Source organism: Haliotis rufescens, unplaced genomic scaffold (assembly GCF_023055435.1).
Source record: "Haliotis rufescens isolate VD_foot unplaced genomic scaffold, xgHalRufe1.0.p SCAF_3, whole genome shotgun sequence".
Taxonomy (NCBI): domain Eukaryota; kingdom Metazoa; phylum Mollusca; class Gastropoda; order Lepetellida; family Haliotidae; genus Haliotis; species Haliotis rufescens.
The window spans coordinates 65,748,397-65,809,344 of NW_025964001.1; the positions used below are offsets into that span (position 1 = coordinate 65,748,397).

The 60,948-nt window shown below is 41.4% G+C and overlaps 2 long non-coding RNA genes across 2 annotated transcripts; one reads left to right on the plus strand and one right to left on the minus strand.

The window, feature by feature from the left end:
* The first annotated feature begins 1,598 nt into the window (after nucleotides 1-1,598).
* Nucleotides 1,599-4,513, plus strand: LOC125384328. The gene is made up of 3 exons (XR_007223215.1): nucleotides 1,599-2,048; nucleotides 4,004-4,105; nucleotides 4,411-4,513. It is a non-coding gene; the product is annotated as an uncharacterized LOC125384328 (long non-coding RNA).
* A 10,327-nt stretch (nucleotides 4,514-14,840) lies between these two features.
* On the minus strand, nucleotides 14,841-59,048 carry LOC125384329. The gene is made up of 3 exons (XR_007223216.1): nucleotides 58,964-59,048; nucleotides 19,858-19,942; nucleotides 14,841-14,914 (listed from the first exon to the last, which is right to left on the minus strand). It is a non-coding gene; the product is annotated as an uncharacterized LOC125384329 (long non-coding RNA).
* Nucleotides 59,049-60,948: the final 1,900 nt, after the last annotated feature.

The following is a 60,948-nucleotide window of genomic DNA, read 5'->3' on the forward strand; positions in this document are numbered from 1 at the left end:
TATTGTCCTCTTTAGCCTAAGAATGAAAGTAAAAAATGACATATATTTAAGTTAAGACCAATATCAGAATATTAATAATTTTAATTATTCCGATTCAACAAAATCATTCCGATGATAAAAGATAAGATATAATTTTATTGTTCATATACACCCACTAAATGTACAAACAGCTAAGACACCATAACAAGATATGATAGATGTATAATTGTCACGCTGGCTATACAAAGAGATTAATCACCGCTTCAGAACCCCCTTGCTGCATCCTCCTCCAAACATGATAATATTCTGATAAGAAAATTATATTTGTCAGCTAGCTGATAACGAAGCGGAAATGGACAGGGGTGACAGACTATATAACATAAAAAGGCGAACATTTCATCGGCCCATCATCAGTGTTGGAAAACAGTCAAAACACCACTTATTAATCTGGACTCCAGTAAACAAAAGAGGCCGGTTCTCGCCACAAAGACGTGAGAAAGCCTCCAGTTTATACTCCAGACAGCAGGGAATTAACTTGTGTTTATAATTTATTGTTTATTTTCCATAAATACCCAGGGAGATGTTTCTCTGCTTTATGGGAAGTTGATGCCCTGTGGCCCTCGGGAGAGAAAGAAGGAGGAATTGGAAAGAGGGACTGGTTAAATATTAAGTTCTGATTCCATTTTCTGTCAGTATATCAAGTCTTCCATCAGAATAATACTCTTCTGCATCTCACCAACATAATGGGATCAAAAGTAAAAGGTTTTGACAAGCTTTAAAGTGAGGCAGGGATGGATGGATGGATGGATGAAGAGAGTGAGTGAGGCAGGGAGGATGGAGGGAGGGAGGGAGAGAGGGGGGAGGCAGGGATGGATGGATGGATGAAGAGAGTGAGTGAGGCAGGGAGGATGGAGGGAGGGAGGCAGGGAGGGAGGGAGAGAGGGGGAGGCAGGGATGGATGGATGGATGGAGGGATTGAGGGAGGGATGGAACTGATAAACATTTACATCAAAGTGGTGTCAATATCAACCTAAATTAGAAAAAAAATCATTCTCCACGTGACAAGGATTTTGCCCATCAAATTATTCAAACTGTATCACTGTTGCCTGTAAATAACTGAGCCTGGATCAACCCATGACTGAAAACAAGAGCACTGATCCATGTCACTCGGATATAATGGCCACCACTCACTCAGCAAGATCACAGCCTGACCAACCAATCCTCGTCTTATGACCACAAAGTGAGAACCCAGCTAACACACGACGTTGTCACAACGTTGTGGAAAGGTTGTGGATTGGTAACGTCGTGAAATAACGTTGTCACAACGTTATTATAACGTCAACGTGCAACGTTATTTCACAACGTTATAACAACGTTGCACATTCACGTTGTGAAAACGTTGTGCATCGGACATCGCACAACGTTTTGTAACTACGTTTCTGAAACGTCGGTGAAACGTTATAAAGTTTGCTTCTTGATAGTCATAAAGGAATAGAACTGCTTTATCAAAATCAACATGAATTTGTCAGAATACCAAGGCAGTAATGCATTACCTTTCTGTATATTCGGCATTTGAATTTTCATCTCTTAATACTAAAATTCCCAGAACCTAATTGCGTATCTCTATTACAACGTTAGTATTACGTTACATTGTAACGTTATTCCACAACGTAACAGCAACGTTGCAAATTAACGTTGTGATAACGTTATGCTTTGGACATTACAACACTTTTTGTAAATGATGTTTAGGAAACCACTTGTAGATCTACCATATCGTAGTTTTATTTATTTTAAACATATATATCTATGAACGAAGTTATCTGTCTACTAAATGTTGTCTAAAGCAAAATTACAGTTAAAAACACATTGGCGCGCATTTTTTGCGGCGTGAGAGCGACTGCTGAAAAGTTTAGCCTGTTGCCTCGTGAAGTGACGTCAAAATGACGTCACATTGTTGCGGAAGATTTGTTGTCACCAGCCATCTTAGTTCAAACTCACTCTGGATATATTACAACCAAGTGATTGTGCAGCAACGGGAACTGGACAGATGATCTGTGAATTCGGATAAGGTAAGTTATTTTTCAAAAGCAGTCTCCGCTTGTTGATATGTTTCTGTACATGCAGATAGTCAAATGATTTAAATGTATCGTATTATTCAGAAGTGGCGGGGTTTAGAATGTAGAAGTCTAGTTTGCCAGTCACTTTCACTGAGCTGAGCGTCAGTGTTGATAGTAATATTTGATACACAGAACGTGATGTATATAGAGGTGAAGGAAGCCCATGACTTTTTACCATATTATTATTTTATGGATACCAAGGGTAGTTACCAAGGGCAAGCAGTAGGTTTATGTTTGACCAGAATTCAGTCTGGCGGCGTTTTGTGGTCGTCATATTATGTTCGGGTTTCGATCGTAAGCGTATAAGGCCTGTAGGCCTAAATAGGCCTAACGTATGCATCGCCTACTGACCACTGACAGTTATCGCCATTTCTTCCGTGTTATTGCTGAAATCTGAAAGTTTACATGTACGAATATTCTGACTTTGATTTTTGTGAAACAATGTGGCTCATTCAGGCCATGGGAAAGGTTGAGTAGATTTCTCTTATACAGCGAAGAGAGGGAATCAAAACAATGAAAGTATTTTCAGATCGACTCTCTGTAGGCTGCTAGTTATAACCCTAGTCTAAAGGGCTCAATGATGTTATGAAAAATTGTATTTTCGGGAAGAGACAGAAACATACTTGTTGTTCCCGAAAAGGCCCTATTAGCACTGACTGAAGTAGCCTAAATGTGGATCATATGGTTGTTGGTGCTGTCTATAAAGTTTATTTGAGCAAGGCGCTTATCATGTGTATTTTTAATATTTCCCAAAAAAGAATCAATTCATCATTTTCCGATAACTAGATCTATGTCCGACTCCCTTCTAATGAAAACGAGCAAAAGTAAAACGAGTCTCGTCACGCGCTATAACGGGGTGTTTGCGGTATTGTTCTCGCTGGTGATGATAAGCTAGTCGATAATCAAAAGTTAAATATCACCATACATTGTCAGTGATTTGGTCATCGTTTGTTGATTATTAAGGTGAGATAGGTGTAGATCTAGTCAATGTGCACCAATGAAAAATACAATGGAATTGATAGCAACCATATTCGTTCGGTTTTCGATCTGTGTATGTTGCCAGGTAGGCTACCATACTACAGAATTATATTTAACGATATTGAACTGTATTATGTTAATAAACGTAGTAAGTATATGATACTTGGTTCTCTGAAACGTTTTGGCAATGAGAGAGAATAAAATGGTGATCGAAAACTGAACGAGTAAGTTCCAGTGCTAGCTACGAAATCGTACTGTAGCTAGATCTATATAAACAGCGCTGCGATGAAGATGTGAGTCGTAATTAGCTACAATGCCTGTCAAATATATCTGTTCCCGTTTGGATTCCGGTTTAGAAAAGGTCCCCAACAAACCATGTTTGTACTAACATGATTGTGTGTCATTGTACTCTGACAGAGGTTGTGAGACGTGGCTCACTAGGCCCTATAACAATCACTGGTTTGTCAGACCGGTGTATATGTAAAACCAAATTACATTAGGTGTTTTTTTTTATGATGGTACTCATAATTTTGTTACTTATATCTGTAGCCTGAGTTTATTTCCGATCGGACCTTATACATGAAGACTTTAGATTTACAGTTTTCCTAAATTTCCTAAATCACATCTTAATCGCAGCGCTGTTTATATAGATCTAGCTACAGTACGATTTCGTAGCTAGCACTGGAACTTACTCGTTCAGTTTTCGATCACCATTTTATTCTCTCTCATTGCCAAAACGTTTCAGAGAACCAAGTATCATATACTTACTACGTTTATTAACATAATATATGAAGACTTTAGATTTACAGTTTTCCTAAATTTTAGGCAATTATACAATGTATGTTATCTTTTTGTTTAGACTACAGATCTAAATGTATGCTTATTGAATATAGTTTTAGTTTTGACTTTTTTTCTTGTTTTCGTTGCAGCAAGGGGGAAAATGTTACACGACCATTCCAGGAGATAAAATCAAGAATGTTGAATCATTGAGGAACACACCAAAAAAAACCTGGGCTGTGAATTATGTTAACGTAAGTACAATTGTTTACGGTTACATTCCATTGTCTATATCCATGTTAATTGGTGGGTTTTTTTTTGCTTGGAATGAATGCTAAGAATGTAGATCTATTTATATAAATCTATGCTCGTACCACGTTTTGTATTCAACCTGATTCTTGATGTCTCTGAATGAATGTTAAAATTTGTTTCCATCAGTCACTTGAATTATACATTATAGTTTGAATATTGATAAAACCTTATCTCCAAATGAATGTTTCTCGTCATACGAAATCTTTCATATACCTGCTCGAGATTTATTAAGCTGTTTGTATTTCAGGGAAGTGGAAGTGAACACCAAAGAAAGAAGATTCTGGCATTCAATAATTTCGAAAAGTGTATACATTTTCTATAATCTAAAAATAATAAAATGTCAACGCAAATGTGTCTTGGAGTTCTTTGTTGAATGGTGACTTCGCATGACTGAAAGTTGAAGAATACTATATGGACTTGATTAGAGACCGACCATTTAATATTCAAGGAGGTGGGGACCTGGAACTTTTCTATGGAGATTACATATGTTTTCGGTCACAGCTACAAAAGCAGATATATGATTTTCTTTAACTCTATGAGCCTGAAGATAAGCACCTTGCATCTAGATCTATGTCATTTTTTTGTGGCAGGCATTTTTTTCACCAGTCTGAACCGTAATTATTTTTGTCAAGAATTTTCGGTGACAATATATTTTTTCGATAATATTCCAGGACCCGACCCTCCCCAGAAAATATCACATGGTCAACCCCTTGCAATGTCTGCCATTCTTTTTTTTTTTGTTTCTGTCAGTACAAGCCTAAAGGGTAATGGTGTCTGACTTTGTTATAGTCAAATCATGTATCTAGTTAACAGCTGAGGGGTGTTTTCACATTTTGAACATTGTTAGCAAAACACGATCTAACTCACTGTTAACCGGGCCATTCGACGCCCTGGTTTTTAAATATTGGTAAAAGGTATCTCGAATCATACACATTCACGTGACTAAAGCATATCCTAAAACATTTCCGGAACAAGTTTTGGGGTTGTTTTTACATTTTAGTGTGGAATGGTCACAACCGTATCATGATCATCCTTGTAACACAAAGTTATTTCACGTCGTTGTGACAACGTCCATGGTAGTACACAGAATAACATTGTAGGGACGCATTATTATAACATTGCCACAACGTAAAATACAACATAACCACAACATCAAATACAACGGTCCCTCAACGTAAAAATACAACGTTCCCACAACGTAAAATACGACGTCATCACAACGTTGTGACGACGTGAATATGACGTAACACAACGTTAGGCCATGACGTTGTGACAACATAAATGGGAGTCCACAGAATAACGTTATATGGACGTAACATCCGCAACGTTACCACAACGCAAACACAACGTTATCACAACGTTCCCACAACGTAAAATACAACGTCATCATAACGTTGTGACGACGTGAATATGACGTAACACAATGTTAGGCCATGACGTTGTGACAACATAAATGGGAGTCCACAGAATAACGTTATATGGACGTAACATCCGCAACGTTGCCACAACGTAAACACAACGTTGTCACAACGTGAAATTGTTAGCTGGGAACCTGTTCTCCCCATCAAGCCCTTAACAGGCAGCGTAGCAGAAGATTTTGTGATGTGATCACCTCATCCTCTTTCTAACAGTGTGATACACGTTTCATTCCCCAATAGCATGTTGTTTTTTTTAACAACGGCACTGTTTTTAGCTCAAACACATGTATTTTCTATGCATCCGATCAACCTGATGATGGAATAAGAGTTTGGGATTTATATGTTGTATCAAGGCCCCTGCAACCCACACTAATTTCTGGCATCAATTCACAAACAATAATCATCAATCTCCCGGGGTACGCAACACTGTCGGAGATACTGGAATAGCTTAATTGCATCCCCCAAACTTTGAAACTATGTCGGAGGTTATCAGTCCTGTGGAAGAAGCGCAGGAGTTGACTGGCAGTTATTAACATCACTCATTCTTGAAATAGACATTGTTGTACATTTCAGACCTGAAATAGTCCTGGATATGAACAAGGTGTTTCAGCCATGTGATGCCTGGAGAACATGTGTACACTATACAGCTGCAGGGGACTGACAGGGTTGAACAGACCAAAGGAAAACTGAACAACAGCTCAAGCAATGGTAATCAGAGCAAAGGTGGGCAGCTATTGCAATGGTAATCAGAGCAAAGGTGAACAGCTAGAGAAATGGTAATCGGAGCAAAGGTGATCAGCTATTGCAATGGTAATCAGAGCAAATGTGAACAGCTATTGCAATTGTAATCAGAGCAAAGGTGAACAGCTAGAGAAATGGTAATCAGAGCAAAGGTGATCAGCTATTGCAATGGTAAGCAGAGCAAAGGTGATCAGCTTTTGCAATGGTAATCAGAGCAAAGGTGAACAGCTATTGCAATTGAAATCAGAGCAAAGGTGATCAGCTATTGCAATGGTAATCAGAGCAAAGGTGATCAGCTATTGCAATGGAAATCAGAGCAAAGGTGATCAGCTTTTGCAATGGTAATCAGAGCAAAGGTGATCAGCTTTTGCAATGGTAATCAGAGCAAAGGTGATCAGCTATTGCAATTGAAATCAGAGCAAAGGTGATCAGCTATTGCAATGGTAATCAGAGCAAAGGTGATCAGCTATTGCAATGGAAATCAGAGCAAAGGTGATCAGCTTTTGCAATGGTAATCAGAGCAAAGGTGATCAGCTATTGCAATGGTAATCAGAGCAAAGGTGATCAGCTATTGCAATGGAAATCAGAGCAAAGGTGATCAGCTTTTGCAATGGTAATCAGAGCAAAGGTGAACAGCTATTGCAATTGAAATCAGAGCAAAGGTGATCAGCTATTGCAATGGTAAGCAGAGCAAAGGTGAACAGCTATTGCAATGGTAAGCAGAGCAAAGGTGAACAGCTATTGCAAAGGTAAGCAGAGCAAAGGTGAACAGCTATTGCAATGGTAAGCAGAGCAAAGGTGAACAGCTATTGCAATGGTAAGCAGAGCAAAGGTGAACAGCTATTGCAAAGGTAAGCAGTGTAAAGTGAGCAGCAAAATAATGATCAGCAGGTGAGCAAAGCAAAGGTCAGAAGCGAGAGCCATGATAAGCAGGTGAGCAGAGCAAAGGTCAGAAGTGAGAGCCATGATAAGCAGGTGAGTAAAGCAAAGGTCAGAAGCGAGAGCCATGATAAGCAGGTGGGCAGAGCAAAGGTCAGAAGCGAGAGCCATGATAAGCAGGTGAGCAGAGCAAAGGTCAGAAGCGAGAGCAACGATAAGCAGGTGGGCAGAGCAAAGGTCAGAAGTGAGAGCCATGATAAGCAGGTGGGCAGAGCAAAGGTCAGAAGCGAGAGCAATGATAAGCAGGTGGGCAGAGCAAAGGTCAGAAGCGAGAGCAATGATAAGCAGAGCATTCAAAGATGTTTGCGTGTTTAATAAAGCAAAGGTAAGGTAATTAGTCACAACTGCCTCTGCAGAAGTAGGAAGCAAAATTATCATCAACTGTCTGACTGTAGACTTGTTTAGAGCACAGAAGTAAGGCATCAGTGTTCCTCTCAAGGGTCACAACTGGGGTAAATCTGGACTAGTTCATCATCACGGGACCTGGGCATGGTTGACGGATGAAATGTTTGCTGAAGTAAAGTGATGCTGAAGTAAAGCGTTTAAAGACCCCTATACAGCTATTTCTGAACAGATGGAACCAGTTTGTCATGGAAGGCTCCAGGATGGGGTTTGGAGGGTCAGAATGGCGGTGAGTGAAGATGGTGAGTGAGAAAACAATTTTTATCCATCACATCCTTCTTCTTTCCAAGGCAGGGGAGTTAATTGACTGTAAAAGTCCTGTTTCCACCCTTGCAGAACTAGACTGGCATTTCTGGGCTCAATCGTAGCACCACCACTGGCTTTGTCCCTTCTATGTCCCTCCTGTTGACCAATCAGATTTCACCTCTCATTTCAATTTCACTTGCGGCGCCCAGTCAAGATGATCTGGTTGATAATAAAAATCTATGTTGTAATAAAACAGATCTTTCTTCCCTGAATCAAATCACAAGCATCAAATCACGTGAGCACCTTCATTAAAAACATGCCGAGTTGGCAGAACACATATTGTGCAGCAACCCATGCTTGTTGTCAGAGGCGACTAACGGGATCGGGTGGTCATTCTCACTGACTTCGTTGATGCATGTCATCATATCCCAATAGCCAAGATCGATGCCCATGTCGATCACAAGATTGTCTGGCCCTGACTCAATTATTTACAGACGGCCGTCATATATCTGAAATATTGCTGAGTGCGGCGTTAAACAACTAATAATCAAACAAACAAATAAAAGACCTAAACCTACTCACTCACCCCAGAACAAGCAGACAAGCCAAACAGTTCACATTCATCTCACTTAGAATAAAACGGTTACACATTCACATCTTCATACTGATCTTGACATTTGCAGTGTTTTGTCGAGGTCTATGAGCAGGGATGAGCTTATAGCTCTGTCGGATAAAACAAAACTCGAGAGTCTTTCTACCCCTACATGTAACAGATACTCCTGTTAATATCATCGGGCAAGAAGTGATGATGTAAGATTCTTTCCACATTCTCACAGCTATCTGTTTACTTTGTGATGCATGTAGAAACAAAGAACAAAGATAAACATAATACTTTGTATACACTAAATGATAATATTTACTTTGCAGCTATCTTTAAATAATGTCCAATATATCTGCTGATTTGAAAATCCTTGACTTTCACTCAACATTTTAAAGCCTTTTTCAGTTAATCAAAGTAAGCAAGTTGTCAGTTTGAAAGAGAAATAAACAGGGCAAGAGTGAGCAAATCGATTCCTCGTGTTTATTTTCGGTTCAATCTACATTTTGCAACACGGCCCTGACACAGGTAATTGAGCACTTTTAAGAAAATACAACTTTCTCTCGTTAACTCTGACAAGTACTCCCAAATGCTCCTCGCAAGTGCTTCTCTCCTTTTTTCCCTCTATCTCCTTTTATTTGTCCATTAATTCAATCAGTCTGTTTACAATCACCAACAGAGGGAGCCACTGTAATGTCAACATCTCGTGGTGAGAGCGAAAACTTCCACCATTGAGAAGTAAAATGATATTCCAGGGCTGAAAGTGAGGGCTTGAAATGAGCCCAGGTGATAAAACAATGTCTGCCATTCAAAACAAATTATTCCGCGGATGTCTAAAACTTAAACAAGGTGTGCGACAAGACTTTGCACCGATTTGTCTCTCAGAGTTGAAAACAGAGTAGAACAATAATTACACATAATCAGGCCTCGGGATAGTTCGTTTTGGTTCCTGTAGAAAGGTGGATATTGATGGAACGAAAAAACATGGTGAGTCATAGTCAAGGGGAGATAACACATGTCAGGCTGAGAGGGACATGTCAGTTCTATAACTTATAAATAGGTTACACCGACTGACAGGTGGGGAAGTCAGCAGTTTACTGCTAACATACTTCAGATATGACATGCACCACCACCACCACCATCTCCTCAGCAACCTCCACCACCATCTCCTCAACAACATCCACCTCCACCACCATCTCCTCAACAACAACCACCACCATCTCCTCAACAACAACCTCCACCACCATCTCCTCATGAACAACCTCTACCACCATCTCAACAACAACCACCACCGCCATCTCCTCAACAACCTCCACCATCTCCTCAACAACAACCTCCACCATCTCCTCAACAACCTCCACCACCATCTCCTCATGAACAACCTCCACCACCATCTCCTCAACAACCACCACCATCTCCTCAACAACAACCACCACCACCATCTCCTCAACAACCACCACCATCTCCTCAACAACCTCCACCATCTCCTCAACAACCACCACCATCTCCTCAACAACCTCCACCATCTCCTCAACAACAACCTCCACCACCATCATCTCTTTAACAACAACCACCATCTCCTCAGCAACCTCCACCACCATCTCCTCAACAACATCCACCTCCACCACCATCTCCTCAACAACAACCACCACCATCTCCTCAACAACAACCTCCACCATCTCCTCATGAACAACCTCTACCACCATCTCAACAACCACCACCGCCATCTCCTCAACAACCTCCACCATCTCCTCAACAACAACCTCCACCATCTCCTCAACAACCTCCACCACCATCTCATGAACAACCTCCACCACCATCTCCTCAACAACCACCACCATCTCCTCAACAACAACCACCACCACCACCATCTCCTCAACAACCACCACCATCTCCTCAACAACCACCACCATCTCCTCAACAACCTCCACCATCTCAACAACCACCACCATCTCCTCAACAACCACCATCATCATCTCCTCAACAACAACCTCCACCACCACCATCTCCTCAACAACCACCACCATCTCCTCAACAACAACCACCATCTCCTCAACAACCTCCACCATCTCAACAACCACCACCATCTCCTCAACAACAACCACCACCATCTCCTCAACAACCACCACCATCTCCTCAACAACCACCACCATCTCCTCAACAACCTCAACCACCATCTCATGAACAACCTACACCACCATCTCCTCAACAACAACCTCCACCATCTCCTCAACAACCACCACCATCTCCTCAACAACCTCCACCATCTCCTCAACAACAACCACCAACATCTTCTCAACAACCACCACCATCTCCTCAACAACCTCCACCATCTCCTCAACAACCTCCACCATCTCCTCAACAACCCCCACCATCTCCTCAACAACCTCCACCATCTCAACAACAACCACCACCATCTTCTCAACAACCACCACCATCTCCTCAACAACCTCCACCATCTCCTCAACAACCACCACCATCTCCTCAACAACCTCCACCATCTCCTCAACAACCTCCACCATCTCCTCAACAACCTCCACCATCTCCTCAACAACCACCACCATCTCCTCAACAACCACCACCATCTCCTCAACAACAACCACCACCACCATCATCTCCTCAACAACCACCACCATCTCCTCAACAACAACCACCACCATCTCCTCAACAACAAAAAACACAATCTCCTCAACGACAACCTCCACCACCATCTCCTCAACAACAACCTCCACCACCATCTCCTCAACAACAACCACCACCACCATCATCTCCTCAACAACCTCCACCACCACCATCTCCTCAACAACCTCCACCATCTCCTCAACAACAACCACCACCATCATCTCCTCAACAACCACCACCATCTCCTCAACAACCACCACCACCATCATCTCCTCAACAACCACCACCATCTCCTCAACAACCACCACCATCTCCTCAACAACCACCACCATCTCCTCAACAACCTCCACCATCTCCTCAACAACCTCCACCATCTCCTCAACAACCTCCACCATCTCAACAACCTCCACCATCTCCTCAACAACCACCACCATCTCCTCAACAACCTCCACCATCTCCTCAACAACCACCACCATCTCCTCAACAACAACCACCACCACCATCATCTCCTCAACAACCACCACCATCTCCTCAACAACCACCACCATCTCCTCAACAACAACCACCACCATCTCCTCAACAACAAAAACCACAATCTCCTCAACAACAACCTCCACCACCATCTCCTCAACAACAACCTCCACCACCATCTCCTCAACAACAACCACCACCACCATCATCTCCTCAACAACCTCCACCACCACCATCTCCTCAACAACCTCCACCATCTCCTCAACAACAACCACCACCATCATCTCCTCAACAACCACCACCATCTCCTCAACAACCACCACCACCATCATCTCCTCAACAACCACCACCATCTCCTCAACAACCACCACCATCTCCTCAACAACAACAACCACCATCTCCTCAACAACAAAAACCACAATCTCCTCAACAACAACCTCTACCACCATCTCCTCAACAACCACCACCACCATCTCCTCAACAACCTCCACCATCTCAACAACAACCTCCACCATCTCCTCCACCATCTCCTCAACAACCTCCACCACCATCTCCTCAATAACAACCTCCACCACCATCTCCTCAACAACCTCCACCACCATAATGTACCATACTCTACCTATCCACACAATACTGTACAATACCCTACCATACCACACTGTACCACACCATACCATACTGCACCATACCATACCATACCATACTGTACCATACCACACTGTACCATACCACACTGTACCACACTGTACCATACCACACTGTACCACACCATACCATACTGCACCATACCATACCATACTGTACCATACCATACTGCACCATACCGTACCACACCATACCACACTGTACCACACTATACGATACTGTACCATACCATACTGCACCATACCGTACCACACTGTACCATACCACACTGTACCACACCATACCACACTGTACCACACCATACCATACTGCACCATACCATACTGTACCATACCATACTGCACCATACCGTACCACACCATACCACACTGTACCATACCACACTGTACCACACCATACCATACTGCACCATACCATACCATACTGTACCATACCATACTGCACCATACCATACCATACTGTACCATACCACACCAAACCATACCATACTGTACCATACCATACTGTACCATACCTTACTGTACCATACCGTACCATACCATACTGAACAAACAGCTAACATAGATTGATAAATGTTGAAATTTAGATGAATAAAACACATTTTTCAGTACTTCGAACTTGTTCCCTCTTCTGTCATCTGTGAAATCAATTTTTTTGAATATTTGAAACTTTTTTTGTCAAGAAATTGAAACACGCCATCTGAGAGACATCAAAGAGTCCACGTGTTAACCATTATGTTATCAGCAACTTATTTCATATGAGGCATGCGTATCTCACTAATTTGTATTTAAATAACCATTATTTTAATATCAAATGTAATTTAATTTGACGAGTCTGGCAGATTCCAATTGACTAAATTCACAGATTGTTTCAATCTGATTTTCACATTCAATATTTGATGAAGAAGATAAGAAAATGTTTTAACATCCAAAACATGGCTGGAAAAGACATTTTCATGTCATAAAGAATTCAATGACAGAATTTTATTGCACTAAAATCTCCCATATGTGAGAGGGTACGAGAGTACAAGTAGAAATAACATACATACACTACACACCATGTATGTAATAAGTTGAACAAAGCTGACATCGCAGGGACATCATGGGTATTTAGCTGTTACAGTTTATCCAAACTTCTTTGGTACTTGATGTGAACGTTGTTCAATGAGGTTGGAAGAGGGTATCATGCTTTAGATGTAATATCAGTAGTGCTTATATACTCACCACCAAAAGAAACGCAAACCACAGAAACATGTAGAGAAGTATGTACGTTAAGAAGACAGGTTTCCAATGTGTACCACTTAATGACAAAATTAATAATCAGTCAAGTGTTACCACAGTGTCTTTATTCTTATCACGATATGCTGCACGTGATTTCCAAACTTTACACGCTAATCTTGCACGAGACAAATGGTGCATCTCGTGTCATGGATCTTTGGCGTCACACGTGATGCAATCATGAGTGTCGTTTCACTCAACATTCCAGTGTGTTTTTGTATCAAACAAACTAATATCTCTTAAATATGAGTAAATCTTCATATGTTAACCAACATGTATGGTATTTATGTTATTTTTGGCATGAGTATGTTTTGAAGTTCCTGAAGTATTTTACAGTGCATCATTCTCATTCAGGCGCGCGATAACCAGAGGTACAGATAAGCTGCGTATTTGCGTAAAAATACCCCCCAAAAGAATTCAAAACCCAATTACTTTCAATTAACTTGCGTACAGAAATGCATGCCGTAAATGAGAACCTCAAATGTCTATAATCAGCATGCATAAATACCCATTGAAGCTTTTTCAGCATGCATACAATGGAGCTAATTTCCGAAACATAATTACGAGCTAATTTACTTTCTGAGTCAAGCCTATATTTCGAACCCTTATATACATCTAAAACATTATTTTATTTTTTTTGAAATCTCAAAATGGTAACTCTTTTTGGGAAAAACCCAACAGAGTGATGAATAGATGAGTGAAAAAATATTGGTTACCCAATGAAAAATGTAATAACCCAATAAAAATAGAAACCTTCGAGTAAAAACTCAATTGCTCAAAAAGCAATCTGCAGCTCTGATAACTAATGATGATTTGCAATCCCAATATCTGCCACTTATGGTGGCCCATAAGAGACATGGAGTCTGTTTTTCCATATTTTGATATTTCACTTACTTTTATCGTAACCTTTTGAAAATTAACACGATTTGTCTTACAAATATGTGATAAATCATGTGTAAAGAAGATATTGAATCGCTGAAAGGTGAAACGAAAATGTCACAAACTAAAATGAAAATGTCAAAAACAAAAGTGAAAATGTCAAAAACTAAAATGAAAATACAGAAAACTATTTCCACCGCGGTGATAATATTCCCACCCCGGTGGACATTTTCACTTCACATTTCAGCGACTCAATAGCTACTTGAAAGTACATTTTCCTTGTTTTTGGTTGTTTTTATACATGATTTATCACATATTTGTATGACAAATTGTGTTTATTTGAAAAAGGTTACGATAAAAGTAAGTGAAACATCAAAATATTGAAAAACAGACTCCATGTCCCTTATGGGCCACCGTAGCCACCCTCCCTGGCCTTGCAGTACCTGCATATTCTTGTATTTCTGGGGTCCTGTTACAGATAGAAGTTCCTGCCCAGAAAGACTGAACCTTGCACTGTTGAGGTGAAAACAGAGATGAGTGAGTGAGTGAGTTGGGTTTAACGCCGCTATTAACATTATTCCAGTTATATCATGGCGTGTCAGCTTAATGTGGGAGGAAAGCCTGAAGTGATGCAGGTCTCAGACGTTTACCACTTCGGTGAAACCCACGAGCACGGGTATGGTGCTGACAAACATAGAAACATAATCGGGGCGAATCGGGATTCGAACCCACAATCATAGGTTTCAGGCGTGGCCAAGGGACGCAACTCTGCACAGCGAATTGCAGCGCCTGAGACGACTGGGCCACCTGTGCCCCCCGAAAACAGAGATGCCAGGTTTTTCAGTACCCTCATTCCCACTAACCTCATCGACACCAAGACTCTCCCGCCTGTACATGTATGCAATGCATAAATAGACACACAGATAGAAGCGTACATATTGACAAGTTAAACTATTTTGACAAAGTTGATTGTTAAAACCAACAAACTGGTCTTTCTATCATTACAAGTTAATAGAGTTCTACATTATCAATTTTTTACAAAGTGTATTTTTTTATCAGTGTAGATCTATATGTAGATGAGTTTTAATCATTAATATATAATTTCAATATTTATAATATTGAAGTAAACCATATATTTCATTAACAGAGTGATGCAGGAGAAATACAGTGTCAGCCTATGTAGCTGCCATCGCTCACATGAATTGTACTATTAAATTGTACTTTTAAATTGTACTTTTAAATTGTACTTTTATGGTGATCCTACAGTCATTGTCACAAAGCATGGTATAAATGATATGGAGGCCTTGCCGCCATCAATTCCCTTGTAATTCTTCACATGGAACATTATATCATACTGAGATTCTGACTCATAATTCAGTGTTAAATCAAGCTATACTACACAAAAGAAGTTAAAGAACACCCTATTTTTGAAGAAGTTAGGTGTTCTTTAACTTCTTTTGAGTAATATAGATTATAGATTTTTATCTTTTTATAAATTCATATGATGTATAGAGTATGGCGCTATATTCATCATCATCATCATCATCATCATCATCATCATTTGCTTCCAAAATATTATCAGTTATGTAAATAAAGTCAGGTGTTCTTTAACTTCTTTTGAGGAATATAGATTATAGATTTAATAAACATTTTTGATAATCACATGAAGTCTAGTTAGAGTATGGCACTATATTCATCATCACCACTGTCATCACCACTGTCATCATCATCATCATCGTCGTCGTCGTCGTCGTCGTCACCATCATCATCATCACCGTTTGCTTCTAAAATATTATCAGTTATGTAAATAAACTTAAAAGCTTGTAAATCCACAGTAAGTACTTTTCCCAGGTGAGTTATCATTATGTTATTAACTATTTACATGGCGTACATAAGTGTGGACTGTATGTCAGGGGTTGTTATCCCACAATGTACATTTCCCACATAAGTGCCAAGTACAACGCACTTAGCATCGCTATGTACACCAGCATCGGCCAGTACACTATATCAGCATCTGGTAAAACAGTCGTTCATCAGGCAATTATCACGATAACTTGTTCTAACCAGGAAGTGCTCTTTGGACATAGACTTCCCAGAATTCCTGGCGTGAACTGTGCCAGCAATGTCAACACTCTCTGCCAGCGGGAAGTCGCCATATTCCTTGCTAATTTCACTGACAGCTCTGTGAGGAGGTGTCGGGTTTCTCAGGAGATGGGATCCTGGACAATATCTTCACTACCATATAGTTGGTAATAGAAGTGATCAGTCAGGACAATATCTCCACTACCGTATAGTCAGTAATAGAAGTGATCTGTCAGGAGAGTATCTCCACTACCGTATAGTCAGTAATAGAAGTGATCTGTCAGTACATTATCTCCACTACCGTATAGTCCCTTATAGAAGTGATCTGTCAGTGCAATATCTCCACTACCGTATAGTCCCTAATAGAAGTGATCTGTCAGTACAATATCTCCACTACCGTATAGTCTCTAATAGAAGTGATCTGTCAGGAGAATATCTTCAGTACCATATGGTCAGTAATAGGAGAGATCTGTGAAGACAATATCTCTACAACCGTATAGTCAGTAATAGAAGTGATCTGTGAGGACAATATCTCCACTACCGTATAGTCAGTAATAGAAGTGATCTGTGAGGACAATATCTCCACAACCGTATAGTCAGTAACAGAAGAAATTTGTAAGGACAATATCTCCACTACCGTATAGTCAGTAATAGAAGAGATCTGTGAGGACAATATCTCCACTACCGTAAAGTCAGTAATAGATGAGATCTGTGAGGACAATATCTCCACTACCGTAAAGTCAGTAATAGATGAGATCTGTGAGGATATCTCCACTACCGTATAGTCAGCAATAGACGAGAACACTTGGGTAAACAAGGGAGACTCTATTACCATAGGAAGCTTTCTTTGAACCACTACGGTAAGCAAGGGAGGCACCACTCTGGAGGTGGGGGATGGCACCATTAGGAGGGAGGGGGGGGACCAGTTGCAGGTGGGGAAGTGTAGCTACTGATGGAGATAATTAGGATACCAAGTACACATATCTCTTTCAGGTGAACATGCAACATAAATAATTGTTTTACACCCACAGGTGGTGTTATGATGAAGCTGCGGCAGGGGCTGCACTGATTACTCCAGCATGGCCATACACACGGTCTTGTCTGGTCAACCCTGCCGCTAAATTAGCCATCACAAGACCAACCCTTTGAAACCATGACCACTTGTCAAAAGCTCATTGACATGCCAGCTTCCTAATTGACCTTTATAAAGCTAATCTCCTTTGAAAAAGACACTGCCTGTCGAAAAGTCAGACATGTTTTTTTTTAAATCAAAGTCTTTTTGATCCTTCTTGTTCCCGACACAAGGGTGTTTTGTGTGCTAAATCTTCTATTTTAATGCTTTTTTTCTTTTCATAGCTACATTCTTGTTGAAAAGTAATTTGAATGTAAATGTTAATTGTCCCTTTTATGTGGAGTGTTTGAGTGCATTTCTTTCTTGTTTTTGACACAAAGGGATGGCTTCTTATCAATTTGCCTTACAGAGCACCAGAGCAGGGATACAGAGCACCAGAGCAGGGATAGAAAACATGCACATAATGGAGGAATCATCTTGACATTTGTCAAGGGGAACTATTTCAAATATTCTTTTCATCACATTTAGCCATGTCTACTTACACTTTCTGTAGTTTGTCGGGAGAGGTAAGTGTAACAATTTAACAGTGATCAGTAATTTTGATAATACAGCTATAATCACACAGTGACCAGTAAATGTTTTTAGCTATATTACAAAGTGACCCATAATATTTCAGCTATATCACACAGTGACCAGAAATATTACAGCTATATTACACAGTGACCAGTAATATTTCAGCTATATCACACAGTGACCAGAAATATTACAGCTATATTACACAGTGACCAGTAATATTTCAGCTATATCACACAGTGACCAGTAATATTACAGCTATATTACATACTGACCAGTAATATTACTGCTACATCACAAAGTGACCAGTAACTTTACAGCCATATCACAAAGTGACCAGTAATATCAGAGCCATATCACAAAGTGACGAGTAATATCAGAGCCATATCACATACTGACCAGTAACTTTACAGCCATATCACAAAGTGACCAGTAACTTTACAGCCATATCACAAAGTGACCAGTAACATCAGAGCCATATCACAAAGTGACCAGTAATATCAGAGCCATATCACAAAGTGACCAGTAACTTTACAGCCATATCACAAAGTGACCAGTAATATCAGAGCCATATCACACAGTGACCAGTAACTTTACAGCCATATCACAAAGTGACCAGTAATATCAGAGCCATATCACACAGTGTCCAGTAACTTTACAGCCATATCACACAGGGACCAATAATATTACGGTACGCCTACAGCAGCCAAGAGGTAATTCAGTTGTTGTCTAACCTTTCTCAATGTTTGTCATTTAGTTAACTATTTTTATCAACAATCTTTCAGGTTGAGTGATCTCTAATGTATACCCCTTTCGGCTCCTTGGGAGTTTGATTGACTAACCAATTAATTTTCTTTTTCCATAAAAAAAACAATTGGGCCATTCACACTTTTTTTCCAAATTGGCTGAAATTACAATGCAACCCAGAACAGCCAATGTCACAGATTTCATGTTGTTATTCAGTTTTTGTGTGTATTTTTGACATAATTATTAGGTTTATAAATGTAAAAACCTGGGTGCAGACTGTATTTTTTTTAACGTTTATACCTGCATAAATGCAAAAATATTGACGTCAAATTACCAGTAGCGCTAACCATACTGGAAAAAGGGAGCTGAAAACAAAACAGTAAATTATTGTGTGTCTAATGCATTTGTCTGTTCTTGGTTTTGTTTGTTTGTTGTTTCACGCCGCACTCAGCAATATTCCAGCTATATGACGGCGGTCTGTAAATAATCAAGTCTGGACCAGTCAATCCAGTGATTGACATCATGAGCATCGATCCACAATTGGGATACGATGACATGCATCAACCAAGTCAGCGAGTCTGACCACCCAATCCTGTTAGTCGCCTCTTACGACAAGCATAGTCACCTTTTACGGCAAGCATGGGTTGCTGAAGACCTTGTCTACCCCAGATCTTCAGAGGTCTCTGTTCTTGGTCCTCATACTTGTACTGAAATTTAAGCGTCTGCCTTACCGTTATCAACACATGTATGCAGTCATACAGACCCTGCTTCAATAGATTCTATGGCAATATTCTTGGCAATACCATGTTAATCCCATACAGTGAATGTGAAAGGCTTCTTTCAAGTGGTGCTAAAAAATAATCTTTCAGGTTCAAAGATGAGGTCACTAGAGTTGTTTGTTGTGACAGAGTTATAAACCAGTACTCTGTCAGTAACACAAAGCTGTTGATGAAGCAGAATGGTGCGCCATCTCCACACCTACCTCCTCGATTCCTCACCCCAACACGTCATCCATTGTTTAAAAGTGTGGTGTCTGTGTTTCTGCAGATAGTCTCATCAGATGGAATCTGGAAAGAAATCAGTAAATAAAAAATACAGTTATACCAACAACTGAATCTGATACATATCATCCTCAAAAACATCTTCCCGGGGCAAGGGAGGTAACTGACTTTAAAGTCCAGTTTCCACGTTTGATGAACTAGGCTGGAATTTCGGGGCTAAATTGTAGCACCAACAGTGGCTATTACGAGTTATGTCCCTTCGATGTCCCTCCTACTGAATAATCTGATTCCACCACTCATATCACTTGCATTTGCTCAAATAAAATGGCGGCGCCCAGTGAAGATTATCTGATCGTTAATCAAGTTCTATGTTGTAATAAAACGGGTCTTACTTCGTGAAGTGCATCAAAACAGGTGAGCACCTTGATTAAAAATATGAAAAGATTTGGAAAATACATATCTGATGCTGAGGTGGCGGAACACATGCATTGCAAATCCTCCAATCAACCCAAATCTGCACAGCAGTTTGGATGCTGATTTCGTTATGCGACTTGGATTGGACTATGCAGTTGACTTGTTAATCTGGACTTGTTAAACAAAATGTGACTGTTCTGAGAACAAAATGTGACTGTTCTAGGAACAAAATGTGACTGTTCTAAGATCAAAATGTGACTATTCTGAGTACAAAACGTGACTGTTCTGAGTACAAAACGTGACTGTTCTGAGAACAAAACGTGACTGTTCTGAGTACAAAACGTGACTGTTCTGAGAACAAAACGTGACTGTTCTGAGAACAAAATGTGACTGTTTTGAGAACAAAATGTGACTGTTCTGAGAACAAAATGTGACTGTTCTGAGAACAAAATGTGACTATTCTGAGAACAAAACGTGACTGTTCTGAGAACACAAGCAAACAAAGAGTGAAGCCTAACCTGGTCCCTCTTCACCATGGCAAATGAGAGTGATTGTTGTGAAGGACAGTTTTACCCTTTGTAATATTATCATTATCATTTTGGATATGAAGCGAAATTACCAAAGGGCACTGACCAAGAAAGTCAAGTCAGGTCACTCTCTCTCCCACTTGTGCAATGAACATTCATTTGTTGGAGCACAGAGTGAGTGAGTGAGTGAGTATGGTTTTAAGCCGCTTTTAGCAATATTCCAGCAATATCACGGCGGGGGACACCAGAAATGGGCTTAACACATTGTACCCATGTCGGGAATCGAACCTGGGTATTTGGCGTGACGAACGAACGCTTTAACCACTAGGCTACCCGACCGCCTGGAGCACAGATGACAGCAATAGATCTCAGAATCATGAATGAGTGAGTAAGTTGGGTTTAATGCCGATTTTAACAGCATTCTGGTCATATCACGGCGTGTCAGCTTATTGTGGCAGGAAAGCCCGAAGTGATGCAGGTCTCAGACGTTTACCACTTCGGTGAAACCCATGAGCACAGGTATGATGCTGACAAACCTAGAAACATAATCAGGGTGACCTGGGATTCAAACCCACAAACATAGGTTTCAGGCGTACCCAAGGGATGAAACTCTAAAGCCCATTTCCGATGTCCCCCCACCATGATATTGCTGGGATATTGCTAAAAGCGGTGTAAAACCAAACTCGCTTATAGTTTGAAGGCACTATGGTACCCAATAACAAAAGAAATTCTTTATAAGAACAATCCATATCTTCATGAAAATATGGTGATGAACTTAACTTCATTAAGTATTTTTTCTATCTTTTTAAGGTCTTTTGATAAAGCTAATTGAAAAAAATAAATGTTTTATATTCTCAAGCTCACTGGCGTGGTATTGATGAAAAAAGTTCTGAATGTGGCCGAAAGTCTTCATGGCTTCCAGATGCCAACGAGTAAAAGAGTCACTTTCATGGGCAATTTTACACAATGAACAACTTATTTCTCCTCAGTGGGAGTGATGAAAGAAAGGGGCATCTGACAAGTGATTTAAAAGGTTGCCCAGCATCTCCCAGCATCCCCAGCGCGTGCTCAGTGGGAATCTCTAAGGGGCCATGCTAACGATATATTAAAGAGACGAAAATGAGTGGTGTCGTAATGAACCATGAGGTGTTTTTCACCTATAGAGTCAATGTTAACAGACATAGACCAAGCAATGGGGTATTTGTTTCTTGGGTGAACAAGCTCAATTGGAATCCTTCTCAGACCAAAATAGATATCCCATTTTATCATAATACCATGTCCAAAATTTACATTTATAAAAGCATTAAGTTCATCTTTAACAATTCTTTTTTAGTGTACATGTATATGATTTTGTGTAAGAATTTAAACTGAAAGTGGAATAGTTTTGTAGCTTTTGCTATATTGTTTATAAATACATGTTTCCAACAAATTTGACTGTTAAATTCTTGTTCCCATTTCTAATATAATTCAGGAAAAATAGCATCTCCCTGAGGCAAGGAAGTGAACTGATTGAAAATATTCAGTTTCCACCCTTGCCAAACTAGTGGGAATTTCTGGGCTAATTGTAGCACCACCAGTGGCTATTACAAGTTATGTCCCTTCTATTGACCAATCAGAATCCACCTCTCATATCACTTGCATTTGTTTCCAAAAAAATGGCATCGCCCAGTGAAGATGATCTGATCACTAATCAAGATCTATATTGTATTAAAACGGGTCTTACTTCGCGAAATGCATTAAATAATGTGAGCACCTTGATTAAAAACATGAAAAGATTTGTAAAATATCTGTTGACACTAAGTTGTTGGTACACATGATTTGCAAATCCTGCAATCAACTGAAATCTGCACGGAAGATGTTGATTTCGGTATGCTATTTTGACTGGACTATGCATAGACTTGTTAGTCAAACCCAAACATATAGTTTCATAATTGCAGCCTAGTTCAGCAAGGGTGGAAACTGGACTTTTACAGCCAGTGAACTCTCTTTTCTTGGGAAGATGGATGATGAAATATAGGATCATAATTCAGCTGTGTCTGTATGATGTTAACTGTGCCTGTCTGATGTTAACTGAGCCTGTGTGATGTTAAATGTGCCTGTGTTATGTTAACTGTCTGTATGATGTTAACTGTGTCTGTATGATGTTAACTGTGCCTGTCTGATGTTAACTGAGCCTGTGTGATGTTAAATGTGTCTGTATGATGTTAACTGTATGTGTATGATGTTAACTGTCTGTATGATGTTAACTGTCTGTGATGTTAACTATGTCTGTATGATGTTAACTGTGCCTGTGTGATGTTAACTGTGCCTGTGTGATGTTAACTGTGTCTGTGTGATGTTAAATGTTCCTGCGTGATGTAAACTGTGCCTGTGTGATGTTAACTGTGCCTGTGATGTTAAATGTTCCTGTGTGATGTTGACTTTGCCTGTAAGATGTAAACAGTGCTGTGTGATGTTAATTTTGCCTGTGTGATGTTAACTGTGTCTGTATGATGTTAACTGTGCCTGTATGATGTTAACTGAGACTGTATGATGTAAACTGTGCCTGTGTGATGTTAACTGTGACTGTATGATGTTAACTGTGTCAGTGTGATGTTGAGTGTGTCTGTATGATGTTAACTGTGCCTGTGTGTGATGTTAACTGTGTCTGTGTGATGTTAACTGTGCCAGTGTGATGTAAACTGTGTCTGTGATGTTAACTGTGCCTGTGTGATGTTAACTGTGTCTGTATGATGTTAACTTTACCTGTATGATAACTTTACCTGTGTGGTGTAAACTGTGCCTGTATGATGTTAACTGTGTCTGTATGATGTTAACTGTGTCCATGTGATGTTAACTGTGTCCGTATGATGTTAACTGTGTCCATGTGATGTTAACTGTGTCCATGTGATGTTAACTGTGTCTGTGTGATGTTAACTGTGTCTGTGTGATGTTAACTTTGCCTGTGTGATGTTAACTGTGTCTGTATGATGTTAACTGTGTCTGTATGATGTTAACTTTACCTGTATGATGTTAACTTTGCCTGTGTAATACAAGAAAGAAGTGAGCAAAGCTTGTTATCCCCGCTGGTCAACAACAAATAGTAAATAGTTTGTTAATTAATGAAATATTAGATATTTCTAACTGATTTTAACTTCAATGTTTTTAAAACTATGATTGAGTTCCAGTGACAATTGACACCCCCCCCCCCCCAACCCCAACCCCAAAACTCCCCCCCAAATCTCCCATGTTACCAGTGTTCACTACGAGGAAGTAGATCACCATGAACACCTTTGAATTTTCACCATGATTCCATGGAAACGGCAAAAATTAAAAAGATCAGAATATTCAAACTAGCAAAAGGCACAAGTACTCATTGTGGTAAATGTGTGTAGCAAGTTTGGTGAAGCTAGGGTGCATGGTTAAAAAGTCATGGGCCGTACCAAAGCTCGAACGGAAGGATGAACGGACGGACGGACATACGGAAGGACAGACGAACGGAACGCTATATACCCCGATTTACTTCGTAGACTGGGGTATAATAAACTGTGCCTGTATGTTAACTGTGTCTGTGTGATGTTAACTGTGCCTGTACAATGTTAACTGTGTCTGTGTGATGTTAACTTTACACATGCCATTAATACTCCAATACAAGGAATTTCGAAGCCTGCTATATCAGGAGGGACAGCTTGCTACAATAAATCACATACCTCTTAGAGTAAACAAACCACATTTTCAAAATATACCAAATTCTAAACAATGTTTTGAACTAATCACTATAGCTATTTAACTAAACTATTTTCAACATGTAATACATAAATAAATGTGAGTTTTCTAAATCTGCGAACCCGTTTAACTCCAAGCATATAAAAAACATTTGGATACAAGTACATGTATGTTACAGCAAATGTATGTTCGGTTTTAATTAAAAAACTTGAATTGCTGCCAATATACATCTTGCTATTTGAAAGTAAAACAGATTCAAACTTTGGTATTTTAATTGAAAATATGCATCTCCCAAGAGAACCTAATTTAATTACAAAAACTATTTGACAGCGGTAATCTTGACCGAAAATGAACAACCTCCCGTTTAACTAGCACCCCTATTGGCACCCCTCAGTCCTATCAACACTCTGTTCTGCCATCACACCTCTCCTCAGCTTTCTGGTAAAATAAATGGACAAAAGGCATAAAATATATGACACACATCAGCAAACCACCAATCCTCGTGATGAATCATCTTTTTCCATGTTGATTGGAAATGGGGAAGAAAATAGATATTCCTGTCTAAAACACTCGATTCTTTCCTGTCGACACACAAAGGATCTAATTAACGACTGTAATTGAATAATCAAAACGCACTTGAACTTTACCAAAAGTCCTAAAATATACTACTCAAAAGAAGTTAAAGAACACCCAATTCTTTCATATCAATGTAGTTAATTCACGCTATGACAATATACTATAGTAATACAAAAAGAAAATATAAAAAAAAATGGTGTTCTTTGACTTCTTTTGAGCATCATAGCAACATTTCCATGTACTGGGAATGACTCGAATGAAAAACATTGCATTCACAAAATTCACTTCTCCTGGCCTAAGTTGAAATCCAGGCACGTACAATTTACTTCTCTAGGTTGTGTGGGCACAGGTGTCTCGCCAGAAGCAACCATATAACATGTGTTTACTGATTTATGAATCATGTTGATATTTTCTTTCTTAAATTTCTTAACGCTAAGACCCATCTTAGGGGACAGTACACCCATCAACAAAGAATTGAGAGTAGAGACGAGAGATCTTGAAGTAATTAGCGACATGATCGCTGCAGCAATTGCCGTGGCGTTTGCCCACCCACTGTCATCATGTCTGTGAGTGGCAGCCCTCGTGTGTCCCGTCTGAGAAACCAATCAGTCAAGAACATACGATAACTTATGTTTATTTCAAGAACCTCCGTGTTTATTTGTGATTATGAAGTGTGTCTAATGACCAAAGATTATTAGCATTTTGAAAAATATTTTCTTATCAGTTCAAAGAAATTATTTCGAAACAATGTCTGTTTACTGGCAACATGAAGTTGACCTGTTAATTAATTGTTGGCGGGGGATGTTTGTCATGAAGGTTGGTGATGCTGGTTAGAGTGTGAGACCTTGCATTTACTGGATCAGTTTAATAGCTATTATATGACATAAACATGTTTATTTCCATAAAGTGGAGGGATTGGCAATCAAGATTTTGCTTCTCTGAATGCCTCTCCCAAACATGATACACATACAAATAGCAATGTATTGATAGTGACATGATAAGTAGCCTACATTGTATAATTGATATTAAAGATATTTATTGTTCTGTAAGTGTTTAATTCTTGGATTATGTTTCATAACTACAGCTAGGTTATTATTTACATCCAGCACAACAACATCGCAGTATCATATAACAAAGCCAACATTTAAAAAAAGACTCAGACAAAATCTCTAAATCGGCAAGAAGAAAGAATAAAACAGTGCACTGATTTCAAAACTTAAAAAATTGTGACAGTTGTTAAATTTGCCAGATTTATATCCGACAGCTCGAGATGTTGTTGTGGCTATCACACGGAAGATGCACTTCATTTCTTTCATACATGTCCCTTAAACAGTACATTAAGCAAAATATGTATTATTTCATAAAAGGCTACCATTTAAATTCAATTTTAAATGGTAATTCACATTTAATAGATATTATATGACCTTGTCTTAATTTTAATTTGCTTCAGGAAATAATGGCTCCATAATGACTAATTTTCAAATCACCAGCATCTTCCTATGATGAAAACCACAATGCTTGTTCCCTTCTTTCGGAGGAAAACCCAAACCACTGTCCAACCACACGCTTTTGCTTCATCAACATATCTTGTACTGGAGCAAAGATGCCTAGAACAGTTTGTTTACATGAATAATAAAATACACAAAACTATGCCTCGTACCTCACTTTTTTATTTGTATAAAAATCAAAGAATTAATTCATTGCTGAAGTTGATTATACATACATATGTATATATATATATTTTTTTTTTATTTAAAAAAAATAATCTACAAATATTGTCACAGGCACTGTAGTTCACCTGGATATGTAGTCGAAAGACATTTAAAACATGCTGTCAGCATTGATGTTCAAATATTTCCTTAATCACTAAAATCTTAGGATTTGAACAAAATATGGTATCATCATTAAGAGAAACACTGATGCCAAAGTTAAATCTGTGGGGAGAAGTTCAGAATGTGTTTACAGCGCATGATGCACAAAGGACGATTGACAAACAGGCCACGACATAAGCTCACTTGACTTTTAGCCAGGTGAGCTATTAACTACAAAGAATTTTATTTCTGTTAATCGTTTGTTTAAAACAAAACATTGGTGAGGAACACCCACAAACTTCCATCTAACACAGTCACAGTCAGGAAGACAAAGACACAGAAAATATACTACTTAAAAAAAAGTGAAAGAACACCTGATACTTTCATATTTCTATATCTCTTATGGTATAACAGATTAACTCTAGTAATATAAAAGACTCGGGTGTTCTTAAACTTCTTTTGAGTGGTATAATTCATGGTTAACTCGCTCAATATTGTGAGGGAGCACTGGTGGCCCAGTCGTCTGAGGCGCTGCGATTCGCTGTGCAGAGTTGCATCCCTTGGGCACGCAAGAAACCTATGATTGTGGGTTCGAATCCCAGTTCGCCCCAATTATGTTTCTAGGTTTGTCAGCACCATACCCGTGCTCGTGGGTTTCATCGAAGTGGTTAACGTCTGAGACCTGCATCACTTCGGGCCTTCCTCTCACATTAAGCTGACATGCCGTGATATAACTGGAATACTGTTAAAAGCAGCGTTAAACCCAACTCACTCACTCAATATTGTGATCACGCAAACTGGATGAGTTGGTAAGGCCAAAACTTAAATATTTGTCTTAACAGCTTTCAGTCCCCAAATACCTGAAAGTACCCCCCCCCCAAATTACTATGAAATAAACTTGTTTGTTTGTTGTTTAATGCCGCACTCAGTAATATTCCAGTTATATGACAGCGGTCTGAATAAATAATCGAGTCTGGACAAGACAATCCAGTGATTGACATCATGAGCATCGATCCACGCATTTTGATACAATGACATGCATCAACCAAGTCAGCAAGCCTGACCACCCGATCCTGTTAGTCGCCTCTTACGACAAGCATAGTCGCATGGGATGCTGAACACCTATTCTACCCTGGATCTTCATGGGTCTTTATGAAATAAAAAGTGATTCAATTGATGACTGCTATGCGCCTATTCCTGAAAGTTGTATAATTCCTTTGTGCTTCAGGTGAAGCCGTCAATGGAGGATGCAGAAAGAACAAGCAATGGCAGCGTAACTGTACATTTGGAGATACGGTTACTGGACACCGTTCCTGTCAGAAATAATGTCTTATTATCCCGAAAGAAATCTGTTTAAAAATCGGTCAGAGTTCCACCTTTTGTTAATGTTAAAACAAAACAAAATTCCTATTGCTGGTCCATCATTCCCATTTTTCGATGGCATGAGTAAATTTAGAACATCAATGGACAATGAAATTCCAAGCGCCTGACAGTGAACAGAATACCTGTGTTTTATGAAGGAACCATCAGATATCTCTTCTCTTAGTCACCAATAGCAACAGGAACCTATATTTACCAAGGTAATGCCTGCCACAGACAGGTGACTAACGGTAGAAACATCCCCCCCAAGTCATTCACCGCTACAGCCAACATTTGCATGCCGCATTTGAAGACCTCAATCACAGAATTAGTGTGTGGTGGATGCTGGCATACTCACTGCATGAGGTCAACAACTCCTATCAGGGAGCTTTCAGTACAATTGTAACTACCTTTCAAAGAACAGCCAAAAATGAATTCGTTTTAAAATTCACTAGTGAAGAACATTATTATTATTATTATTATTATAACAGCAACAACAATAATAATGATAATAATAACAATATCAATAACAATAATGTGCATATTTACATTGCGTCGAATCCACACCCTAAACCATGCTCAAAGCGCTACATTATTACCCTTGTCAGTGGCCCAGTGTGTAGTCAATTTTCATGGAAATGTGAATTTGTTAGAATAAAACCTATTTAAGTGAATTTTATCTTTATCATGTTAACAGATTTTTCAAATACATGTCAAATAATAAATGTTGCTATTTCTCAAAATTGGTTTCCGGGAGGTATTAAGCAGATAGACTCGTATAGTAACTGGGTGTTCATATTGTGCATTGTTATGTTCATGTTAATAGTGTGGCTGTGGAGTGATGATCTAAATTCAGAAAATATCACTGGTGTATCACATTGGTATGCACTTATTCAAATCTGGACCAGATAAACAAGAGCAGTCTACGAGGTCACAATCCAGGGTATCACAGATCCACAGTTTCTGGGTGCAATGACACAATCAACGAGGTAACAATCCAGGGTATCACAGATCCACGATATCGGGGTGCAATGACACAATCAACGAGGTCACAGCTCCACGGTATCTGGGTGCAATGACACAACGAGGTCATAGATCCATGGTATCGGGGTACAATGACACAACGAGGTCATAGATCCATGGTATCGGGGTACAATGACACGAGGTCATAGATCCATGGTATCGGGGTACAATGACACAACGAGGTCATAGATCCATGGTATCGGGGTACAATGACACAACGAGGTCATAGATCCATGGTATCGGGGTACAATGACACAACGAGGTCACAGATCCATGGTATCGGGGTGCAATGACACAATCAACGAGGTAACAATCCAGGGTATCACAGATCCACAGTATCGGGGTGCAATGACACAATCAACGAGGTCACAGATCCATGGTATCGGGGTACCATGACACAATCAACCAGGTCACAGATCCACGGTATCTGGGTACAATGACACAATCAACGTCCACATGACATCTTTCTTTCTTTCTTTGTTGTATAATGTCCCACTCAGCAATATTCCAGCTACATGACGGAGGTCGGTAAATGATCAAGTCTGGACCAGACAATCCAGTGCTTGACATCCTGAGCATCGATCCATGCAATTTTGGAAACAATGACATGCATCAACCAATTCGGCGAGCCAAACCACCTGATCCCGTAAGTCGCCTCTTATGACAAGCATAGTTGCCTTTTACGGTAAGCATGGGTTGCTGAAGACCAATTCTACCCTACATGACATCAATTGGTTGTATGTATTTGATCACTATCTTGATAACTTACATTTAAAAAAAGGTGAGGTGAAATGGGGTTTAACGTCGCGTCCAAGATTATTGCACTTATATAGCGACGTGCATGCACGTGTGTTTGTGTGTGTGTGGCTGCTTGTACTAGTCCGGATTGATGCCGATTTATAGTGCTAGCCCACTGAGATACCATGCCGCAGTTTAACATGAATACCCCACTCAGACACAGTATACTGACTCCGAGCCGACCAGTCCTTGTTTTGGCCCCTTAATGCCAAGTGCCAGACAGGGTAACAACAAGTACCATCTATTAACGTCTTTTGGTATGACGTGGCCGGGGATCTCCGGGCGGACGCTCTACCACTAGACCACGGAGGCGAACACATTTAAAAAAAGAATCACTAACATTGCAAAGACCTGACACAACTCTTCAAGATGTCAGCCTCGGACGCTTATAGCAATAATGGAAGAACCAAACATCTGAAGGACTGACTTCACTTGAAGTACAAGGGTCTATTTCAAACACATCCCATCTGAGGTAGTCGTCATGTTATCAGTACATAACTAATACCTCACAGAACAGCACGTGTAAGTAATGTGTAATCCACATCGTTGCTTGTGACTAGCGACACACTCAACTGATTGGCTCGGACATTGACGAGCAACATACAAGTGTCTATGTCTGATAATGATTCAGGAATACCTATGGTCTTTGATCTTGCTTACGTTAAGGCGTAAAAGGGAGATAACTCAGGATCAGTGAGTCACAGGAACACATTCACAAAGCTTTGTGGTCATTATTACAAGCTACATGAGAATGTGTGTCCTACATCAATGTTTTGGGGTGTGTGGAGTTCAAGAACGGTAAGCTGCAATTGTCTGAACATGTCAAACTTCAGTTTGGTATTGAAATTTTTTCCTCAAATATTCATTTATTTTCTCAGAGTGTGTTAAGTGTGAAGTATGAAATAAAGCACATTTTGAAAAAAAGGTGGAATTCTTTAATGTAGTGTTTTAAATTATTTATAACATTGCAACACTTAAATAGTCACCATTACCTGTATTGCCTCTGATCTTAATTCAGATCTGGCGCCAGTGGTGTATTGTGTGTATAACACTGATCAGGTGTATCCACATGACCAACTGGCACCAGCAGTGTATTTTGTGTATAACACTGATAAGGTGTCACCACATGACCAACTGGCACCAGTTGTGTATTGTGTGTACAACACTAATCAGGTGTCTCCACATGACCAACTGGCACCAGTGGTGTATTGTGTGTATAACACTGATCAGGTGTATCCACATGACCAACTGGCACCAGTTGTGTATTGTGTGTACAACACTAATCAGGTGTCTCCACATGACCAACTGGCGCCAGTGGTGTATTGTGTGTATAACACTGATCAGGTGTATCCACATGACCAACTGGCACCAGTTGTGTATTGTGTGTACAACACTAATCAGGTGTCTCCACATGACCAACTGGCGCCAGTGGTGTATTGTGTGTATAACACTGATCAGGTGTATCCACATGACCAACTGGCACCAGTTGTGTATTGTGTGTACAACACTAATCAGGTGTCTCCACATGACCAACTGGCACCAGTGGTGTATTGTGTGTATAACACTGATCAGATGTCTCCGCATGACCAACTGGCGCCAGTGGTGTATTGTGTGTATAACATGGATCAGGAGTCTCCACATGACCAACTGGTGCCAGTGGTGTATTGTGTGTATAACACTGATCAGGTGTCTCCACATGACCAACTGGCACCAGTGGTGTATTGTGTGTATAACATGGATCAGCAGTCTCCACATGACCAACTGGCACCAGTGGTGTATTGTGTGTATAACATGGATCAGGAGTCTCCACATGACCAACTGGCACCAGTGGTGTATTGTGTGTATAACACTGATCAGGTGTCTCCACATGACCAACTGGCGCCAGTGGTGTATTGTGTGTATAACATGGATCAGCAGTCTCCACATGACCAACTGGCGCCAGTGGTGTATTGTGTGTATAACATGGATCAGCAGTCTCCACATGACCAACTGGCACCAGTGGTGTATTGTGTGTATAACATGGATCAGGAGTCTCCACATGACCAACTGGCGCCAGTGGTGTATTGTGTGTATAACACTGATCAGGAGTCTCCACATGACCAACTGGCACCAGTGGTGTATTGTGTGTATAACATGGATCAGCAGTCTCCACATGACCAACTGGCACCAGTGGTGTATTGTGTGTATAACACTGATCAGGTGTCTCCACATGACCAACTGGCACCAATGGTGTATTGTGTGTATAACACTGATCAGGTGTCTCCACATGACCAACTGGCACCAGTGGTGTATTGTGTGTATAACACTGATGAGGAGTCTCCACATGACCAACTGGCGCCAGTGGTGTATTATGTGTATAACACTGATGAGGAGTCTCCACATGACCAACTGGCACCAGTGGTGTATTGTGTGTATAACATGGATCAGATGTGTCCACATGACCAACTGGTGCCAGTGGTGTATTGTGTGTATAACATGGATCAGGAGTCTCCACATGACCAACTGGCACCAGTGGTGTACTGTGTGTATAACATGGATCAGGAGTCTCCACATGACCAACTGGCGCCAGTGGTGTATTGTGTGTATAACACTGATCAGGTGTCTCCACATGACCAACTGGCGCCAGTGGTGTATTGTGTGTATAACACTGATCAGGAGTCTCCACATGACCAACTGACACCAGTGGTGTATTGTGTGTATAACACTGATCAGATGTCCTCGCATGACCAACTGGCGCCAGTGGTGTATTGTGTGTATAACATGAATCAGGAGTCTCCACATGACCAACTGGCACCAGTGGTGTATTGTGTATATAACACTGATCAAGTGTCTCCACATGACCAACTGGTGCCAGTGGTGTATTGAGTGTATAACACTGATCAGGTGTATCCACATGACCAATTGGCGCCAGTTGTGTATTGTGTGTATAACACTGATAAGGTGTCACCACATGACCATTGGCACCAATGGTGTATTGTGTGTATAACACTGATCAGATGTCTCCACATGACCAACTGGCACCAGTGGTGTATTGTGTGTATAACACTGATCAGGTGTATCCACATGACCAATTGGCGCCAGTTGTGTATTGTGTGTATAACACTGATAAGGTGTCACCACATGACCAACTGGCACCAATGGTGTATTGTGTGTATAACACTGATCAGATGTCTCCACATGACCAACTGGCACCAGTGGTGTATTGTGTGTATAACACTGATCAGGAGTCTCCACATGACCAACTGGCGCCAGTGGTGTATTGTGTGTATAACATGGATCAGGAGTCTCCACATGACCAACTGGTGCCAGTGGTGTATTGTGTGTATAACATGGATCAGCAGTCTCCACATGACCAACTGGCACCAGTGGTGTATTGTGTGTATAACACTGATCAGGTGTCTCCACATGACCAACTGGCGCCAGTGGTGTATTGTGTGTATAACATGGATCAGGAGTCTCCACATGACCAACTGGCACCAGTGGTGTATTGTGTGTATAACACTGATCAGGTGTCTCCACATGACCAACTGGCGCCAGTGGTGTATTGTGTGTATAACATGGATCAGCAGTCTCCACATGACCAACTGGCACCAGTGGTGTATTGTGTGTATAACACTGATCAGGTGTCTCCACATGACCAACTGGCACCAATGGTGTATTGTGTGTATAACACTGATCAGGTGTCTCCACATGACCAACTGGCACCAGTGGTGTATTGTGTGTATAACACTGATGAGGAGTCTCCACATGACCAACTGGCGCCAGTGGTGTATTATGTGTATAACACTGATGAGGAGTCTCCACATGACCAACTGGCGCCAGTGGTGTATTGTGTGTATAACATGGATCAGATGTGTCCACATGACCAACTGGTGCCAGTGGTGTATTGTGTGTATAACATGGATCAGGAGTCTCCACATGACCAACTGGCACCAGTGGTGTACTGTGTGTATAACATGGATCAGGAGTCTCCACATGACCAACTGGCGCCAGTGGTGTATTGTGTGTATAACACTGATCAGGTGTCTCCACATGACCAACTGGCGCCAGTGGTGTATTGTGTGTATAACACTGATCAGGAGTCTCCACATGACCAACTGACACCAGTGGTGTATTGTGTGTATAACACTGATCAGATGTCCTCGCATGACCAACTTGCGCCAGTGGTGTATTGTGTGTATAACATGAATCAGGAGTCTCCACATGACCAACTGGCACCAGTGGTGTATTGTGTATATAACACTGATCAAGTGTCTCCACATGACCAACTGGTGCCAGTGGTGTATTGAGTGTATAACACTGATCAGGTGTATCCACATGACCAATTGGCGCCAGTTGTGTATTGTGTGTATAACACTGATAAGGTGTCACCACATGACCAACTGGCACCAATGGTGTATTGTGTGTATAACACTGATCAGATGTCTCCACATGACCAACTGGCACCAGTGGTGTATTGTGTGTATAACACTGATCAGGAGTCTCCACATGACCAACTGGCGCCAGTGGTGTATTGTGTGTATAACATGGATCAGCAGTCTCCACATGACCAACTGGCACCAGTGGTGTATTGTGTGTATAACATGGATCAGGAGTCTCCACATGACCAACTGGCACCAGTGGTGTATTGTGTGTATAACACTGATCAGGTGTCTCCACATGACCAACTGGCGCCAGTGGTGTATTGTGTGTATAACATGGATCAGCAGTCTCCACATGACCAACTGGCACCAGTGGTGTATTGTGTGTATAACATGGATCAGGAGTCTCCACATGACCAACTGGCACCAGTGGTGTATTGTGTGTATAACACTGATCAGGTGTCTCCACATGACCAACTGGCGCCAGTGGTGTATTGTGTGTATAACACTGATCAGGAGTCTCCACATGACCAACTGGTGCCAGTGGTGTATTGTGTGTATAACATGGATCAGGAGTCTCCACATGACCAACTGGCACCAGTGGTGTATTGTGTGTATAACACTGATCAGGTGTCTCCACATGACCAACTGGCGCCAGTGGTGTATTGTGTGTATAACACTGATCAGGAGTCTCCACATGACCAACTGGCACCAGTGGTGTATTGTGTGTATAACATGGATCAGCAGTCTCCACATGACCAACTGGCGCCAGTGGTGTATTGTGTGTATAACACTGATCAGGTGTCTCCACATGACCAACTGGCGCCAGTGGTGTATTGTGTGTATAACACTGATCAGGAGTCTCCACATGACCAACTGGCGCCAGTGGTGTATTGTGTGTATAACATGGATCAGCAGTCTCCACATGACCAACTGGCGCCAGTGGTGTATTGTGTGTATAACATGGATCAGGAGTCTCCACATGACCAACTGGCGCCAGTGGTGTATTGTGTGTATAACATGGATCAGCAGTCTCCACATGACCAACTGGCACCAGTGGTGTATTGTGTGTATAACACTGATCAGGTGTCTCCACATGACCAACTGGCACCAATGGTGTATTGTGTGTATAACACTGATCAGGTGTCTCCACATGACCAACTGGCACCAGTGGTGTATTGTGTGTATAACACTGATGAGGAGTCTCCACATGACCAACTGGCGCCAGTGGTGTATTATGTGTATAACACTGATGAGGAGTCTCCACATGACCAACTGGCGCCAGTGGTGTATTGTGTGTATAACATGGATCAGATGTGTCCACATGACCAACTGGTGCCAGTGGTGTATTGTGTGTATAACATGGATCAGGAGTCTCCACATGACCAACTGGCACCAGTGGTGTACTGTGTGTATAACATGGATCAGGAGTCTCCACATGACCAACTGGCGCCAGTGGTGTATTGTGTGTATAACACTGATCAGGTGCCTCCACATGACCAACTGGCGCCAGTGGTGTATTGTGTGTATAACACTGATCAGGAGTCTCCACATGACCAACTGACACCAGTGGTGTATTGTGTGTATAACACTGATCAGATGTCCTCGCATGACCAACTGGCGCCAGTGGTGTATTGTGTGTATAACATGAATCAGGAGTCTCCACATGACCAACTGGCACCAGTGGTGTATTGTGTATATAACACTGATCAAGTGTCTCCACATGACCAACTGGCGCCAGTGGCGTATTGTGTGTATAACACTGATCAGATGTCTCAACATGACCAACTGGCACCAGTGGTGTATTGTGTGTATAACACTGATCAGGAGTCTCCACATGACCAACTGGCACCAGTGGTGTATTGTGTGTATAACATGGATCAGGAGTCTCCACATGACCAACTGGCACCAGTGGTGTATTGTGTGTATAACACTGATCAGGTGTCTCCACATGACCAACTGGCGCCAGTGGTGTATTGTGTGTATAACACTGATCAGGAGTCTCCACATGACCAACTGGCGCCAGTGGTGTATTGTGTGTATAACATGGATCAGGAGTCTCCACATGACCAACTGGCACCAGTGGTGTATTGTGTGTATAACATGGATCAGGAGTCTCCACATGATCAACTGGCACCAGTGGTGTATTGTGTGTATAACACTGATCAGGTGTCTCCACATGACCAACTGGCGCCAGTGGTGTATTGTGTGTATAACATGGATCAGATGTGTCCACATGACCAACTGGTGCCAGTGGTGTATTGTGTGTATAACATGGATCAGGAGTCTCCACATGACCAACTGGCACCAGTGGTGTACTGTGTGTATAACATGGATCAGGAGTCTCCACATGACCAACTGGCACCAGTGGTGTATTGTGTGTATAACACTGATGAGGAGTCTCCACATGACCAACTGGCACCAGTGGTGTATTGTGTGTATAACACTGATCAGGTGTCTCCACATGACCAACTGGCGCCAGTGGTGTATTGTGTCTATAACACTGATCAGGTGTCTCCACATGACCAACTGGCGCCAGTGGTGTATTGTGTCTATAACACTGATCAGGTGTCTCCACATGACCAACTGGCGCCAGTGGTGTATTGTGTCTATAACACTGATCAGGTGTCTCCACATGACCAACTGGCCCCAGTGGTGTTTTGTATGTTTAACACTGATCAGGTGTCTCCACATGACCAACTGGCGCCATTTGCACCAGTTTCATCCCACTTGACACATTATACAGTTGCCGAGGTGACCAATACTTGTTTTATCCCCTTAATGCCAAGTGTCAGGCAAGGTAACAACAAGTATCATTCTTTTGGCGTAATGTGGCCAGAGGATCAAATCTCCACAACTGGTGCCAGTAGTACATGGTGTGTATAGCAAACAGTGTGAGATCTCTCCACAGCCACAGCCAGGGCCTTGTATTACCTGTGTATGTGCAGAATGACAGGTGAAGCACACATGGTGTGTAACCCATCTCCGTATATTTCATCACCGTGTGTAGAGCCTAAACACCAAACAAGACACTTCACCTCCAAGACACTATCTGAGTCAGGGCTTCAGACCAGCGTCTGCCATGGTGATAACTACACGCCCTAGACATGCTACATGGAAGAATTTTTGTAATGTAAAAAAGCTCTAAATGACAAGTTTACAAATACAGTCAAATATTGATATACATATTTTGGTTGTGAAAAAATAAATCTAACATATCACATCCTTCCGAATCAGTCAAAATATTTATTGTTTTATCAGGTACAGCTTCAGAATGGTTTTCCTGGAAGATTCTTACCTAGCAATTAATATCTTTCACAGGAAACTTTTCACAGCACAAAGATATTTCTTCTTGTTTGGTAAAAACATTAAGCAATTATATTATCATAAAAATATCAATTTTATTGTTTTAAAAAGTATGTATGTGAACTTAATACTTCTCTCTTAATATCAATATCAGCATGACATGCTAATCTGGATGGTTCACCACTTCACAAAATACAATTGCAACATACAAGTTTTTTTCATGAGAAAACTGTTTTTCTTTTCTTTCCATAAACATCTGTTACCGTGGCAATATTGATAACTTCAGTGGCACTGTCTAAATAAATTTAGATAACATCAACATAACATATCTTAGTCTGCTAATTGTCAGAGTGAGTGAGTGAGTGAGTTGGGTTTAACTCCGCTTTTAACATTATTCCAGTTACATCACGGCGTGTCAGCTTAATGTGGGAGGAAAGACTAAAGTGATGCAGGTCTCAGACGTTTACCACTTCGGTGAAACCCACGAGCACGGGTATGGTGCTGACTAACCTAGAAACATAATTGGGGCGAACCGGGATTCGAACCCACAATCATAGGTTTCTGGCGTGCCTAAGGGACGCAACTCTGCACAGCAAATCGCGGCGCCTTAGATGACTGGGCCACCCGTGTCCCCGCTAATTGTCAGATAAGGTGTGCTATGAACAAACTATATTGTTCAAGTGCGACAAATTTTATCAAATTTACAAAAGAATACAGTTCCATGCATCCTGATCTTCGTCTGTACCCCTTTTTCCTCAGCTCTTTCACAGAATTACTCACAATAAGAAAGGCGAAAAAAGGAATAAAAGCTTATCTCAGTCGATCAACAGATGACCACATCTCAAAACCACTATTTTAAGTACCCAGGGGAATAGCTTTCTTGCCAGGCTGACAAACTATTTCAAACAATCGTCTGTAAAAAGATAGGGACATTTAAACACAGATTACCATGTAGATTGATGTTGGAGTGTAATTTAGTAAACTTTGTCCGAAGTGATATCAAGCTTGGTCTCTGAGTAAATAGGCTGATAGAGAGAGAGATATGGTACTTTCATCTTGCCGCCTCGGCCAGTCCCAGTGGTGAAATATCTACAACATGTCCAGGGGACTTGGATACTGAGAGCACTGTCAGGATCATTTAGGAACTGAAGGTGTTTGGGTTTCTTGGAATTATGATAAAGGTTCCTGGGCAATAGTCGTGCCCAGGTATATTGCAGATGTCTGTACAACTCAAACATTGTATTGGCTTTTGAAACTAAAAATTACCTAATTTACAAACAAATAATTAATTAATAATAATTAAATCAACAAATAAGAAAAATATGATTTGTTTGTTTGTTGTTTAAGGCGCACTCAGCATTATTCCAGCTATATCACAGCGCTCTGTAAATAATCGAGTCTGGACCAGACAATCCAGTGATTGACATCATGAGCTTCGATCCACGCTATTGGGGAGGTGAGGTGAAATGGGGTTTAACATCACGTCCAAGATTATTGCACTTATATAGCGACGTGCACAGACACAGTATACTGACCGAGCCGACCAGTCCTTGTTTTAGCCCCTTAATGCCAGGTGCCAGACAGGGTAACAACAAGTACCATCTTTTAACGTCTTTTGGTATGACTCAGTAGGGATCGAAATCCGGACCTTCCGCTCTCCTGGCGGACGCTCTACCACTAGACCACGGAGGAGGTCCCACGCTATGGGGATACGATGACATGCATCAACCAAGTCAGCGATCCTGACCACCCGATCCAGTTAGTCGCCTCTTACGACAAGCAAGGTCGCCATTTATGGCAAGCATGGGTAGCTGAAGACCTATTCTACCCCGGATCTACATGGGTCAGGAAAATATGAAAATTACCTGGTTTTAATTCTTTCAACATCATGTTCAGTGCAGTGTACATTCATGGCTGACAAAGCGAAGACATCATCTCTGAAATAACTTAGTTAAATCTAGGTCTTTGAAAGGCATTCAGAAGTGATTCACATGAGGATGAGAATATATGGATGTCAACTTCTTTATTATGAGGATCACACCGTTTCGGAGTATATGCTTACTCCTTCATCAGGTGAATGAATGCCATGAGGCAGAGAGCATATATATGTACAGGTAAGGACAACAAAATAATAAGATAACAAAGGGTGGAAACTAACTAAGGGTACAAGCTAACAAAGGAAGCCAACAGATGATTGGCGCTGATAGGTGATTAGCAATAGACAATGGAAGCCAACACTTTTCTCTTCCTTAGTTAAATCTACACATCATTCAAACAAAGTTCAATCGCAATTTTTGGTATTTTATTTTTTAAATATTTCACTTTGGTTTGAGGCGAACAGGGATTCAAACCCACAATCATAGGTTTCTGGCATGCCCAAGGGTTGCAACTCTGCACAGCGAATCACGGCGCCTTTGACGACTGGGCCACCTGTGCCCCCGATTTTACCAGAAAAAACTGGTAATTACCAGTAAATGGGAACACTGCCTGAACTAATTCCCAATCACAGTTATCATACTGACAATATCCCCATGGTAATAATAATCATAAGCAGATGTAATTTGGAAAGTTGACTTGACTATCTTCATTTGCTTTGAGATTGATAATAACTTTTCTCATGTCAGAACACCCAATTTATTTTGTAAATCATACTGTGCATCAATCATGTTCATAAAGAAGACACAATTTATGGATAATAACTTCTATAATACTGTAAAGGCGACGTTCGGTATTGATACTTATACCATTGTCAAGCAAGACTGGTCCAAGAATGGTTCTCGTATGAGAATCTGTACTTTACTAAGAAAGTGTTATCCCAAATATAACATTTGTTACATTTGACCACTTTCTAAATGGCATTGTGTGCTCATAGTATTAAAGAAGTTGTTATCCATAAATTATGTCTACTTTGTCATCCATCAACTTCTAAGTAATTCCTATCAAACAATTAATCATGTTCATATTTTCATTATTCAACGTGTGTGTCACATATTTCTGTAGTTTAATGGTTGTGTTTAGAGTGTTTGAATCTTGTGTCACTCTCAACGTTAAAGTCCTGAGGCCGACCCATCCTCTTCAAGTGTATTTTGTGACAAATTTCAAGTTATAGTCAAAACTTACAGTGAATTCATTTATGTATGTTGTAGGCAGTGACGGGTAACTCAGGTACTTGGGTCAGCTGGGTACTGAGTAGGACCCGGGTACCCACAGGACTACATGGACCTGTGGTTAATCATGTAATAAATTTTTTAATGACATTAACAATAAAATTTCATTGTTACACTTTATAAGTACAAGTCGCTAATGTTTACATTTCTTTCTGACTATGTACAAGTTCCTTCTGACTTTTATATCTTTGAGTAAAGACAAAGCTTCAGTCAACTTCAGCGTTTGCACGATCAGATCGTTTTATACTATATCTAAATACTTTTTGCCAGGGCTCCGGTAAAAAACTTCCCAACTGAACATTTTGTACCCAACTTGAGACCTTCAGTAGGTATCCGGGTAGGGTCGGGTAATAGGGGGTTGGGTACCTGGGTAGTAAATTTAGACTTGTCCCAGCCTTAGTATGTTGCACTTGATAGAACCCTGAAAAAAAAATTTCAAACATACCAAAAATGATATTTCATAATATATTTGGGAGATGAACCAATTGACACTCCAAGTAGGGCTGGAATGGGTAACTCGGGTACTCGGGTACGCGGGTCGGGTGGGTACTGAGTAGGACCCGGATACCCACAGGACAACCCAGACCCGTGGTTGGTCATGTGATATATTGTTTAATGGCAAAAAATATCTAGAACTTCCTAGGTTACACTACAAGTGACTAATGTTCGCTTTTTTTTCTGACTATGCACGCATTTCTTCTGACTTTTATATGTTTGAATAGTGATAAAACTTCAGTCAACTTCAGTGTATGCATGACCAGATCGTTTAATATAAGTATCTAAATACATGTTGCCAGGGCTACGGTCAGACTATTTCCAATCAGACATTTGTACCTATCTCTTGAGACCAACAGTGGGTACCCGGGTAGGGTGGGGTAATAGGGGGGTGGGTACCCGGGTAGTAAATTTAGATTCGTCCCAGCCAAAATTCCAAGAAACTCATTAACAGTTAACATCTGCTCCGATGATTTCATCTCTAAAAAACATTTTTGTGATATCAATTTACATGAACAATTTTGTTCTTAATATTCTTGTCACAGATATCCCACAGTTTCAATTGAAGGCTAGCAGTTATCTTAAGAGATAAACTTTTCAAAACAAAATCTAAAATTTACTCTGACACAATCAGTCCTTGCCTGAGACCTTAAGTGAATATTAATCTGTGAGGCCTCTATAACTGGGGCTCAAGTTTAACACTGTTTCCCAAGTATGCAGAAAGAACTTTCTGTGAACCATAAGTGGACTTTATCTCACTGCGAGATTCTACCATCCAATAATACTGACAAAACAAATTTAGACAACAGCCGTGAAACTGACAAATTTGAGTATCGACTTTCGTCTGAAACGCAACCCTTAAATGCTTTCCAATATCTGTTTGTTTTCTGGAGTATTGTTTTTACAACAGGGTTCAGATGTGATAAGAAAAACATCTGATCCAAATAGTTTTTTTCAGGTCTACAGTATTTGTATATGCTTAAAACCCCTCAGTGCTTTGTAAAAACTCTGGAAAAAGAAAATAACTCAAAAAGCTTATTTATATTTTGTTCCAAAACGTATTCATCATTTACATGAATGTAGGCCTAAGCCTATTGATATTTGTTTTTCAGAATTGCTGCTTTTTACTTAACTGATAAGGGGCGGTCGGGTAGCCTAGTGGTTAAATCATCTGCTTGTCACGCCGAAGACCTGGGTTTGTTTCCCAACATGGGTACAATGTGTGAAGCCCTTTTCTGGTGTCCCCTGCCATGATATTGCTGGAATTTTGCTAAAAGCCGAGCAAAACCACTCACTCACTCTGAACTGATAAACGAAATTCTGATGATTACACTAAAATGTTTGTCTTACAATTTCAAACAAATCAACCACAGAGGACAAAAAAGGGTGTTAAAAAGCAAATGTAGATGAGTGAGTGAGTGAGTATGGTTTTACGCCGCTTCCAGCAATATCACCGTCGGTTTCTAATGTTATCAAAATAAAATGTGTTTCCAACAGCCTTTATTTTGACAAATCAAACCTTGGCCACGAAATAGGTGTGACAGATTGTGTAGTTCATAGACTATAACTCAAACATTACAAGTTTCATTTTTGATAGCTTATTTTCATCACCTTACTTCAGATAACAGAGTACCGGTAGATGAAAAAACTTACATGATGCTGTAATGAATGCAGAATACCTGGAATAAACCATATACCTTTTTAGATTTCAAGCAATAAAGATTCACATTCTGGCTACTTTCATATCCTGTATTTGCTACTGGAAAAACATCAGCAGGGTTGGCATCATGACAAAAACAGATTCAAAAGGCTGTAGCTCACCTGAATTGTGAACAAATAATAGCGGCCATGTTTAAAGTTGGATCAGAATTCTGTGAGCAGTTTGTCATGACCAATAGCTGAGGATCATTCTTACAAAGTTCAGTTTCACAATCCTAAATGTAAAAATGTAAAAGTTATCGACAAAGGACGGAGAGCACACGATGACGTAAGCTCACTCGACTTTGATATGAACTAATAAAGCCATTGCATTACAGTTCTCCACTGCACATTTCTCAAATGGAAAGTGGACACAAAAAATAACGTTTACCTGATTAAAATGATCTTTTTATGTAAATCCACTTTCAACTCAGTGACTACAAAATCAGATGCATCTCTCAAACAGAAAGGGACATAAAAGCCGAGAAATAGATGGAAATATTGTCCATAAATCTTTTGTTACACTGAAGGATATTGTCATTACAGGGTGGATATATGTTTGCATCTTTGATTCTGTCTTATTTCTGTAAGTGTATATTAGGTTTCCGAACAGATCGTTTTGTTTCGTTTCTATGTATGAAAACAGTTTGCACACACACACTTCTTTACTTCGTGGATAACAGATCTAAAAGCATGCAAAAAGCATGCATATGTGCCACGTGTCGACCACACTGTGTCGTCGTATTATTTCAGTTGTGCTTCCGAGATGAGATCAACAACATCGTGACACTCTTGTCAGTTAGTAATAGCTAGTGATCGTAATAGAAAGTTAGGAATTCACAAAGTTTAGTACATGTGAAATGAAATACTATAGCATATTGTTGTTTAGATTTGTTGGCTTAAACCAAAATAAAACTGTTTAAATGATTTAGTGTTCTTTGCCTTTTGCATTGGTTCTGATTCTGTTGACCACATTTGTTTCCTGTTAAAGACAGGACAGACAGACAGACACAGACACACAGACAGCTACACACAGACAGACACAGACACACACACAGAGACAGACACACACACAGAGGACAGACAGACACACACACAGAGGACAGACAGACACACACACAGAGGACAGACAGACACACACAGTGACACACAGACAGACAGACAGACACAGACAGCGACACATAGACAGACACACACACACACACACACAGACAGACAGACACACAGACAGACACACACACACAGAGGACAGACAGACACACACACAGAGGACAGACAGACACACACACAGACAGACAGACACACGGACAGACACAGATACACAGGACAGAGAGAGGGCAGACAGACACACACAGACAGACAGTGACACACATGACAGACAGTGACACACATGACAGACAGACACACAGACAGACAGACAGACAGACAAACACACTAACACTAACACACACTAACACACAAAAACACACACTAACACTACAGTCCAGAAACAATGACCCCAGGAAGTATGTCCAGGAATTAAACATGTGTACGTCAAACCCAATGACCTTGAGTGATGCGTTCTCCTCCACCCATCCACTCACAACAGACATCCAACAAGAACATCTACACCAGCCATTTATCAGCTAACCACCATGCCTGTCACTAGGACATGTTTTTTTAACTCCCTCACCGAGGATTAATTTACATGAAGACCAGGAAGATCCGAAAGATACATTGTTCGTAAGAAGACAAACACCAAGCAACTTCTGAGTTGCCTGTGCCTTGACAAGTTGGACATAGACAAATAAATGTTAACATTTAGGTGCAGCCTCTTGACTGGCAGGAGCAAATTTGTTGTGAGAATTTGATTCGTTTCGCCATTTGTTGAACTATTTCTTCCCAACAAGCTGTTTTTTGAACAAAGGGAATTCGAAAATCGCCCATTTGTTTTTTGTGAATTTCAAACGGATATAATGTCCGAATGTTCTTGAGAAAGTTTTTTTGTTCAAAATAATGTTGAGCTGAGAAAATATGTTTTTATCTGTGTATAGTACCAAGTAAATAAGCTTATTGCTTCAAGAAACAACTTATTTTGAAATCATCATCAACGGTTATGTTTTTCCACCGCCCTGGGTTTAGTGCTGGTGTTGAGTGTTCACTTTTTGGGGTTAAGTTGGGTGGAAAGGTTTTTGAAAGAAAAAAGGAGACATTTTGTTGAAAGATAAACTGTGGAAAGTTTAAATGTTTCTCATTTAACACAATATCCCTCGATTACAATTCAAAAACAACCCTGTGGAACCGCTGATTGCAAATTGATTGGTAATGTGATAATCCTCTGCCACTTAAACACACATTCAAAGTGAAATAGAAAACTAAATTACCTAAGCTTTGCAGTATGAGTTATTTGAAATTCAGCAAACAAAAGATTTACTGAACACAATGACGTATTTCAAATATTGGATTTGTTTGTGAAACACATGAAACATTTGGAAACAGGCCTCAATGTTATCTCTAATCTAAGGAAACAGGTTAGCCAAACAAATGTACAATAACTTATGTGATAGTATTTCAAGTCAGGCTGAATGTTATTTCAGAGGTAATCATTATGACAAGCAACTCTTCTCCTTCCTCAGTTTGTATGGTTTTTGAGAAAAGTTTGTTTGTTGTTTAATGCCACACCCTGGAGATTTCTATCTGTTTGACAACAGCCTGTAAATAATAGTGTCTGGACCAGACACACCAGTGATTGACATTATGAGCACAAACAGCAGGGTCCAATTACAAATCATCAACCAAGTCACCAAGTCTGACCTCCTACACCAGCAATGGTTGCTGGGGAACAAGTCTGACCTCCTACACCAGCAATGGTTGCTGGGGAACAAGTCTGACCTCCTACACCAGCACTGGTTCCTGGGGAACAAGTCTGACCTCCTACACCAGCACTGGTTGCTGGGGACCAAGTATGACCTCCTACACCAGCACTGGTTGCTGGGGACCAAGTATGACCTCCTACACCAGCACTGGTTGCTGGGGACCAAGTATGACCTCCTACACCAGCACTGGTTGCTGGGGAACAAACCTGACCTCCTACACCAGCACTGGTTGCTGGGACCAAGTCTGACCTATGCTAGCACTGGTTGCTGGGGAACAAGCCTGACCTCCTACACCAGCACTGGTTGCTGGGGAACAAACCTGACCTCCTACACCAGCACTGGTTGCTGGGGAACAAACCTGACCTCCTACACCAGCACTGGTTGCTGGGACCAAGTCTGACCTATGCTAGCACTGGTTGCTGGGGACCAAGTCTGACCTCCTACACCAGCACTGGTTGCTGGGGAACAAGCCTGACCTCCTACACCAGCACTGGTTGCTGGGGAACAAGCCTGACCTGGAATCATATGTCTGATATGATTGTTTCAAAGGATAGTGTCCAATATATCCAAGGTTTGACTATAAACAGAGAAGGGCAAACATCAACAATTTTAAAACGTGTGAATGTTTTACATCATTATGGCAATATCACACACAGAGATGGCTTCAATCACACACAGAGATGGCTTCAATCACACACAGAACAGGCTTCAATCACATGCAGAACAGGCTTCAATCACTCATAGAACTAGCTGCAATCACATGGAGAACTGGCTTCAATCACACAGAACTGGCTTCAATCACACACAGAACTGGCTTCAATCACACAAAACTGGCTTCAATCACACACAGAACAGGCTTCAATCACACACAGAACAGGCTTCAATCACACACAAAACTGGCTTCAATCACACAAAACTGGCTTCAATCACACACAGAACTGGCTTCAATCCCCGTACTTGTATAGGGGCTGGAGAAGAGCAAGGATAAAGATTCTGGCTTGAAGTCTTGTTCCATGGCACTGACATACAGTTAGAAGTAAGGTAACCTCTCATACATGATGTGAAATTCAAAACTGTAGGGTTCTATCTTTACTTTCACCTTTTTACAGAAACAAATGCATCTGGAACACAAATACTTCAAAACATCAAGTGTTGATTCACGTTGGACGTCATCAATGGTATACGTTTACTGTTGACACAAAGGCCATCAGCATTAAGTTCCCGAGACATCTACACTGAAAGTATGGCAAGAATACAATATCAATAAAAAGTCCCAGCGTCATGGAAACATTAATACCAATGGGTTCATTCAGTGTAACAAACAAGATCATTTTATAACTGTCTTTATTTTTTCACTAAATGTTTCATCCAAAAGTTTGAATGCTTTTCAATTTGGTCGCATTTATTTTTAAGAACTCAGTCAGTTGAGTAATACATAACCTTGTGTACCCAGGATTGTAGTTAAAGTCAGCAGTTGGGAGAAAAGGCTAGGTCTTCCTTAAACAATTCTGATATAATGAATCCTTTGAAACAAATTATGATAATGAAAAGGTTAATCATTCCTTAGTATTTGATTGGGAATTCAAACCTTATTAAGCAATAATTTTGCATGGCTAGAAACAAACAACATCCTCACTAACCACACTGTGGAGTGTGAAAAATGGCCTTTCAAACCACACAGTCGAGTGTAAAACCAACCACACGGTGGAGTGTGAAAAGATGGCCTGACCATCTTCCAGGAGACTGAATACTGAGTACTGCTGCTTGTTGATGGTCTCACTGGGCACATGCATCTTCCTGGAGACTGAATACTGAGTACTGCTGCTTGTTGATGGTCTCACTGGGCACATGCATCTTCCAGGAGACTGAATACTGCTACTTGTTGATGGTCCAACTGGGCACATGCATCTTCCAGGAGACTGAATACTGATGCTTGTTGATGGTCTCACTGGGCACATGCATCTTCCAGGAGACTGAATACTGCTTGTTGATGGTCTCACTGGGCACATGCATCTTCCAGGAGACTGAATACTGCTGCTTGTTGATGGTCCAACTGGGCACATGCATCTTCCAGGAGACTGAATACTGATGCTTGTTGATGGTCTCACTGGGCACATGCATCTTCCAGGAGACTGAATACTGCTGCTTGTTGATGGTCCAACTGGGCACATGCATCTTCCAGGAGACTGAATACTGAGTACTGCTGCTTGTTGATGGTCTCACTGGGCACATGCATCTTCCAGGAGACTGAATACTGCTGCTTGTTGATGGTCCAACTGGGCACATGCATCTTCCAGGAGACTGAATACTGCTGCTTGTTGATGGTCCAACTGGGCACATGCATCTTCCAGGAGACTGAGTACTGCTACTTGTTGATGGTCCATCTGGGCACATGCATCTTCCAGGAGACTGAATACTGCTACTTGTTGATGGTCTCACTGGGCACATGCATCTTCCAGGAGACTGAATACTGCTACTTGATGGTCTCACTGGGCACATGCATCTTCCAGGAGACTGAATACTGCTACTTGTTGATGGTCTCACTGGGCACATGCATCTTCCAGGAGACTGAATACTGCTACTTGATGGTCTAACTGGGCACATGCATCTTCCAGGAGACTGAATACTGCTACTTGTTGATGGTCTCACTGGGCACATGCATCTTCCAGGAGACTGAATACTGCTACTTGATGGTCTCACTGGGCACATGCATCTTCCAGGAAACTGAATACTGCTTCTTGTTGATGGCCTCACTGGGCACATGCATCTTCCAGGAGACTGAATACTGCTACTTGATGGTCTCACTGGGCACATGCATCTTCCAGGAGACTGAATACTGCTACTTGTTGATGGTCCAACTGGGCACATGCATCTTCCAGGAGACTGAATACTCCTAGTTGTTGATGGTCTCACTGGGCACATGCATCTTCCAGGAGACTGAATACTGCTACTTGATGGTCTCACTGGGCACATGCATCTTCCAGGAGACTGAATACTGCTACTTGATGGTCTCACTGGGCACATGCATCTTCCAGGAGACTGAATACTGCTACTTGTTGATGGTCCAATTAGGCACATGCATCTTCCAGGAGACTGAATACTGCTACTTGTTGATGGTCTCACTGGGCACATGCATCTTCCAGGAGACTGAATACTGCTACTTGATGGTCTCACTGGGCACATGCATCTTCCAGCCATGTGTCCTGAGGACTGTTCACATCATGCCACCTTGACCAAGAAGGCTATCCTAATAGAAGTCCCTGTTGAAGTGTTGGAATTTAGGACAGTTCTAGCCCCACAAACACTTGTGCATGAGGACCATAGTCAAAGGTTGTTGAGGACCTATATTCTTACCCGGATTCGCCACGGGTTCAGTCACATAATACTTACATCTATTATCTGTATTCTAGAGTTAATAAACTCATAATTAGTTGATGAATGAGATCATATGTGACAACATTTTCAATGAGTTCTTGAATGAGTTCATGTGTGTGTGACCAAACACGTATGAAAAGAAAAGTGTAAAATATCTATCCTCATCCATAAATATATGACATAAAACCACACATGAGTGTGACAGCTTCAGTCCCTCTCTTACCACAACTTACGGTGACAATAGTTCAAACAACATTGATTGAAACAAATATTTCATTTCTCAACACCAATTCAGAATCAAAATATTTCATACAACAGAACGTTATACCAAGATACCGGTTTGATACATACATGGTTACAGACTCTCGAATATGTTCATGCAAACATCCATTGTGTACATCCCCCTGCATTTATCCTAAACATGTTTTTATTAATTAAAATTACTGTATTCGACGTAATAAGCGTGCGCCCATGGTGCTCTATAAATTAGCAATAGGGGGCTCTTATTAGAATATAATTTTGGTGAGATAAAAAAAGAGGTTGAAAGATTGTAAATTTTGTGGTTTATGCTGACAGCCTGAAATGATATAAAAGAAGAATCTGTGCGTATTATACACGATAGATATATTTTCGAGAATTTAATTGCCCATAATTAAGGGTGCATATAACACACGAGTGCGTATCATACATGAATAAATAAGTCTTGTGTACATTGATCAATCGTAAGGGGTGCTAATTAGGATTGTTCACTAGCCAATATATTGGTAAATATCGCCGTGGGCGCTTATTAGAGCGGGGTGCTTATTACGCAAAGGTAAAATTGAAAATAGTTAGCATTAAAGGGAGGTAACTAAAACAGAGGCATAATTTAATAGAAAAACTATGATAAATGCTGGTGAATCAGAGGGGGACAAAGATAATAAGCCAACAGGTGACTGTGTCTTGTGTCAATAAACACGGCGTGAAATCAGCATGATCGCTTGTCATCCATCTCGCCAACAATGCAGGCAGATTACGTTATCACATTCAGCGTGACCTGGGTTTCCTGCAGCTTTATAGATAAGTGGATCAGGTCGCGACATGTCAAGAAAAAAGTATAATACAAACATAAATTGATTATTTTTTTCCAAACAGAGAGCATAAGACCTATCCTCCATTTATTTTGATTTATACAATTTTATCTTGGAGAGATTTATAATGCCAACACGTCATCGAGTCATAAATGTTTTGATAACAGCTGGTGAAATGGACATATAGCTGCACATTATGCTGTTATTGTTATAGAGGGCTATGTGATATGTACAGGCTCTGTGTGTAGGATGACGGCAGTACACAAGGAGCTGTTATTGTTATAGAGGGCTATGTGATATGTACAGGCTCTGTGTGTAGGTTGACGGCAGTACACAAGGAGCTGTTATTGTTATAGTGGACTATGTGATATGTACTGGCTCTGTGTGTAGGATGACGGCAGTACACAAGGAGCTGCACATTATGCTGTTATTGTTATAGAGGGCTATGTGATATGTACAGGCTGTGTGTGTAGGATGACGGCAGTACACAAGGAGCTGTTATTGTTATAGAGGGCTATGTGATATGTACAGGCTCTGTGTGTAGGTTGACGGCAGTACACAAGGAGCTGTTATTGTTATAGAGGGCTATGTGATATGTACAGGCTCTGTGTGTAGGATGACGGCAGTACACAAGGAGCTGTTATTGTTATAGAGCGCTATGTGATATGTACAGGCTCTGTGTGTAGGATGACGGCAGTACACAAGGAGCTGCACATTATGCTGTTATTGTTATAGAGGGCTATGTGATATGTACAGGCTCTGTGTCTAGGATGACGGCAGTATACAAGGAGCTGCACATTATGCATGCACGTGCATGCACGTGTGTGTGTGTGGCTGCTTGTACTAGTCCGCACTAATGCCGATTTTATAGTGCTTGCCCACTGATCGAGATAACATGCCACAGTTAATCATGAATACCCCACTCAGACACAGTATACTGACTCTGAGCCAACCAGTCCTTGTTTTAGCCCCTTAATCCTAAGCGCCAGGCAGGGTAACAACAAGTACCATCTTTTCTTGTCCTTAAGTCTGATGAGGCCGGGGATCAAACCTCCAACCTTCTCTCTCCAGGAAGACCCTCCCCCATTAGACCACGGAGGTGGTGAATGATAGAGTAGGATTGATGGAGTGAGTGAGTAGAATGGGCTTAAAATTGGCAAGTGGGCAAATCCAGGCAAATAAATCTGTGAAGGTCTGGGGTAGAATAGGTCTTCAGCAACCCATGCTTGCCGTAAAAGGCAACTATGCTTGTCGGAAGAGGCGAGTATCGGGATCGGGTGGTCAGACTCGCTGACTTGGTTAATGCATGTCATCGATCCAAATTGCGTGGATTGATGCTCATAATATTAATCACTGGATTGTCTGGTCCAGACTCAATTATTTACAGACCGCCGTCATGTAGCTGCAATACTGCTGAGTGCGGCATAAACAACAAACAAACCAAACCAGTCCAGGCAAATAAAGGTTACACCTGTCCTTGTCCCTCAAAAACTGAAAACTTCTATGCTCTTGACTCGTTAGAACTAGAAACATCTCTTCCTCTTCAAGATTTTGAAAAACCATGAACACAATTTTACAACAAGCATGCAATATTCATATCCCCTGCCAATATGACATGTCCGGTTGTGTGGAGCACTACTGCCATTTTCAGTCTAAGTCAAAGTCATTGCTGTGGAAACTCACAAATAATTTGACTAAAAAGACGGAGAGACGGGCGGATGGACGGACGGACAGCACCCATTTCTATATCCCCCTTCCACTTCGTGGCGGGGGATACCCAAAATGACTCCTTTCATCAGTACCAGAAATCAATTCCCTAGTTCCTGACGCCACCAGGTGGCGCTAACATTACCTCATCCCCCACACATGGCCTAACTACGACTTCTGTTTATTTTCCAACAATAATCACATCCCAGGTAGAGAGCTTTAAAGCGAGCATCGCCGTCCCTCCTGGCAAATAATGTGTTTTCAAAGACTGACACTATTTTGTCACCTGTGGAATGGAAGCAGGCGGGTCATCGTGCTTGAAGATCTCTTTACATCTAGTTTTCCTAGCCTAGAGACAATTGTTGATAGTAGGGAGGAGATGTGATGAAATTCACATGGCACATGAAATTGACAATTCACACGGAAGATCAGACTGACATTGTTATTAATGGGAACATGTGGTTACAATAGTAACATCGTTAGGTCTTCCGGGAGGGATGTTTAACATTTACCACAATACACAACACAGACTTAAAGACGTTTTTTAAAGATCTTGAAATACGGAATGGTTGAAATAATGATACAGTGTAAATAAAATGAAAAAACATTTTCAGGCCCTGGACATTGTAAAATACAACGTGTTGGTGGTCTTTCATAAAAAAGTTAGTCATAAAATTATCTGACACAAGACTTTTCAGGGTTTTTTCTTAGTTTCAAAAAAATAATAATTGAATGTGTGTATGTGTGTGTGTGTGGGGGGGGGGGGGGGGGGGGGGCAAAAAAAAAATTCAACTTCCAGATTAGTACTTCTACTAATGAATGAAATACAAACACTAGGTCACACCATCAATTAAATATGATTACAAGGCAATACAGAAAGATAATTGATTGGTTTGTTGTCTTAAATTAATGGATATACCTATCCAGGGTTACGCCTTTGGTGAGTCTACCATCTAGGGTTACCGCTTTGGTGAGACTACCATCCAGGGTTAACCCTTTGGTGAGTCTACCATCCAGGGTGACCCCTTTGGTGAGTCTACCATCCAGGGTTACCGCTTTGGTGAGTCTACCATCCAGGGTCACCCCTTTGGTGAGTCTACCATCCAGGGTTACTACTTTGGTGAGTCTACCATCCAGGGTCACCACTTTGATGAGTCTACCATCCAGGGTTACCCCTTGGGTGAGTCTTCCATCCAGGGTCACCCCTTTGGTGAGTCTACCATCCAGGGTTACCCCTTTGGTGAGTCTACCATACAGGGTCACCCCTTTGGTGCGTCTACCATCCAGGGTTACCCCTTTGGTGAGTCTACCATCCAGGGTCACCCCTTTGGTGAGTCTACCATCCAGGGTCACCCCTTTGGTGAGTCTACCATCCAGGGTCACCCCTTTGGTGAGTCTACCATCTAGGGTCACCCCTTTGGTGAGTCTACTACCATCTAGGGTCACCCCTTTGGTGAGTCTACCATCCAGGGTCACCCCTTTGGTGAGTCTACCATCCAGGGTTACCCCTTTGGTGAGTCAACCATCCAGGGTTACTCCTTTGGTGAGTCTACCATCCAGGGTTAACACTTTGGTGAGTCTACAGTCCAGGGTCACCACTTTGGTGAGTCTACCATCCAGGGTTAACACTTTGGTGAGTCTACCATCCAGGGTTAACACTTTGGTGAGTCTACAGTCCAGGGTCACCACTTTGGTGAGTCTACCATCCAGGGTTACCTCTTTGGTGAGTCTACCATCCAGGGTTACCCATTTGGTGAGTCTACCATCTAGGGTTAACACTTTGGTGAGTCTACCATCCAGGGTCACCCCTTTGGTGAGTCTACCATCTAGGGTTAACACTTTGGTGAGTCTACCATCTAGGGTCACCCCTTTGGTGAGTCTACCATCTAGGGTCACCCCTTTGGTAAGTCTACCATCCAGGGTTGACCCTTTGGTGAGTCTACTACCATCCAGGGTTACCCCTTTGGTGAGTCTACCATACAGGGTTAACACTTTGGTGAGTCTACTACCATCCAGGGTTACCCCTTTGGTGAGTCTACCATCCAGGGTCACCCCTTTGGTGAGTCTACCATCCAGGGTTACCCCTTTGGTGAGTCTACCATCCAAGGTCACCACTTTGGTGAGTCTACCATCCAGGGTTACCCCTTTGGTGAGTCTACCATCCAGGGTCACCCCTTTGGTGAGTCTACCATCCAGGGTTAACACTTTGGTGAGTCTACCATCTAGGGTCACCCCTTTGGTGAGTCTACCATCCAGTGTTACCCCTTTGGTGAGTCTACTACCATCCAGGGTTACCCCTTTGGTGAGTCTACCATCCAGGGTGACCCCTTTGGTGAGTCTACTACCATCCAGGGTTACCCCTTTGGTGAGTCTACTACCATCCAGGGTTACCCCTTTGGTGAGTCTACCATCCAGGGTTACCCCTTTGGTGAGTCTACTACCATCCAGGGTTGCCCCTTTGGTGAGTCTACCATCCAGGGTTACCCCTTTGGTGAGTCTACCATCCAGGGTTACCCCTTTGGTGAGTCTACTACCATCCAGGGTTACCCCTTTGGTGAGTCTACCATCCAGGGTTACCCCTTTGGTGAGTCTACCATCCAGGGTGACCCCTTTGGTGAGTCTACCATACAGGGTTAACACTTTGGTGAGTCTACTACCATCCAGGGTTACCCCTTTGGTGAGTCTACCATCCAAGGTCACCACTTTGGTGAGTCTACCATCCAGGGTTACCCCTTTGGTGAGTCTACCATCCAGGGTCACCCCTTTGGTGAGTCTACCATCCAGGGTTAACACTTTGGTGAGTCTACCATCTAGGGTCACCCCTTTGGTGAGTCTACCATCCAGTGTTACCCCTTTGGTGAGTCTACTACCATCCAGGGTTACCCCTTTGGTGAGTCTACCATCCAGGGTGACCCCTTTGGTGAGTCTACTACCATCCAGGGTTACCCCTTTGGTGAGTCTACTACCATCCAGGGTTACCCCTTTGGTGAGTCTACCATCCAGGGTTACCCCTTTGGTGAGTCTACTACCATCCAGGGTTACCCCTTTGGTGAGTCTACCATCCAGGGTTACCCCTTTGGTGAGTCTACCATCCAGGGTTACCCCTTTGGTGAGTCTACCATCCAGGGTTACCCCTTTGGTGAGTCTACCATCCAGGGTTAACACTTTGGTGAGTCTACCATCCAGGGTTAACACTTTGGTGAGTCTACCATACAGGGAACCATAATCAGTAGATATAAGGACCACCCTAGTAAGGCGAGTAGAGCTGTAGCTGTTTCTGGCTTTGTTTTACTTACTTCTCTTCAGTTGCCTCTGAAATACAACATCATGTATTCAAGAATGCAATACACAAAGTCTCAGACCAGAGTGAAAAGAATTTAAACCATCTATAAAAGAAATAATCTTTGTTTAAAAAAGACAAAAAGTCTTCAGAATGACACTTCAATTCAAAATAACTAATAAACGCCAAATCGGCCCCACACAAAGAGGGTCGTTGTTTGCAAGCTCTGTAACCTGCACTAGGCATAAAATGCCTGTCCTTTCCCCCATAAATACACCACTGTGTCGTGACCACAGATGAATTAAGAGAGAATCGGGAGCCCAGGAAGTCACGCATGGCTTTAGATGTTTCTTACGCATGTCCTCACCGCTATTGAAATAAACCCGTCTTGATGAGGGAATTTTTAGTTTTTTTACATTCTGGGGCCATTTTTTCAGTAGAGGTCACGTTCGTGGCTTCCTCATTGTGTAATGATATTTGTATGTATACCGTTGTAGCAACATCTGCGGAGAGTGACAGGGGTAGGGGTGGGGGTGGGGGGGTTGGTGGGTGGGGGGGAAGCATGTCTTAATGTTAACATAACAGAAATATTCAACAAGCAACTTGTGGTTCCGGTTTCCAGAACAACCCTCCGATCTGGAGACCCGACCCTAAACCATTTTTCTCATTTTTCCTGAATTGCACCACATCTTTTATCATCATTCTGGTATTGTCTGTTTTTTTAGGCCACTAGCAGTTCACTTTAAACAATGTCTGATGCTGTTCCCTATATTGAGTTCTACCTGTTCCTGTGTTTTTTCAGGTGAACAATTGCCTTGCCTTTGCATGTGTTTGCAATGGGTGTCGCTGGTGGGGTAGGATACGCTCACCTATTTGATAGTCACGATATGGCTGAAATATTGCCGATGTGACATTAAATATTAACTCACTCACTGTTTGATTGTGATTCAAAAACACATGCTCATGATCTAGTCGGAATCGTACCATCGATTCTGCTTTTGGCAGAGGTTTCTCATGAATATGGAAAATCGTTTTTATTTAGATCATTGTCATTCCAAATTAGGCTTTTACTGACATACTGCAAATTACCAACAACAAAAAGTGAAAAACGTTACCCCCCCCCAAAAAAATCTACATACACCATTTTTGGATGGGCTGAAAAAAAACATGAACTCTGGGAGAATGGATCAGTCCATTGGTACTGGTGTTGACAAGACCATGTTTCAAAGCTGACATAGCATTCCTTACTAACATTTTGACTACAACTTAGAGTTACACAGGTTTGCATGTGCTTGAGTGAATGAGTTGAGTTTAACGCTGCTTTTAACAGTATTCCAGTTAAATCATGGCGTGTCAGCTTAATGTGGGAGGAAAGCCCAAAGTGATGCAGGTCTTGGACATTTATCACTTAGTGAAACCCATGAGCATGGGTATGGTGCTGACAAACCTAGAAACATAATCAGTGCGATCTGGGATTCCACAATCATAGGTTTCTGGCGTGCCCAAGGGACGCAACTCTGCAAGCAAACTGGAGCGCCTGGAGCACCCCACCCCCCTCTGTGCACCTGGCCACCCACAACCATCCCCAACCCCTCCAGGTAACACCCTCTCTGTGTACAAAGACACATACAACCACCACCCCACCCTCCACCCCACTGTGCACCTGGCCACCCACAACCATCCCCAACCCCTCAGGTAACACCCTCTCTATGTACGAGGACACACACAACCACCACCCCAACCCCTCCAGGTAACACCCTCTCTGTGTACAAAGACACATACAACCACCACCCCACCCTCCACCCCACTGTGCACCTGGCCACCCACAACCATCCCCAACCCCTCAGGTAACACCCTCTCTATGTACGAGGACACACACAACCACCACCCCAACCCCTCCAGGTAACACCCTCTCTGTGTACAAAGACACATACAACCACCACCCCCACCCTCCACCCCACTGTGCACCTGACCACCCACAACCATCCCCCACCCCTCCAGGTCACACCCTCTCTGTGTACGAGGACACACACAACCACCACCACCACCCACCCCCAACCCCCATCTGTGTACCAGGCCACCCACAACCATCCCCAACCCCTCAGGTAACGCCCTCTCTGTGTACAAAGACACACACAACCACCCACCCCCCCACCACCCATCTGAATACAAGGCCACCCACAACTTCCCCTCCCTCCCTCCTTAGTTGTTACTGCCAGGTGTTAACTCACGACCTGCTAATCCATCTCACCACCCCACACACGCCTCCCCACGCATGCCTCCCCTCCACTCCTCCCTACCACACCTCCCCTCCCCTCAGCCTCCAGCCAACTCCTCCATGTGGCGATAGCATGGCCATCAATGATAAATAATATTGACTACTTGGAAGAGTAATTGAGTGGTTTGGGGAACCGACATGAATATGGCAGCACCTGTCTGTTTCCGCCATCACCAAAGTGTAGAACTCCCAACTGTACCACAGACTTGACTTATTGTTACCATATCATCATATATACCAACACCCCAAGGACCAGATAACAAGCACGTGTAAGCTATTATCAACAGGCAATTTCAAAATTATATCTCAAATTATCATATAATTTCAATTTGGCTCCATTTCTATTAAAATAACTTTACACTGAATCTCTGCCTTTGTGACAATTTTCCAACAAATCTATTTCAATATAATAATTTTACTTCAAATCTGTCTGTGTATTAATTTTACATCAAATCTATTTCAATATAATAATTGTACATCAAATCTGTCTTTGTCATAATTTTACATCAAATCTATTTCTTTGTAATAATTTTACATCAAATCTATTTCAATATAATAATTTTACATCAAATCTGTCTTTGTAATGATTTTACATCAAATCTATTTCTTTGTAATTATTTTACATCAAATCTATTTTAATATAATAATTTTACATCAAATCTGTCTTTGTAATAATTTTACATCAAATCTATTTCTAAGTAATAATTTTACATTAAATCTATTTCAATGTAATAATTTTGCAAAATTACATCTTTATTTCAATGTAAAAATATTAGATCAAATCCAATTTAAATACCCTATCTTATTGCTTGTCCTAATGTAATAACCTCATATTACATCTCGTTCTCTGTTCCCGTCTGACAGTCGTACTTATACACCCATTTATCACACTAGCTGACCTAAATAGTATGAGAAACAGGAAACATAATTGACCTGACTTTACCGAGTTGTCTTAGATATTTTTATAATGTTCTCAAAGAAAAGAAGATAATTGAATACTTTATTAAACAGACTGAAACAGAACAGAAAACTAAGGACATAAAAAACTGTACCTGACATCCTCAAGACAACTCACTAATAAGTCTCAATTCCACATATCAAATTTCATCAACAAGCTCTCTCACCAAATGATTATTCCACTTCATCAAACTCTAATTATGACGCATAAATTGTAATTACAAAGTCTGCCCACACTATTAGTGAAAAGTACAGCAAGGTACATCAAAGATAGACATATTCAAATACACTTAATTAACGAAATCAACATGAAAACATCGCTTACTCAGTCAGAGATAAAAGCCATGTTGAGCCATGCCTCATCGCAATCTTGGAGATATACTCTACAAGTGGAGAGTGTACCGCTGAAACACTCCCTCCACAAGAAGCCAGTAATTAGTTCGGTATGGGTCTAATTAAATTGTTAACTCCTGTTAAAATTATTACTCCATCTGAGCCGACTGCCTCACACATATATGGCTCCACCCCCGGGCTGATATTGCTGACCCCTGGGACGATACCCACGACCCCTGGGGAGCCGAGGAACTTTTCCCACACTTGAGCTTTGAGGGGGACTGTGTACACATCTCCAGGAATGATGGGTTGGGGGTGGAATATCGCAACAGCAACATGCTTGGATAATGGGGGGCTCCAACCAGCATCACAACAACCAACATGGGAAGTATTCCACTCACACGATTCCTACAATTGTTCACTTCGTTAAAAAGGGAAGAAGCTTTTCTTCTTTTTTTGAAATTTGTCAGCACCATTCGTGCTCGTGGTTTCACCGGAGTGGTAAATGTCTGAGACCTGCATCACTTTAGGCTTTCCTCCCACATTAAGCCGACACTCCATGATGTAACTTGAAAAAATAGCAGCGTTAAACCCAACTCACTCACTCACTCTTTTTTTTAAAAGATGTACCTGCTGGGATTGTGAATTTTTTAATGTTAAAAAAAATCTTAAAAAGAAAAAGAAGATGATGATTACAATGACGATTACAATAAAGACAAGATGAGCTTTCATTTGTAAATAACAACAATAACGTCAACAACAAGATCCAATTCCAGTTTATAATCCCAGGGTTAGAAAAGTCATTATCTTAATTTTTTAATAAATATCATCACAAAGAATAGTGATTAAAGTTTCTATGCTAAAATCTCCTAAAAAGATACCTCTACAAGTAAACTAAAGGTAAATGCTTGTGTAGCAGGGCGTGGAGTCATCCCACAGATGACATCCTTACCTTGTCAGCTTGCTGACGGGGTTAACATCTTTGGTCATGTGGACAAGGCGTCCGACCTCGGATCAGAAGGTCCGTGGTTCGAATCCCATCACGGGACTCGGAAATTTTATGGCCGCTACATTGGCGCCCAACGTGGGGCTGAGCACGTTCATATTAAATTTGAGCAAAATAAGCCTCAGTACCCTACTATGCGGCCCGGGACGTGCCTTCTGTTGACAGGGGAGTATGTAGCAGGGCATGGAGTCATCCTACAGATGACATCCTTACCTTGTCAGCTTGCTGACGGGGTTAACCTCTTCGGTCATGTCGACAAGGCGTCCGACTTCTGATCAGAAGGTCCGTGGTTCGAATCCCATCACGGGACTCGGAAATTTTATGGCCGCTACACTTGCGACCAGTATGAAGCATGAATCCCTGTCGCAATCTCGAAATCAAGAAATGTCTTCACTATTTGACCGCCTCCATGGTCTAGTGGAAGGTCCGGGGTTCGATCCCCGACCGCGACATACCAAAAGACGTTAAAAGATGGTACTTGTTGTTACCCTGTCTGGTGCTCGGCATAAAGGGGCTAAAACAAGGACTGGTCCGATCGGAGTCAGTATACTGTGTCTGAGTGGGGTATTCCTGTTAAACTGCGGCATGGTATCTCAGTGAGCTAGCACTATAAATCAGCATCAGTCCGGACTAGTACAAGCAGCCACACAAACACACACACGTACATGCACGTCGCTTAATAAGTGCAATAATCTTCACTAAGAAGTTTCCTCGGAGACCAGCCATGAATCCAATACTATAATCATTCATCATCATGACTCGACATCTTAAGACAATTTTGGTGTTAAAAGAATATAATAATCCTCATCCAAATAATTGATCATACACAACTTAAACAAACAGTACACTTAGCTCTTAGTTCTAATTCTTTCAAAGACAGACCATGAGATGGCAACACAAATAATTCATAAAATCATGTTTCCTCCCAAACAATAAGAAACAAAACCAGTCGACCGACCCCACTGTTGGCG